At 44.2% G+C, this 62,468-nt stretch overlaps 2 protein-coding genes across 2 annotated transcripts; both read left to right on the plus strand.

Annotated features, from left to right (window-relative positions):
- The first annotated feature begins 14,134 nt into the window (after nt 1-14,134).
- On the plus strand, nt 14,135-17,129 carry LOC123155954 (glutamate-1-semialdehyde 2,1-aminomutase, chloroplastic). The gene is made up of 3 exons (XM_044574120.1): nt 14,135-14,435; nt 15,218-15,391; nt 15,861-17,129. The coding sequence occupies exons 1-3, from the start codon at nt 14,259-14,261 to the stop codon at nt 16,926-16,928; spliced, it is 1,419 nt and encodes a 472-aa protein (XP_044430055.1). The 5' UTR covers nt 14,135-14,258; the 3' UTR covers nt 16,929-17,129.
- Nucleotides 17,130-19,195: 2,066 nt separating this feature from the next.
- Nucleotides 19,196-56,420, plus strand: LOC123161921 (MADS-box transcription factor 51). The gene is made up of 6 exons (XM_044579735.1): nt 19,196-19,691; nt 20,813-20,912; nt 55,207-55,268; nt 55,358-55,445; nt 55,741-55,782; nt 55,949-56,420. Exons 1-6 carry the CDS (start codon nt 19,399-19,401, stop codon nt 56,015-56,017), a joined length of 654 nt encoding a protein of 217 aa, XP_044435670.1. The 5' UTR covers nt 19,196-19,398; the 3' UTR covers nt 56,018-56,420.
- The last annotated feature ends 6,048 nt before the right edge of the window (nt 56,421-62,468 follow it).

A 62,468-nucleotide genomic window follows, 5' to 3' on the forward strand; every position in this document is an offset into this window, starting at 1 on the left:
ACGCCAATGGCACCAATCCGTCGGTTTTCTGCTGAAGAGAAAGGGAAGGCCCCTCGAGAGGGTCCTGTCCCGCTTCCGCCGAAGAAGCGGCTCGTCTCCTGCCGCGGAGAAGGGGGTGCTTGGCAGGAGGTGTCGATGCCATGGTTCGAGCGGCCACCGCCTGGATTCCCATTGCCCTTGTATGCCCGGATCGAGGGCCCTGAAGACGCAGACGCCGAGCGGCATCGCCAGAGGCACTGTCGCCGCCGACGGATTACGGCGGTGCGCGTCGTTCCTCCAGGAGTTCACGCCGAGGGCTCCTCTCGCGAGCTTGTGCTTCATGCCGCCATGCCTCCTTGATCTTGGATTCGCCTTCCTCCCTCCTTCACCTTCGAGATTCCGCCAAGGGGGGCTCTTAAGCTCTGGCTGCAGCACGCCGACTGCAGTACTCCTGCGACCGAAGCGGATGTCGAGGTCGTCGCTCCGGGCAAGGTCTTCATGACCCGGGGCTGGGGCGAGATTGCCCGGATCTGCCAATCGGAGGGGGCCCTCATGATCCACCTGGATTACGATGGCGCCTCCCTGATGCTCTTCAAGGTCTTTGACGAAGATGGACGCCGGCTGGAGTGCTGCCCCAGAGGCAGCGGCCGAAGTTCTGGAGCGGCGAGGACCAGGCCTGCCGCCCGCCCTTCCAGCAGCTCCCCAGATGGCAGCTGGCGCACCGGAGGGTCCAGTGACTCTTCCGGACTCTTCCTGACTCCGGCGACGAGCGACGATAGCTACGAGCCTCCGAGCTTGCGCCGTGCCCGGTGGTCGACGCGGCTGATCTGGATGAGGTTGGCGCCGGCCTTGCGCAGCCCACTGTTGATGATGGCGTCTGCCGTCATGGTCCCTGTAGTTAGGACTCCTTAGGATTCGCATCTTATGTCCCTGCGAGGAGCCAAGAATATACCCCGTGGGGGCTTGTAAGGTGCCTGTAGTTTCTTTTGTTAATATGATCCTTATCGTGAAGCAGTGTGAGATGCTCGTCCCGTCTTAGCTTAGTTCTTCCTTTCGAACCTCGCGAGGGCTTGGTGCTCTGCGCCGATAGGTCCCGGTCCCAAGGCAAGCTTCAGCAGTCGCTGGTATGCCAGGTCACGATGCTGTGGTCAAGGCCAGGAGGTGAGCGGCCCGAGGTCTAATAAGAGCCCCTGAGTCGCGATGCTCAGGAGGTCCCCTTTAGCGCTCAAGCAACCATCGTTCGATGATAAAGGAGCGCAACATTGCCAACACGGAACTGCAGTAGGTGCGAGGTCGGTGCTGCGATAGCTAGTATCTCTGGAGGATGACTTATCTCGGGAGTCTGAAGCCTTTCCTTGGCGCAGCACCAGGCCCGCGCGTCGGCAGCTGAGGAGTTGCCTGGCGAGGTCCTCGCGAGCCTCCTCCCTCTCGCCTTTACTCCCCTTCGTGCCCTACGTCCTCAGGTCCCGGCCCTCGAGTAAGCTCAGCCTTCGCTGGTATGCCAGGTCGCGATGTCGTGGACAAGGCCAGGAGGTGAGGGCTGGAGAGACAGTAAGAGTCCATGAGTCGCGATGCTCAGGTACCCCCCCCCCCTTCAACATGCAAGCGGTTCGCGCGGACAAGAGGGAAGGGGACGCTACGAAGGCCTCGCCCGATGCTGCTCCTTGAAGAGATCCTGCAAGCTCATCACAAGGAAGACGAGGGTTTGCCATTACAATTGCCAGCCAGCTACTGGTTGCTCTCGAGGGGTGACGTGGGCACTGAGGGCCTGGTGAGGTGGCGCCTTGCGGGGTTGCCGAGGCCAGAGCTCAACCACTCATGTTTGTCAATTGAGCGGGCGATTAAGTTGAGCACGTTAAGCATGAAGGAGCAAATCCATTTAGATAGACGCAGAAAAAGGCAAACACCGCTGGGTCGGGCCCGAGCAACTTGGGGATAATGCAGCCCGAGGGGCGCCCCCAACAAGGTAAGCTAAAAACATGAAAAAAAGGGGTACATGCCGCAGGGACGGACCCACGTGGCCTGGGAATGATGCAGCCCTTGGGGCGCCCCCAGCTGAAAATGGAACTCGAAGGATGTCACCTGATGATGTTGGAGATGAAGGGATGTTGAAGTAGCAGACGACGTGCGCTGCGGAAGTCGATCTTCATGAGCCCCCAGGCCCAGGAGCCTCGGGAGGCTCCGGAGGCGCTGGCGGCTCCTCGAGGACCATCTCCATCTCCGACAGGACTGCGGAATGCCTGACCTCTTGAGCCTCCAGAATGCTCCTCATGAGGCGCTGACGCGCGACAGCCACGTTCGGCATGCCGAAAGGCATGCGAACATAGCTGTGGGGTGGACCTTCGCAGCGTCCCATGCGTGAGGGCCAGAAGCGCTCCCGAGAGGCGACTCGGTTGAGCCCTGGCACGTCAATGCAGACGCACAACCCATCATCCTCGCCTAGATGGGGAGCTACGGCGGGCAAGCGGCGGCCGCCACTCATGACACTTGACTCCTGCAGCTCCTGAATGATCTCGCTCATGAACTCCTGAGGGTTTGGCCCTCCTTGCCTTGCTCCTTCCTGAGGGAAACATGATTTGAAACACGCCTCCAAGTGGTACCCGAGCGCCTCCCTCGTGATCTTGGCAAAGTCGATGGCCCTCCAGGAGAGAGCCCTCGAGCCTTGCCCGAGGAGGGCGCCGGGCGCGCCTTCCTATGCGATAGAAGGAGGCGCCTCTTGAACGGGCGCGGGTCCTGAGGTGCCTGCCTCTCGAGGGTTCAGACCAGGAGATGTCTTCTTCTTCTTAGGGACTGCCTCGAGGAGCCTTCCGCTCCTGTGATCTGGGTCTTCGATTGACGCGGCATGAAAAGCACGCTCCAGAGAACACACAACATCCCTCTCCTCACAAGGCACCGTGATGACTCCACCGCTTTCTGGCATCTTGAGGACATTGTAGCCGTGATGAGTCACTGCCATAAACTTGGCCAGGGCTGGGTACCCGAGGATGGCATTGTACGGCAGGCGGATGTGGGCGACGTCGAAGTCAATGAGCTCGGTGCGGTAGTTGTCGCGCTTCCCAAAGGTGACAGGAAGGCGGACTTGCCCTATCGGAACAGTGGAACCATCAGTGACTCCTGAGAAAGGCTTGGTTGGCTGAAGCTAATTGTATGGCACTTGGAGATTGTTGAATGTCTCGACAGACAGGACGTTGAGTACTGCTCCACCATCGATGAGGGTTCTGGTGACCTGCACATTGCTGATGATTGGGGAACAAAGCATCGGGAGGACTCCGGCTGTGGCTGCGCACTTGAGCTGATCCGCCGAGCTAAACGTGATGGCGCACGCTGACCACCTGAGAGGGCGCGTGGCCTCAAGCTTGGGGAGGACTGCATTCACCTCGCGAGCAAACTATTTGAAGATGCGTTGAGAGGCTGGGGCCTAAGCGCCGCCCAAGATACAAGCGATTGCGCGCGGCTCCTAGAAGCCCCCAGCCCCTTCGTCCTGATGATGGTCTTCATTCCTCCTTGGCTGTGGTGGTAGAGGAGGGAGGCCTGCGTTGCCTTGTGGGCGATCCTCGTGAGGCTGATCCATCCAACCTCCCTCACGAGGCTAGTCCTGCCAGCGGTCCTCGCGAGGTCAGTCATGCCATCCTTGGTGAGGGCCATGGTCTTCCCATCATCCTCCACCTCTTCCTCCTCCTCGGCCATAGCCCCGGTCGCTACGCTTGGGGCCTCGGCCGACACACACATCCCGCACAGCCCTGAGCTCTTTTAATTCATTGGTGTTATGGGTGTGGAGGTCATGGTACACACAGTATCGGCTGCCCTTGGATGACTCAGGCAGATCCCTGCCTCGCTTGGTGTCTGGCTCTGCTGAAAGCACGGCAGCCCCCTTGCGCTTCATGTCCTTGGCCTTAAGCTTCTTCTCTTCTGGATCGGCGGCCGGAAGCTCGAGGAGGGAAAGGCGCCCTTCCTCAGCCTTGGCGCGCTTGGTCGCCAAATTGAACATCTCCAGGGATGTGCACAGGTCTTCATGGATTGCTAGCTCCTCTTTCATCTTGATGTCACACATGATGTCGGAGAAGGCCGAAATGATCGCCTCCTCAGTCCCCCTGGGGATCTTGAGGCGAGCGTTGTTGAAGCACTGGATGTACTTTTGTAGGGTCTCTCCTGGCTGCTGCTTGATGCCGCAGGTCGCTCATGGCCGCGGGCCGGTCGCGAGTGCCTTGGAAGTTGGCGATGAAGTGGGTGTGCATCTCGTCCCAGGAGGAAATCGTGCCAGGAGCCATGTTCAGGAGCCAGGTGCGGGCACCGTCCTTGAGCGCCATGGGAAACCAGTTCGCCATGACCTTCTCGTCCCTGTTGGCGGCTTTGATGCCTAGCTCGTAGAGCTGGAGGAACTCTGCAGGATCAGCCGTGCCGTCGTAGCGCGGGGGCAGATCTGGCTTGAACTTGCCTGGCCAGGCCACGCTGCACAACTCGGCGGTGAAGGCACGGCAGCCTGCCATGGCCACAGGAGGCCTTTGGTGATGAAGAGCTTGATCTTGGAGGTCTCCGCGCGCTGCCGCCAGGAGCAGTGCGGGGTCTTGGCGCGCTGGAGCAGGAGCGCAATCGTGACGGGCCGGTGCGGGGAGCACCCGGGCAGCTTCTTGGGGACGAGGGATCTCTTGGCAGCAATTCTCTTGCTGTGTTGGCGCCGGACGGAGCGGGTCCCGTCCAGGGGCCGCGCGCCTTGGGGCCAGGGCGCCTTCTTGAGGGAGAGGCGACTGAGGCGCCTCTAGAGCTTCGTTGCCCGCGCAGGGAGGACGACGGTGCAGCGAGAGGGATGGTGCGGGGGAGCCCCCAGCGGCGCTGACGAACTCGATGATGCGGGCGAGCCACTCATCGTAGAGGTCATCGACGGGATGGTAGTGCAGGAGCTCCCGCGCCAGGAGCAGCGCGGCGTGCATGTCCGTAGGAGCGCGGCGGGCGTTGGATGATGAACCGGCTGGAGTCAGCGACGGGGTGGTGGTGCGGCCTTCTCGCCGCACCGAAGGATGCAGGGACGACGCCTGCTGCTCGTTCCCTGCCGGGCCGGTGACAGCGTGGATGGCAGGCGACGGGGAACAACGGGGAGGCCCTCCGACGAGGGTTGTCTGGGCAACATGGGCCGCGAGGGCAGCCCAGCGCTCGGCGCGGGCTCGATGAGCGTCAGACATGGACGCGGTGGGCGGCGAAATGCAAGGCGGCGGAAGGCGGATTCTGGCGCACCCCTACCTGGCGCGCCAAATGTCGGATTTTGGGTTCCGGTAGACCCTCAAGGTTCAGACTCTGGGTTGCGCGCGGAGATCACACCTCCTACCTACTCACGTCTTGTCGCCTCGCAAAGGATCTACAATACCCGAAGAACAACACAAGGGACACGAGGTTTATACTAGTTCAGGCCACCATTGTGGTGTAATACCCTACTCTACTTTGTGGTATGGTGGATTGCCTCAGGGGCTGGTGATGAACAATACAATGGAAGAACTGCCTCGCGAGGGGAGGAGTTCTTGTGTTAGTGGTTCTGGCTAAGGTTCGGCTGGTCGATCTCCGGATCAGATCTCCCCTATGCTATGGTAGCTAGTCATATTTATAGAGCGAGGCCCTGGTCCTCTTCCCAAAAATTGAGCGGGAAGGGCGCCAACAATTGGCCATTTTGAAGGGGAATATCTAGTACACTTATCCTGACTAAAGTTGGTCCTCGCCTACCAAAGACTCTGACGATGACGCCGGCTTAGGCTCCACGATGACCTCCATCCTGCCATTCTACTGGTCTTGGTCTTGTTGCACCGAAATGGTTGCCTTTGCTTGATACCCTTGCCTGCGCTTGCCCCCTTTGCACCAAAGAGGAAACAAGGACTCTGCACAGGCCGGCGCCCGCCTGGCGCCCGCCTCGCTTCGGTCGTCATGGCTTGCGTCACGGGCACCTGGTGAGGTACCCTGCCTTTATCTCTCTGCCTCCTCGCGAGCCAGCCTGACGAGGCTGTTCCTGAGGAAGCTTCCCGTCGTCTGCCCCGCGAGGCTTGGCCCCTCGCGAGGGTCTTGAGATGGTGTTAACGAAGATGGGCCGTACTGGGCCACTCCTTGAGCCACGCCGCAGGCTGTAGGCAGGCAAGTCTGGGTACCCCCATTCCCAGAACGCCGACAGCGCAGTCATGGTGATTTTACAGCGCACTTGCATCGCACACGGTTAAGCCAGTACCTGCACCATTTGCTCGTGCTTGCGCAGTCGTGGTGATTTTACAGCACACTTGCCTCGCACATGGTTAAGCCAATACCTCCACCATTTGCTCGCGCTTGCGCAGTCGTGGTGATTTTACAGCGCACTTGCAACGCACATCATTACGCCAGTACCTGCACCATTTGCTCGCGCTTGCACAATCGTGGTGATTTTACAGCAAAAAGATAACCTATAAAAACATAGTCTACAAATTAGCAAAACAAGGATCCCAAGGTTTATATAATCATCATGTCAGGTCACTATAGAGATATTTATCTCTTTATCTCTATAATGACCGTGACATGGCAATTAAATGAATCTTGAGATATGCAACTTCCCACCGGGTCACCCACCCTTGGACCACTCCAGCCCGAGAACGCTTAGCTTATGTGTTCTATTCAACTAGGCTAGTGGATGGGAAGCGGCACCTTGCTGATAGGAATTGCCTCCTTGCCTTTAAGGCATTTCACGCTGGTCACCCTATGGGCCCTACTCCCTCCTATCACGCACATTTGTTCTTTTGGAAACTGTGTGCGATATTTACATGGCTGGTGTGTCACCGCCTAGCCTTCAACGAGCACTAACACTGGTAGCGGGAAACCGATGGGAGAAGAGTTGGGAAACCGATGAGATGAGTGGCGGGAAATAGTAGCTTGTTTAGAAAATGTGGAAGAGAAGGAAGCGTGAGCTAGCACGACGCATGCGCACAGTGCTTACCCATGTACTACATGTGCTGTCGAAAGGGCTGAGGGTTACCGTTCGATCTAGGAGCATCCAACGGTGCAGACGTACGATCCGTGGGGTTTGGGTTCTAGCCAATCAGAACGCATGACTCAGATCGCGCGCGCAGCAGGGGGAGGGGGGCATCGGCCACGGTTTGGTAGGCACACGACTTTCGTGAGTGAACCGTGTGCTATTTGTAAACATTTCATGCGAAGAATCTCGGTTTTTAAATCCCAGTAAATCCAAAACTCACACGAAAATCGTGAAACTTGGCATGGTGTCACGACATAGCACATATATGTCGAGGAATTTTTTTCGTCCATTTTGGCGCAAGTTTCATTACAAGCATGTTACAAACTAGAGCTTCTCTCAAAGAAAGCCTCGTGGTTCCGATAGGGAAACGTGCCCCCTTGTGGGGGAAAGGACAATCACTGCCTCTTTTCGCCTTGTATTTTCTTGTACCGGCGACATGGAACGACAAGATATCCGTGCTAAAATTTAAACTTATTCAGGGTTTGTTTGGCCTTTTTTTACACTAATTGAGTTTCCTAGGCATTTAATGTCCATAATCCAAATCTGAACCTCAAGTACATGCTCTAGTTCACCAAAATGGCTAGAAAAATATACATGCATGTGTCCTTGGGTGCATGTTTAGGTCCCATGCCAAGAATTGGAACGAATTACAACCGTACCGGCGTCCTGGCTCATCCTCAAACATTTGGAATCTCGGTTTTGAAATCCCCATAAATCCTAAACTCACCAGAAAGTCATGAAAGTAGGCATGGTGTCACATCATGTCACATATATGTCATGGTAAAAACATTATCCAATTTGGACCAAGCTTTATTACAAACCTCTTACAAACCGGAGCTTTTCTCAGAGAAGCCTCATGGTTCCGATAGGGAAACGTGTTCTCCTTGTTGTCGAAACATAATCACTGCCTCTTTTCGCCTTGTGATTTCTTCTACGGGCAAAAATGAACGACAGGATATCCATGCTGAAATTTAAACTTATTCAGGGTTTGTTTGGCCTTTTTATACACTAATTGAGTTTCCTAGGCATTTAATGTCCATAATTCAAATTTGAACTTCAAATACATGCTCCAGTTCACCAAAATGGCTAGAAAAATTATACATGTGTCCTTGCATGCATGTTTAGGTCCCATGCCAGGAATGGGAATGAATTACAGCCTTAACGGCGTCCTAGTTCATCCTCAAACATTTGGAATCTCGGTTTTTAAATCTCCAAAAATCCAAAACACACCAGAAAGTCATCAAATGTGGCATGGTGTCACATCATGGCACATATATGTTGTGGTAAAAACATTGCCATTTTGGGCCAAGCTTTATTACAAACCTCTTACAAACCGAAGCTTCTCTCAAGGAAGCCTGGTGGTTCCGACAGGGAAACGTGTTCCCCTTGTGGCGAAGCATAGTCGCTCCCTCTTTCCGCTCTGTATTCTTCTACGGGCAACATGGAATGACATGATATCCATGCTGAAATTTATACTTATTCAGGGTCCGTTTGGCCTTTTTATACACTAATTGAGTTTTCTAGGCATTTAATGTCCATAATTCAAACCTGAACTACAAATACATACTCCAGTTCACCAAAATGGCTAGAAAAATTATACATGTGTCCTTGGGTGCATGTTTAGGTTTCATGCCAGGAATGGGAACGAATTACAACCTTACCGACGTCCTGGCTCGTCCTCAAACATTTGGAATCTCGGTTTTTAAATCCCCATAAGTCTAAAACTCACCAGAACATCATCAAAGGTGGCATGATGTAACGTCATGGCACATATATGTCGTGGTAAACATTGCCAATTTGGGCCAAGCTTTATTACAAACCTCTTATAAACCGAAGCTTCTCTCAAGGAAGCCTGGTGGTTCCGATAGGAAAACGTGTTCCCCTTGTGGTGAAACATAGTCGCTCCCTCTTTTCGCCTTGTATTTTCTTTTACGGGCAACATGGAACGACATGATATCCATGCTAAAATTTATACTTATTCAGGGTTCGTTTGGCATTTTTATACACTAATTGAGTTTCATAGGCATTTAATGTCCATAATTCAAATCCGAACTACAAATACATGCTCCAGTTCACCAAAATGGCTAGAAAAATTATAAATGTGTCCTTGGGTGCATGTTTAGGTTCCATGCCAGGAATGGGAACGAATTACAACCTTATTGGCGTCCTGGACCGTCCTCAAACATTTGGAATCTCGGTTTTTAAATCCCCATAAAACCAAAACTCACCAGAAATTCATCAAAGGCGGCATGGTGTCACGTCATGGTACATATATGTCGTGGTAAAAACATTGTCAATTTGGCCAAGCTTTATTACAAACCTCTTACAAACCGGAGCCTGTCGGAAGAACCCTCGTGGTTTCGATAGGGAAACGTGTCCCCTTGTGGGCCAAACGATAATCGCTCCCTCTTCTAGCCTCATATTTTCTTCTACGCACAACACGGAACAATGGGAGATTCGCGCTGAACTTTGAAATTATTCAGGGTTCGTTTGACCCTTTTTATTCATTAGTTGAGTTTTCTAGGCATTCAATGTCCATAATTCAAATCCGAACTACAAATACATGCTGCAGTGCACCAAAATGGCTAGAAAAATATACATGTATCCTTGGGGTGCATGTTTAGGTCCCATGGAACGAATGGGAATGAATTCAACCATCTCGCCGTCCTGCCTTGGCCACAAACATTGCGAATCTCGGTTTATAAATCTCTGTAAATCCAAAACTCACCAGGAAATCATGAAACTTGGCAGGGTGTCACTACATGGTACATATAATTGACCAATTTGGGCAAAGCTATATTACAAGCCTCTTACAAACCAAAGCTTCTCGCAACCCTCATGGTTTTGGTGGGCGAAACGATAATCACTTCCTCTTCAAGCCTTGAACTTTGTTTCCTACAGGCAACATAGAATAATAGGAGTGTCATGCTGAAATTTGAAACTTTTCAGGGTTCACTTGGCCATTGTATATATTACTAATTAAGTTTTCTATGCATTTAATGTAGTCCAGAATTCAAATGTGAACTACAAGCACATGCTCCAGTGAAGCAAAATGGGTGGGAAATCGTACATGTGTCATTGGGTGCATGTTTAGGTCTGATTTAAGGAATGGGAATGAATTACAAACTTGCCGTCGTCCTGAAACATTGAGAATCTCGGTTTTTAAACCCTAGCAAATCAAAACCTCACCCAAAAAACATGAAACTTGGCATGGTTTCATGACATGGCACATATATGCCGTGGTAAAAAACGTCCAGTTTGAGAAGAGGCGGACACATTAGTAGCCAACAAAGTCCTTTTTGAAACAAAAAGCTGACACGTTAATATCGCAAATGGTTGTATTATATGAACTGTGTCAAAATTTAATCATACTCAGTGGCATCCGTGAAGCTATTTGATTAGATGGGATGAGCACGAGAAGTCCGCCATGCAGGCTCGACGGGACGCGTGCGAGCAGTCCGTTGCGCAGGCTCGACGGGACGCGTGCATCCTGTCCACCTCGCAGGCTCAACGGGACTCGTGCGAGCAGCAAGGCCGCCCATGCTCACCGGGAAACAAGCTCTTTGACCTCCATGCACCAGCCGTCGCTCGCCTAGCTCACAACTTCTCCATTAATGGGTTAATTAATGCGCCTGGACGGAGAGTTTTTTTAAGGGTGGACGGAGGGTGTTTGCTTGTGATCCCATGGAAGCATTTGTTTTGTTCGTGTTTTCAACTCGTATTCCAGCCTAATTTAAATTGCCACATAGGACAACGGATAATACGATGACAAATAAAATGGCAACGGATAGTACGACGATAAATTTACAATGGTGCACATAATAATTGTCTTACATATTCCAAATAATTTAAAATGCCACATGCGGCAAAGCCTGGAAGACATGGGGGCAAGAGAAGAAGGAAATCGCAGACAACGATCTGGATCGCTACTGTATCTACTCTTCGATGGATCGTCGGGCGATGACATCCTCCAGATCCTTCTTCAATTCCTCACGACTTTGCTTGAAAGCAGCCACAGATTCCTCCACCTCCTGCTCGCGCTCGATCCGGAGCTTCCTCAAATCACCCATCAGTTCCTCGATGACCGCCGTCAGCGTCATCCCCGAGGCACTGCTCTGCTCATGCAGCATCTTCCAGCCGGTGACCTCCTCCTCCTTCTCAGCGAGGGCCTTGAGGAGCTTCGCGTTGTCACCCATGAGTTGCTCGACGAGGTCGGTCGCCTTGTTAACCGAGGCATCGCTGATCTCGAGCAGCTTCATCAAGCTATCGAACAGCTCCTGCTGCTTAATGAGGCCGGCGAGAATGTCGTCGTCGCCGGCCAAGGACTTCAGCAACGCCAGCTCGTCGCGATCGCCGACATGGCGAGTGCGCTTGTGAGAGCCCTCGCGTGCCTGTGAGAGCTTGTTCGAGGGCTCCGCGGCGCGCCGGGACATCTCTGCTGCGGCTGGCGCTTTGCGGCGGGACCTCTCTAGTGCTTCCTCGACCTTGGTCTTTACTGCCTGGTTATATGCCCACCCGAAACTCCTCCTACCGGTCATGGCAAAACAACTTGACAGGAAAGACCTGTTTTGTGGGTGATGAGGAGAGGAGTTGTGAAGTAATTTTCGAGTGGGAAGTTTTTATAGCCCGATACTAAGTGTGAACACATATTAGTTTGATCGGTGTGAATAGATTTGCAATTACTTATTGCATTATAATCTACAATATGACGAGAAACAAAGTCAAAATTTATTGATGGTTCTGGGCCTACAAAGCCCCGTTTCTATTGTTCTGCCTCCTCGCAAACAGTTCTTTTGGATCAACCGCATGCCACGCATCGGAAGCCTGAAACGTGTCTGCCCACTATCATACACGGTCATGATATCACCATCGTGTCCTATGGATGCGCAGTCGCGTCTTCCACGGGGTGCCAGAAGGTTGACCACGTGGTTGCTCGTTGTGGCGTCCCTGCGCGTGCTCTGCTTGCTGTTGAGGCAAATTTACAATGGCAACGGTTAATAATTGTCTTACATATTCAGGATAATTTAAAATGCCACATGCGGCAAGGCACAAAACTCTCACGACCTACTTATGCATGCAATTATAATAAAATATAAGCTAAAAAGCTGAGCCGATGGCCTTCCGATGACGGTCTTCTCGGACTCCATGATCAGCATATCACCCTTACGGCCGTTCATTATGTGTAACTTACTAATCATCGCACACGAGTACTCGCAGACGCATCGTGTGCGATACTCCTAGCCACCGCAAGCAACTAGTTTGCATTTTTCAAAGTTTTTTGTACGAACAGAATTGCACACGAACTTATTATAGTAACCGTTCGTGTTATAATTTCACATTGCAAACAGTTCATCCGAGTGGGATGTTTGCTGCGTATCACACACATATGGTTTACACGAATCGTTTGTGTTCTTTTGGCTCATCGCAAATGCCGCATATCACACACATCTTGTTAAGATGAACCGTTTTCATTCTCTTGCCTAATCGAAAACAGTTTGTCCGAGTAAACCATATGTTGTATATCACACACACCTTGATCTGGCTGTCTGTTTCTGTTGCATTCCCTAATAGCACACAATTCATCAAAGCAAACTGTATGCCGTATATCGCACACACATTGATATGGCTGCCCATTTCTGTTGTTCTTCCTCATCGCAAACAGTTCTGCTGGATCAATCATATGTTCAGCATCGCACACGTAATTAAAATCTGAACCGTATTTGATGTCTCCGCCATCGCAAACGTTTTGCATATTTTTTGACGGTTTTTTCACACCACTGTTTGCGATTATTGCATGGCACACAGTTTCGTTGAAGGGTCTCTGATCGTAGTGTCACGTTAGCAGTATCCTGCAGTAGTGTAATGTACCTTTGATGTAATCCCTGACTTTCGGATTGAAACGATCAGACTTGTGCCATTTGAATGGATGAATAAAAGGCCTCATAGGCGGTTCTTAAAAGAAAAAGAAAAATATCCTTTTTTAGGCAAAGAAAAAACATCTAAAAGAGTTGTACGCGAGTGCTCCTATTCCGCGCCTTCGCCGCCGGGGAACCCAACCGGCACCCACTGCAATGCCTAGTGGGCCACCCCACGAACGCATATATAGAGCAGTAAACTGTATCGCGACCCCTCCCCCCCCCCCCCCCCCCCCCCAAATAATAATAATAATAATATATGCTTGCACAATGACTCGAACTGGCACTCATACATTGCCAGATTGTTCAGCTAACCGCTGCAGCATCCGAACACTAGCGGTTGGCAGCAACGTGAATTGGTTAAGAACTACTAGAACCACGCTATTTATTACGCAATACCACTTACATTTTTGAACTATTCCATTCTTTTGGAAAAGTCGATTTAATATGAAAAAAGGTTCATCAAATTTTGAAAAAAGTTCATCAAATTTGAAAACAAAAGTTCATCAATTTTTTAAAAAAAATCACCGAATTTGAAAAAAAAATCATCAAACCTGAAAAAATTCATCGATTTTAAAAAAAATCATCATTTTTTAAAAAAATCCTCAAATTTAAAAACCCTTCCTAGATTTTGAAAATAAGTTCATGGATTTTTAATTTTTTTATGAATTTTGAAAAAAGTTCATTGATTTGAGAAAATTTAATCGAATTTGAAAAGGTTCAATAAATTTCAAAAAGAAATCACTGATTTGAATAAAGTGTTCACGTATTTGCGAATAATTCATTTAACTAGGAAGAAGAAAAATAAATAATAGAAAACAAAAAAGGAAAAAGGAAAAAAGAAAAGTGAAAAAAAGAAAAATAACGAATAAAAGAAGATAAAAGTTAAAGGTTACCAGATCCCCTAGGTGATGGGGTGGTTACACCAGCATACCTTGATGAGGGAGGTCGCTGGTTCAATTCAGGAGCAGCTCGCTTTTTGTCTGATTATAAGACACAGAAAAAAAAGTTAGATGGGCCGGCTCAGCACGGGGGAGCTGGAGGCCCCCGTTTGCAAAAAACGCGAGTAACAGGCGTCTGAAGCGCCAAATAGAGTCTGCCGCTGTACGCGGGCTGCTCGTTCAGGAAACTGCGCGGACCAAACCCCCCAGTATCCGGCCCTCCCAAGTTTACAGGCCGATGTGGTCCTAAGCTTTAGGCCCATCTGGCCCGTACAACACATTCCTATCTTAAGACCCAATCCCACAGAGAAAAATACGAGGTTCTTCTCACGTGGGCCAGGGCCGAGTTCTTAAGACCCAATCCCACCAAACCCCTCACCAATTCTCTTATCCCCTCCTCATCTTCTCCCCGCACCCGACGACATCGCGGGAGAAGGAAGACGCATCATGGCCGGAGCAGCCGCCGCCGCCGCCGCCGTGGCCTCCGGCATCTCGGTCCGGCCGGTCGCCGCGCCTAAGATCTCGCGCGCGCCTCGCTCTCGGTCGGTGGTGAGGGCGGCCGTCTCCATAGGCGAGAAGGCTTACACGGTTCAGAAATCTGAGGAGATCTTCAACGCTGCCAAGGTGCTATATCTCCCCTTCTCTCTTTCTCTCTCTCTCTGTGTCTGTCTCTCTCTCTCTCTCTTAGTGCCGCGTTTGAGATTTTCTCTTCGCCGTTCCTCGGGGGAGGAAAATGCGGATTTTTCCTGAGTGCAATTGTGGAGAGACGTGCGTGTGTGACCAACTTCAAAAGTTCTCGGGTAAACTTGGGGCAAATTTGCATGTTTTTGTGTCTGGTATGCGAATTGAAGGCGTGGTATGGGTAGATTAGAGGTTGAAAATCAGGGCCCTTGTGCTGCCTAAATCGGCAATGTCAGCATTTGGCAAGGTCAAGGTCAACTGTATTCTTAGACCAGGTTGCTAGGTGTAGGCAGAAATATTAGCATAGACACAACATCGATCATCAAGTTTCACGTACAGAATTAGTCTCAGTGTGCATGGTGGGCAACTACGTGCATGTTTGATTCTGCAACCTGCATTTACAACCATGATGAGAATATAAGGTGGAATGGTTGCCATAAGTAGTTGGACTGGAGAAATGTAAAAGTGGCCAGTGCATTTAACCATTCTCTTAGTCATGTTTTCGGTCTTAGTCTCTTAGATCAGTAGTTGGCATATTGCTTTGACAGATGTTGAGCTGTTTGGTGCTGCTCTGTTTGGATTTAGTGAACTATCATGAGATGGCGCAGTCCATCCTCATCCAGAGCATCGTTACATTCTTCTATTATTCGAGATCTTACTCACATTTTATTTTCATTAGTATCTGATGTGGATGTTTAACTGATTGATGTCTCACTTCTTCACAGGAATTGATGCCTGGAGGTGTTAATTCACCAGTCCGTGCCTTCAAATCAGTCGGCGGGCAGCCCATAGTTTTTGATTCTGTGAAGGGCTCTCATATGTGGGATGTCGATGGAAATGAATATATTGATTATGTTGGTTCCTGGGGTCCTGCAATCATTGGTCATGCAGATGACAAGGTACATCCTACCCTCCGTCCCAAAATAAGTGCCGTTGACTTAGTACAACTTCGTACTAAAGTTGTACTAAATCCGCGATATTTATTTTGGGACGGAGGGAATATTTCATAAAATGTATGAGTTAGAATGTTTCTACCTGTATATTTTGAACTGCTTTATTGTTGCCCAGAGTGAATATTTGATGATTGAAGGCTTGGTAATTTCTTCGTTGTACTAGTCGGTAGGATTAATTTGACTAATCACCATTTTTTCCAAAAAAAGAAATACCACTAGCTAAAGTACATGCATTATTCACTAGATTGTGTGATCAAACTGCTGGAATCGCCTAATACTATCTCAGTTCAAAACTTTTGAGGAATCATGAAGTTAGGACTAAACATATCTTGCTCTATTTGGAAATCGCAAGATAGAAACTGACTGACCATTCTGAACCAAATTCAGCGTTACTAAATGCTTGTGTTTAATTCAGGTGAATGCTGCACTTATTGAAACTCTGAAGAAGGGAACTAGCTTTGGTGCTCCATGTGCGTTGGAGAATGTGTTGGCTCAAATGGTCATCTCCGCTGTGCCGAGTATCGAAATGGTTCGTTTTGTAAATTCAGGAACAGAAGCTTGCATGGGAGCACTCCGTCTTGTGCGTGCATTCACTGGGAGGGAAAAGATCCTCAAGTTTGAAGGCTGTTACCATGGCCATGCAGATTCCTTCCTCGTTAAAGCAGGCAGTGGTGTTGCCACCCTCGGCCTCCCAGACTCCCCTGGAGTGCCTAAAGGAGCCACCGTTGGGACTCTAACAGCACCTTATAATGATGCTGAGGCGGTTAAAAAGCTGTTTGAGGATAACAAAGGGGAGATTGCTGCAGTCTTCCTTGAGCCGGTTGTCGGCAATGCTGGCTTCATTCCTCCGCAGCCTGCTTTCCTAAATGCTCTCCGTGAGGTGACCAAACAAGACGGTGCACTTCTGGTCTTTGATGAAGTGATGACTGGTTTCCGTTTAGCTTATGGTGGGGCACAAGAGTACTTTGGAATCACCCCTGACGTGACAACCTTGGGGAAAATTATTGGCGGTGGTCTTCCAGTTGGTGCTTACGGTGGGCGGAAGGATATCATGGAGATGGTTGCTCCAGCAGGACCAATGTACCAGGCAGGAACCCTGAGTGGAAACCCTCTAGCTATGACTGCTGGAATCCACACTCTCAAGCGTCTGATGGAGCCTGGCACCTATGAATACTTAGACAAGGTCACTGGTGAACTTGTCCAGGGTATATTGGATGCGGGTGCTAAAACAGGGCACGAGATGTGTGGAGGACACATCAGGGGCATGTTCGGATTCTTCTTCGCAGGTGGCCCAGTGCACAACTTTGATGACGCCAAGAAGAGCGACACCGCGAAGTTTGGGAGGTTCCACCGTGGAATGCTGGAAGAAGGCGTGTATTTGGCACCATCCCAGTTCGAGGCAGGTTTTACAAGCTTGGCACACACAACCCTAGACATTGAGAAAACCGTGGAGGCTGCTGAGAAGGTTCTTCGTCGGATATAGATGATTCGGATTGCAAACCTTTTGGAGCCTTTCCTTCTGTTGTACTCTGTTTGTACGTGGCTGAAGTTTAGTTTCGTATTGTATTTTGTTGTGCAGCAGCAGCAGCAGTATATTGTCTCTAGCCCATTTCTCTTCTTCTGAATTAGCATTTGGGGTGATTTTGTCTTGGCAATAAAACTTTGGCTACGACCTCTCCTATTCCATCTTCCTGTTGATTGAATATTTTTGCACCAAGTAAAGAAACCAGCAAATGTAACCGTTGTGTCGTTGCGTGCCTAAAGATGTTGGATCAACGGTGCTGGTCGCTGTACATCTTCTTGTCTCGCTAAAGCCAAAGAAGGAAAAAACAAAATTTCTACCTGAGCACGTTATGTCAAATATCTTGCCCCATGTAGTGCCAAACAAACGAAATCTCCCCTATTTAATTTTCAGATATGATACTCTTTTCAGGTTGACATCGTGCTTGGCTGGTGATATATATTCCCTTTAATCCGCTCTCTTGTGCAACTTGATTAGGTCCGTCCAATTGTTAGGATACAAGTGCATGTTGCAAAGGTGTGGGGGTCTCTTTCATCAATCGATTCCACCTTTTTCCACACAAACAGAAGGCACATCATTCTCTCACTCTTTTTTTTTTATCATGAACAAGCTGCCGCCATCGCTCCCTTAATGGAGCCGGCCTATCGGGAAATCTTTATGCAAGTGCCCGTAACAACCAACACTCTCGACCTGTAGCCGCCGCCATTGGACCCATAAATTGATTTGAAGCGCTTGACATCAAATCTCATTGTCTTGCACACATGGCGAGAAAACCTAACATCATTGTCTTAAGAAGACTGCATGAATCTATGTCAAAACTCCTTTGACTATGTTTCAATGGACGAACTTGAGGAGGATCGGAGCCCGAAAGATCATCTTGAAGATGAAGCGCCACCATCCGCTACCTCACCGCTCCCACGAGAAATAATAAACTCTAACATAAACTACTAGCCGAACCGAGGCACCAGGAGGCCGATTGGTTCACGCCCATGGTAGCCTTGCCGGAATTGGTCACCCTAATAATTTGGCGAAAGTTTTCGCCGCCAGCGATTTGCCAACGCGCAGGCGTACAGAGTAAACCGGCTGCTGAAATATTGGCGGGGATCCGATAGTTTGGTATCCTCAAAACGCACGCCAATTCTAGCAGTCAACGTCAATTAATTACTATGGCAGCCCTTGACTACAATTCAAATGCCCCTCAGGACTCCCCACCCCTGTTGTTAGCCGCTGGAGTGGCAGGGGGAGGCGGGTCCTCGGGAGTGGAAGGGATAGATTGATTTAGGAAAAAAAAAGACCTAGAGACCCTAGGGCACATCATTCATCGTGTTGAATGCTTAATTTTGCGGATAAAAGGAAAACACACACGCACGCACACGCACGCACTCACACGAATACATCATCATGCGGAGTGTCCCCTGCTCACAGTTAGAATTAGGTTAGAACGTGATAGCTAGTTGTCAATTAGCAACTGTCATCTCTTCGGGTGTTTGTTGGCTGTTTTTTTTTAGAAAAACTTTCGATCATCAAACAACATGCCAATATAAAGAACACAAGAAGTAATAAAAAATATTTTATCCATGTTCCTAGGCCACCTAGCAACATTATAAACACAGGATGACTCAATGGCGCAATCATCGCCCCTCCTCACGGGAGCCATACAAATCATTTTTTTCATTCTTGGTTATAGTAGACAGTCGAAAAATCGTTAAGCTAAGATCCCAAAGGAACAACAACCTTTATGGATACAGGGAAGACATCCCTTCCTTCCAATCTCTTCACCTTGTGTAAGTACCAAAATCACTTGTGATAATTTTACATTAAGGAAAATGATGCATAATTCATTTTTATGTTCAAATTAGTACTATGTCGTGTTTGTTGATTGTTGGTAATGAGACCGCTAACCGCTCATGCCGATCGGTAGCATGCTCTATTTGCTGTATTGCATATACTTACGAAATAAAATGAAACATCTGCTCTCTCTCTCTCTCTCTCTCCACCAGAATCGACCTGTTTTTTTTTTCTTACTGCTTGAACCGTTGATCGTTCGTAACGAAGACATGTGATCTGAACCGTCCAATTCAGATCCAACAAAGATAGGCCCACAAGGTCAGCGAGACACAAAACAGCGAAACAGCGTCGTTGCCCCGCTAGGAGGCTACACGTATTGGGGTTCTCAGCCCGAATTCTCAAGTTTTGGCGCCGAGGGTGGGTCAGGGGCCCGTACCCCGCAACTTGGTGCCGTACCCATCCGATGGACTGGCCCATGGAGCCCCTCGTCCTGTCCTCCACAACTTTCGCTTGAATCTCTCTCATTCTCTCCCCCTCCCAAGTTAATTCTCCCCATCTTTATGACCAGCTGCCACCAGCCTCCTCCGCTCCTCGCTCGGTTGCGTTTTGCCGGGTAGCTAGCTAGCTAGGGCCTTCACTGGGAATGGCGGAGGATGTGGGGAGGAGGAGGATGCAGCAGCAGCAGCAGGAGGATGAGCGTTTGAAGGCGGCGGCCGCGGCGGTGGAGGAGGGAGTAGGGAAGAGGAAGAGGAAGCGGGGGAGGGTGGAGTTGCGGCGGATAGAGGACAGGACGAGCCGGCAGGTTCGCTTCTCCAAGCGGCGGAGCGGGCTCTTCAAGAAGGCCTTCGAGCTCTCCGTGCTGTGCGACGCCGAGGTTGCGCTAGTTGTCTTCTCTCCCGCCGGCCGCCTCTACGAGTTCGTCTCCTCCGACACCAGGTATACCGTATATCCGTATGTATATTGTATACTAATCTAAATTTTCTCTAGTCGCCTATCTTTTGTAAGTATCCATGTGTTTTCTGCTGTTCTTGGCAGCTAGTACTTTTTGCCTTTTATATTGCACCGGCGCTCTTGCATGTTCTTGTTTCGGCCGAGCACACACAGTTTGGTCTAGAAAATCATTGCCGGCTGCCGCGGATCGTGTTTACGCGCCCGAGTTCGCGATGGTTAGTTCTCAAACTGAAGGATCTGTGCATATATAGCCCGACCAAAAATATGATATGTAGCTGCCCATAACCACGCCGGATTATTTTTCTCTGATTTTATGTTGCATTTCTTTGTTTCCATGGGGAATGATTTATTTCCCACAGGCGTATCATTGGAATTTTGGCAAAATTAAGCTGGGCGTCCTTCTGTCAGTCTAGTTAAATATTTCTCTGTAGCGCATGGTCTTGCTACCATGGCTAAGAGCTCAGGAGATAGTCTGATGGTAGGCAAGGTCCCTGACTATATTGAGCAGCTATGGTACGTGATTGTAATCCCAACCAAGAGTAGCTTTCCACTCTTTGGTTCTCAAAAAAAAAAGAAAAAAAAAAAGCTCCCACTGCACCTGCACTTTTTTTTTTTTTTTTTTGCGATGGACTGCACCTGCACGTTGCGAGTGCCTTTTTCCGTAATATACATTCAGCAGCTAAATATGAGATGCAGCAATCCTGCTGTAAGACTGTTATAAGTTACTGTTAACAGTGTACATGTTGCCCCAGTATACTTGTGTGCCAACCTTAAAAGAACACACACTAGTTTGAATACATGCATAATATCACTCGTATATAAGTGCAAATTATTGCATTTCTACCACCACTGTATACTTTTCTACGCAGATTATGCCATTCTCTTTTATTAGCATTAGCATACATATATAGTTCTGATAGTGAAACTGTCCTTGATTTAATTTTAAAAAAAGCCCTTTTGTGAAGCTGGTGCCGATCAATCATGTTCTAGTGTGAAGTTATCGGATCAGTTTTTTTTACTTTGTCAACAGATACAAAGTATTTACTACAGTATGTTATTACACTAGATCCATTTTAAATTTCCTATTTCTATTTTATTTTTTGCAGCGTTGAGCAAATTTTTGGTCGGTGCAAGGACATTCCCGACACGGTAATTGATGATCTGAATATAGCAGCACGAGATCCCAGGGGTTATTGCAATATACAGGTAAGGAATATGTATGTATGTGTGTATATGTTAGGTTAATTAATTATTCTACCAGCTTCATAGTTAGATTCATGTTTGTATTATGTATATGTTATTTTGGGTACACATATGAGTAATTAAACAAGTTATTGTTCATGTGCTATCTGCCAATTGAATTCATGAGCCTAACTACATATACTCCCTCTGTTATTATTTACTTTGCATATAGGTTTGACCTAAGTCAAACTTTATAAAGTTTGACTGAGTTTATTGAAAACAGTATGAACATTTACAGTTGACAAGTATATATAATGTGAAAGTATATTCAATGATGAATCTGATGGTATTGATTTGGTATTGTAAACTTGGTTAAAGTATTCAAAATTTGACTTAAGATAAAACTTATATGCAGAGGGGGTACATGTAAATTATCTCAATACTGATGCACATGATTCTCAAGTTGATTACAATATACATGTGAGGAATCTTGTTGTGTGCTAAGGTTATAGGGAGGTAGGGGAAGGGCTCTTGCCCTGGAGGGACGATATAAGTGTTATTCTTCTGATTCTAGCTTGCTTTATTCCTCATAGGGAGTCCTTTTTATATAGAGGACTAACCATCCAATCTAAGTAGCAAGCTGAAAGATATATTTCCAGATTAAACAATACACTACTTAACATAGGAATTGGTATCTCTTTGATATCATAATTGGGAGTTGCCATGGTAGGGCCATGTACTAATGTACATAACATCACACCCCTACTAGATATGCAACTCGTCCTTAAGCTGCTAGGTGGGGCGACCATGGTTGCAATCTGACGAAGTCCATTGACAATATGTGATTTCACTGCACCTCATGGCTCGAACTAGATAGTAGCGCTTTGGCCCTGTGTTTGAAGTGGAGGCCCTCCTGGCCTAGGGGAAGACATTGTCTTACTCTGTTCCAACACGAATAGCCTCGTTGCTAGAAGATGTGGAAACTCTATTGCCCCATCTTCATTGGTATAGCATGTTGGGAAACATAGTAGAAAAAAAATCGCCCTACGATCACCTAGGAATAATATGAAGATGCATATAAGGTTTGGATTGACAACTTTTACCGACTCCGGAATGCAGCGGAAGTAAACGAGTCGGTATAGATCGTACTTGGAGTCCCTCGAAACATTGATGATGATCCCTCGAACAGAAGACCAAAATCACGACATGACTAGTTGGTTGCAAGCTTACGGTCTTCACAATCCGGCAGCGCTTTGCCGTCCAGGGCTAATCGTCGCCGGAGAATTAGAGGGAGGAGATTAGAACCACACATGGCTTCTAATTATGAAGATTAGAGGTACTAGGTCTACCTCAAATTAGATAAACTAGAACTAGAACTAGATGAACTAGATGGGGCTCCGAAACTTGTATCATCAAAAGGGCCAATACCTCAAGTATATATAGGTTAGAGGGGGGAGACTGGCTTCCACCAAGGAGGGAAAGACCCTCCTTGGGGCGCCGACCAAGGGGGAGGAGTTGGACTCCTCAACTTCTCCCCTAGTCCAACTCGGGCCCCCCAAAAGGAAGGGGGGCACTTCCTATTGGGCCATGGTGGCCCAATACTCCTTCCACCACTAGGCTTTTTAAGGCCCATTGATATTAAATGGAATATAAAAGCCTCTAACAATTATTAGAGAATTTTATTATTAAATTAACACCTCTGGAAACATTTTCCACCTATATATATTTATCGATAATATCCGGTATTGCCCGATAAACTTCGAAACCCTTCTGGTGACCCCGAGGCGCTTCCTATTCATCTTGAAACTATTCCGAATATTAATGAAACAATTCCACAAATAAATCCTCGATACTCTCGTCCTACTAACACTCAGGAGACTGTGATTACCTTAAGCTTGTGACCCCGTAGGTTCGGTAAATCATAGACATGAACGAAATTCCTTCATTCAATGATCGATAGCAGAACCGAGGATATCCATATCGATCCCTATGATTATACGAATGCCAGTCGAGTGAACCTTTGGTTATCATGTGATGTCCCTTTTGCTTCGCAATACTTTACAAAACCCTAGGTGTGCCGGTATCCTCTTGAGTCATGCACATGCTCATTATAGCGTCATCCTCGTTACCGGTTTTGTTCTACTTTCTAGTTGAAGTGTTCCAGCATCCCCGTGACGTATTCACCTGTGTCTGGCCAGACGATGATTGATGCCGTCACACAGAGAGGGCCCTAAGAATATATTTCCATCGTCGGAGGAGCAAATCCCACTCTTGAGCTATCTAGTCTCTTGTCAAACTTTCCGATGGACCTGTAAGTTGTCGTTATGATCACCGTGTTACAGATGAAGTTTGAGCAACCCTAAAGTTCACTGTATGGTAGGAAGTGACTATGATACTCTCATGGTCTAAGGAACTAAAACACATACTAACACTTCGAGTTATAACAATTGATTTCAGATGATATTATATCAAAGTATAACAAACAAGTTTGGGTCGATTCAATATGATCGTTCTTCTAACATCATACTCTCAATGTTGTTTTTGGATGATCGTTACACTTAACGATACCTAAGATCCAAACGTGATCATCAACAACACCTGAGCCTGTTTTAGAGTAAAGACTAGGAACCTATACTTACCGTTTATCATTCCATGGTGCATATGAGTTTTCCATTGAACCGCAGATTCTAGGATCATAGCAGTTATATCATAAAATATAAATTCTTAATTATGAAAATAGAAATACAATATTATTGCCTCCATGGCATATTTCCAACATGGCCTTGATGCTTCACACTAATTACTTGAAGGAAGTGTAATGGCCTTTTATCAAACCCATGATGTATGAGGTTCCACTGCTCCTACACGGGCAGAGGCCCGCCAACATACCATCTCATACTCTGAATCATAAACGACTCAACCCGCGCCATGAAGTCCATCTCATCCTTGAGCTGCTAGTTGGTGAAGGTGACTAAGGTATTTAATTACCTGTTCCTTGATTATCTATGAACTATCTAAGGTGCGCATCATAAAAAGAGACATGGAAGATAAAACCAACTTGACAATATGAAGCTTTGCCCCCCGGAAGACAGAAAAGTTGAGGACCGTGATGTTGGAGAACATGCTACACAAAACAAAACAAAACTACCATGCATGAACCAAACGAAGATACACTATTGAGTTGCAAGCATGGAAATTATACCCCCGATAATCACGTCAAAGCAACAAGAAGTTGGTGATGTCGATGAAGTCATCTGAATCTCGCAGCAAGGTTATACGACTCAGCCACGAGTTTGTTCTCTTTGCATAATTTTTCCCGATCAAACGCCAGTGTGTATGACATCTCCAAGGTATCCACCCATACACATGTAGACCAGCATACCAAGAGCAGTGGGAAACTACAAGATGGAGTAGCAGCAACACACTAGCAACTAGAACTATATCCAATCTAGAGGAGAGGGAGGGGAGGCGGCGCCCAACATGAGGGGTGTGGTGGCCAGAGCGGCTTGGGGTGCCCTCCCTATGTACCCTGCCCTCTATTTATAAGTGGCCAAGGTGTGAGGCGGCCAACCCTAGGGGGGTTCATACTCCACCAGGGACTCATTGATGGAGTCCAACTCCACCAGGTTGCCCCCACTAGGCTGCGTTGCCCCTCAAGCAAACAGTGGGTGCAAGCAGGCAGAGGGTCTTCTTGAATGTTCTAGAACATTACAAAACCTTCCAAACCTTTCAGAAGCTTCGATCATATTCTCTAACCTTTCAGTACTTCTCGGAACACTTTCGAATATCACTGGAACACTTCCAAGATCCTTCGAAACCCTTCTCTCTCATTCTCCATAAAATCATATCATTCCTAAATGTTGCTCAATGTTAAGCATGTGAAATGTTCGAGCATATGTGGACATGTCCGGAAAACCTTCTGGTTAATAATCGTCAACGGGATCTGGTCACACATAACAAATCTCACATATCATCGAAGATCCTTATCGAGCAAACCTTCTATCATCACATGCAATTCCTTTTACCTCACGGTACATTACACAACCCGAGGCGAGACTTTGATGTTATCCTATAATCAACTCCTTGATCAGTATACCTAAGTATCCTCGTTACTTGTTTGTACTATCTTATCTTCTCCATATTCTAGTATCCTCGTGACTAACTCTTTGGCCACAATACATGGCCAGGCGATGTTGGACACTGTAATAACGAGTGGGCCTAGAGTGTATCTTTCCATCGCCTGAGGGGCAAGTACAAATCTTGAAATATGTGGAACCATGACATACTTTTGATGTATCCGAAAGTTACCTTTACAATTGTGAATTACGTTTGATGACCCCAAAGCATAGTCTTATTTCAATCTTTTGCACCGTAAGTGAGAAATCTTCAACTCTTCGCTTGGTATCCCAAGTGGGGGATCAAAATATGTCAAAGGGAATTCTCCTTTGCATTTGAGGGTTCTTATTAGAGCCTCCATTTTACCCCGTCGCACACTGATTGGGATCATAATGGTTTTTGATAGTTATCTTTGAGCCAAGTGTATCCAAACATAAGTATGGAGAGTGTCTTTAAGAAAGACCAACTGCTTACCATCAGCTTGCATGACCATAAGGGTATCATCCATATGTTGATTTATTGTGAAATCATGGCATCTTGCATTAGACAAAGTAGTTTGGAGCAACCCTTGCTACATGGCCTTCTTTGCGACTAAAGAAGATCGGTTGTTAGAACAAAAAGGAGAGGGGGAAAGGGGTCACCCAGCTTGGCTTGCAATAAATTTTTTCTTAGGTACAACATTAAGCATGATATATGGAGTGCTTGAAGGTAGAATCATAATGGCGTAGTTGATCCATTTGTCCCAAATCCTTTTGCTCCCAAAATTTGTAGTATGGTATTGTGTTCAGCTTTGTCAAAAGATTTTTCAATATCTAGCTTGAGGATTATGATCTCTTCTTTATTATTATTTGTGGCACTAATATAAATTTTTGAACCACTGCAAGCAATCTTGGATAGATCTTCATAAGGAAGCCATACTAGTTATTGTGCGCTTGTTTCAAGAAAATTTTCTGTAGCCTGTTACCCAGTAGCCTCATAATGTTTTTAGAGAAGAGTTAAGCTGATTGGTCTGTAATCACTAGTGGAGACAAGAGTAAAAATATTGGGTGTGAAGGCAATAAAGGATAAGTTTGTGCCATCTAGAGAGACTGGTCCATCAAAGAAGTCTTATTTGCACAATTTGTGGTTCTTTTATGAACCTTCAATTAGAATTCATGTTTCAAACTTGATGTATTTGTCCTTCTCTTTTTTTATCTCCATTGTATATTTAAATTTGATGCATTAGCCCGCACCAAACTTACAAGTTTACTATTATCTGAACTTTAAGTTATAAATTACCTCATTACATCATACACACAGAAAGGTAAACATCAAATTCTGCTTTCAACTTTTCTGCCATACAAACCTAATAATTATTACTCTCTCCGATCAGAAAAAATTGTCGTGATTTTAGTTCAAATTTGACTATTGGGATTGAGGTCTAAGAGCTAAGGGGGGTGCGAATAGTCCCATTAAAGATTTCTAATCCAATTTCAATGTTGTTGGCCGTTTTTAGAACAACATAACTAGGACTAAGCAACCTAAAAAACTTAAGAAGCAAGCTGTCAAGAGTACTAGACAACAGAAGATTAAAACTTACAAGTAACTGGGGGACTAGGATTAAGAGAATGCAAATGCTCGTGATGCGAATATATTTTTCCCATGGTTCAGATAGTTGGCGTAATCCTAAATCCACGTCGATGGAAGCTTTGAATCCAAGGTTCTAAGATCACAATGATCCCAGATGTGTCACCCACCAAGTGACCCATCAAGCACATACAACCTATTACATCATGGCTTGCATTAAGACTCCTCACTAAGAGTAGATCTTCACCAAATAGGTGATCTCCGAGCCCTGTACAAACTCTTTAATCATTCACACCAACTAATCAAAGGATCTAAGTGACTCCTAACCGTCTAGGCTATGACACCATCCAATAGTAACAAGAAATCAAGGTTCTTTATAGGAACTCCTCAAATTATCTTCAAGCGAAGCTCTTCCATGAATCAAAGTTCCTATCTCACACAAGAATAGGATTGTTGTGTGATTGTGTTGTATGCACCCTTGTTGGGCTCCTTAGAGTAGGAGTATGAAGTACGCAACAAGTCTTCCCTCAATGAGAAACCAAGATATCAATCCATGGAGATAACGATATATATCCTGCAACAGTTGAGTGCTTGCAACAAAAATAAAACTTCACTAGTGTCCCCAATAGTTCTAACAAGGGTTTCAACCTTGTTAGTCTTACTAGTTGCACAAGAAACTAAAAGATAATGTGTGATGAATATTTTTCTATTTTTGGAATAAAACAAAACTAAAAAATGTAACAACGTGTTTGGATTGGGGTTCATAGGTTCACCAAGTTTAAATTTGCATAATATAAAAGTGTGGTAAGTAAAATAATCATGTGAAAAGGTGCACAATGAAATATCTCATGCTCATGCCAGATTAATGAATGTGTAAGCTCTTATATAGGCAATACGCCCAAATACTATTAAACCGAGATCCTCTCTGCATCTAATAGCTAAATAGCCCGTCTATAGATGGAGATCCTCTTCACATCATATGGCTTTAAATGTAAACATGAGTAATTGCATGTAGCAAGATGACATATTGTTATGTTTAGGGGACAATAAATCTTGTACTAAACCTAAACCTTGGTGGCAACAATTCAATACAAGCCTTTTTCACTTTCTGCCACTGCGGTCGATTACTTGCAAGATTGAACCCAACTATGCACACCTCTTCCACTATTGATTATCGATCTAAACTAGCCAAGAGTACACAAGCAACCAGAAAGAAATAATCTATAGATCAAACAAAAGGCATACAATTTCAAACATAAAGAAATAATTCGTCACATGATCAACATCACCACTATGAATACATTAGATAAACCATAATCATTAGGGTAGCTCATATCGCTATTGTATTGAACATCTAAAACGTCAATGTGGAGAGATTACAACTTTGGCTACTACCATGAATCCATATCCAGGGGGTTGACTACCCACAACTCATCTTGGAGCGTGGTGATGATTGCTTCCCCCTCCAGCAAAGTTCCGGATCAAGGCCAAAAACAAAGATTGCCTCGAAAACGTGATGTGGAGGTGACAAAAGAATGATCCATAATTAGGGTGAAAGTTTTAGGGTAATTATGGGCCATCGTGCATCGGAGGCCCGCCGGGAGGGTCCCACAGGTACCAGGCACCCATGTAGGTGCCCACAACCCTAGGGCGCCTAGGCCCTATGGGACCCTGATGTCTACTATGCAACCTTCTTCTTGTAGACGTTGTTGGGCCTCCAAGTGCAGAGGTTTGTAGGACAGTAGAAAATTTCTCTCAAGTGGATGACCTAAGGTTTATCAATCCATGGGAGGCATATGATGAAGATGGTCTCTCCAAACAACCCTGCAACCAAATAGTAAAGAGTCTCTTGTGTCCCCAACACACACAATACAATGGTAAATTGTATAGGTGCACTAGTTCGGCGAAGAGATGGTGATACAAGTGCAATATGGATGGTAGATATAGGTTTTTGTAATCTTAAAATATAAAAACAGCAAGGTAACTAATGATAAAAGTGAGCGTAAACGGTATTGAAATGCTAGGAAACAAGGCCTAGGGTTCATACTTTCACTAGTGCAAGTTCTCTCAACAATATAACATAATTGGATCATATAACTATCCCTCAACATGCAACAAAGAGTCACTCCAAAGCCACTAATAGAAGAGAACAAACGAAGAGATTATGGTAGGGTACGAAACCACCTCAAAGTTATTCTTTCTGCTCGATCTATTCAAGTGTCCGTAGTAAAATAACACAAAGCTATTCTTTTCGTTCGGTCTATCATAGAGTTCGTACTAGAATAACACCTTAAGACACAAATCAACCAAAACCCTAATGTCAACTAGATACTCCATTGTCACCTCAAGTATCCATGGACATGATTATACGATATGCATCACACAATCTCGAATTCATCTATTCAACCAACACAAAGTACTTCAAAGACTGCCCCAAAGTTTCTACCAGAGAGTCAAGACGAAAACGTGTGCCAACCCCTATGCATAGGTTCATGGCCGGAACCTGCAAGTTGATCACCAAACCATATATCAAGTGGATCACGTTATATCCCATTGTCACCACAGATAAGCACGGCAAGACATACATCAAGTGTTCTCAAATCCTTAAAGACTCACTCTGATAAGATAACTTCAAAGGGAAAACTCAATCCATTACAAGAGAGTAGAGGGGGAGAAACATGATAAGATCCAACTATAATAGCAAAGCTCGCGATACGTCAAGATCGCATCAGCTCAAGAACATGAGAGAGAGAGAGAGATCAAACACATAGCTACTGGTACATACCCTCAGCCCCGAGGGTGAACTACTCCCTCCTCGTCATGGAGAGCGCCGGGATGATAAAGATGGCCACCGGTGATGGATTCCCCCTCCGGCAGGGTGCCGGAACGGGCTCCCGAGAGGTTTTTGGTGGCTACAGAGGCTTGCGGCGGTGGAACTCCCGATCTATTGTTGTCTTTGATGTTTTTAGGGTATATAGGAATATATAGGCAAAAGAAGTCGGTCAGAGGAGCCACGAGGGGCCCACGAGGGTGGAGGGCGCACCCAGGGGGGTGGGCGCGCCCCCTGCCTCGTGGCTTCCTCGAAGCTTCCTTGACTTGCACTCCAAGTTCCCTGGATTGCTTCCGTTCCGAAAATAACTTTTCCGAAGGTTTTATTCCGTTTGGACTCCGTTTGATATTTCTTTTCTTCGAAACACTGGAATAGGCAAGAAAACAGCAATATGGGCTGGACCTCCGGTTAGTAGGTTAGTCCCAAAAATGATATAAAAGTGTAAAGTAAAGCCCATAAACATCCAAAACTGGTAATATAATAGCATGGAACAATCAAAAATTATAGATACGTTGGAGACGTATCAGATCCACATGGGGTGGGGCCAAGGCTCCAGGGTCTTCTGGTGTCTTCAAACTTCCCGAACCATTTCAATTTTATTTTTTCTCACACTTTCTCTAGGGATTTCCTAAAATTACAAAAAAAAAAAAAACAAAATTGGGAACTAGCACCAGGCACAAGATTAATATGTTAGTCCAATAAATTCAACAAGAATTATTCCCAAAATGTGTCTAATTAATAACAATATAGGGTGATTCATACAAAAAAATTATCAATACGTTTGAGACGTATCATGGTGAAAGGGATGGACTTTGACAGCATGGATTCAAGAAACGTGCTTCTTGGTCTTCAAAGAATCAAAGAAGTGACATGGAATCACCCAAGACCTTTTTCCTTCCTTTCTTGGATTTTATGTCCCTTTATATTTGGTGGTTCACGAATTGAGTAGAGTGGCTTGCAACAGGTGGAATGAGTAAGTGGACTATCATTTGAAGGGTATTTATGGTTACTGTTAGGAAATATGCAACTTGTATTTCCAGGTGGCCATAGGCTAGCATATATACATGTATAGGTGCAGTACAATATGCAAAAATACTTAACTATAAAACGGGGAAAATACAAAGAGGTGCATTGCTAAATATGTATAACTCTAACACCCCCTCAAATTCATGGTGGATCAACAACACTGATTTGGAGAGATAGAAGTCATGTTGTGCTCTAGTCTAGGCCTTCGTAAAGAAATCCGCTAACTATGTTACTCGAAAGGCACATATTGAAGAGCAATAACCTGGTCCTGCAAATCAGTGCACACAAAAGCAACTTCAACACCAATATGCTCGGTGAGTTCATGCTTCACAGGATCACGCGCAATATTAGTAGAACATATACTGTCAAACAAGAGCAGAGTATGTGTAGTGTGATAAACACCAAACTGTTGAAGTAACCACCATAACGAAGTAACCTCTAGCCAGAAGAGACATAGTTCGCAAGTCACCGTCTACACTCGAACGGGAAACTACAGTCTGTTACTTCGTCTTCCAGGCAATGAGAAAACCACCAAGAAGAACACAACAAGCATAAAGCAAACAATGATCCGAAGATAGCTAGATCATGTAGCATCCAAATAGGCATGAAGCTGTAATGAACTGGAATGGGGAAAGAACCGATGGTGAGGTATCGTGCCATGAAGATATCAGAGAACATGAAGGAGGTGACTATAGTGAACCAAAGAGGGAGCAGAGACAAACTAACTCAAAATATGAACTGGATAAGAGATATCCTGTCAATTGACAGCTAGATAGACAAGACTCCCAACAAGTTGGCGATAATACATCAGGTCAAACAAGGGGTAACCATCGGTAGCATGTGAGCTCCATCGGAGTCTCAACAATGCACTCATCGGTGAGAGTAGCACGAGCAAGAAGATCCTAGATATACTTCTCTTGGGAAATAAAAAGCCATCAGAGGTCAAAGAGACCTCAAACACAAGGAAGTAGCAAAGAGGGCCAAGATCAGACATAAGAAAGTGCTCACTAAGACATGCCTTTACAAAGGCAATATACTCAGGATCCTCGCTAGTGATGATCATGTCGTCAACATATAAAAGAAGGAGAGTCTGACCACGAGCAAAAAGGTGGACAAACAATGGTGGATCATGAGCACTCGCTAAAAACCCAGTGGCAGTCACCAGGCAAAACACTCAATCAGGCGCAAGAGGCTTTCTTAAGGACATAAAGAGAGCGATGGAGATGACAGGCCATGTTGTCAGGGAACAGAATACTAGGTGGGGGTTGCATGTAAACCTCATCATGCAAGTCACCATTATAAATGCATTCTTAACATCAAGTTGAGACACGGACTCGTGGCGAACAGAGGCCATAACAAGAAGTGTCCGACTAGTGGTCATATAAGCCAAATTGAGAAAATGTCTCATTGTAATCATGACCATGCTCCTACTAAAAGCCACGAGCCATAAGACCGGCTTTGTAATGGTCAAGAGAACCATTAGAGCGGGTCTATTAACCTTGTAAACCCATTTACAAGTGATGGGACGGACATAGGCAGAAAGAGAAAGAAGATCCCACGTTTCATTGCATTCAAGAGCTCCTCTACCATCACAAGCTTCCATTCAGCAGGATGAACAATAACTTCACAATAAGAAGTTGGTTCAAGAACAGCACGCCAGACATAGAAACTGGGGCGGTCAATAGGCGGTAGCGTATAAGGATGCAAGCCATAAGTAGGCTAAGACGAGGAAGATAGCACATCAAAAAACGCATCCACAACACACAAATGGAGAATATAAAAGTGAGAAAATGATGGAAGAGCACAAGGAGGAATCATGGGGTAGACTCTAGTGAAGGAGACGAAGAAGTCATCTAGGAGGAAGGTGCAGAATCTTGTGACAACCGAGGTGAGGAAACCATGGGTGGAAATGACGTGTTTGCAATAGTCAGAGAAGCAAGGCAATATGATAAATGGACAATGGCTCAATGGGAGCAATGGGCGTGTCAGAAAAAGTGAGGAAAGAGATACCCTCCGCTGAAAAGGTTGAGGAAGATGGACGTGGGTAGAAGGGAAGAGACTCATCAAAAGTCACATCCCAAGAAATCCGGATCTGATGATCTATAGGATCCCAACAACGCTTATGCTCATAACTATAGCCTAAGAAAACACACTCGACATGCCAAGTGGTCAGTTTGGTGCGCTCATGAGGGGCAAGAAGAACATTGCAAACACAAATAAACAAACGAAGCATCAAACAATCAGGAGAATGATCAAAAAGATACTCGAAAGAAATGCCACCCTACAAAGCAGTGGATGGACGAAGATTGATGAGATAGGTGGAAGTGGAAAGAGCCTTAGCCCAAAATTGAGGCGGAAGAGAGGCGGCGATCTTCAACGCATGAGTCATCTCAAGAAAGGTGACAATGTTTGTCCTAAGCCATGCCATTCTGAGCATGAGCACCATGAAAAGAGAATTGAGCAAGAGTACCCTGCTCGGCAAGACCTCCAAGCAACATCTTCAAGATATACTCTCTAGCAGAGTCAGCACGAAACACACAAATAGGCATGGAGAATTGAGTATGAACCATGGCAGTGGAATGCTTATAAATAGATAAAATGTCACAACGAGAAGACATAAAATATATTCAAGTGTGGTGAGAGAAATCATCTATAAAGATAATATAGTAGGGATGACCCCCTTTCCAGACAAAAGGAGTTGCACCACAAATCTGAGTGAAGAAGGTCGAAAGGGCGCCGAGACACAATCGCGTTATGATGATAAGGTAGTTGGGCCTGTTTGCCAAGCCGAAAACCCTGCCAGTCTAAAGACACACCACTTGAGACTGATCCAAGAAGGCCATGTCAAACTAAGGATAAGAGCTGAGAGCCATAGAAGTCACTAGCGATGATGCCACTGCTAAAAAAGAGCTGGTAGACAAGGCAACAGAGGCGGAAAGGCTAACGGCGATGGCATCGTAGGAAAGGTGAAGCCAGCCAGGCTCCCAAAGGCCATGGGAGTCATGGCGCTGGGGGGCCAGAACCAAGGAGAGCATATTGTGACGGTCTAGAACGGAACATGAGTTAAAGTCGAGAATGGCCCTACAATCAGAGTCAACAATCTGACTACCAGAAGTGAGCTGCACGGCAAGTCAAGGAACATGAGCAACATCAGTAACATGAAAAAATGAAGTGCTAAGAATACCTCGGCCAGTAACCGAGTGAAGGCTACAAACACCAATAAAAACATGAACGAGAGAATCGAGAGATTGAATAGAGGACAAAGTGGATGAATCGTGTGTAATATGAAAAGATGCTCTAGTATCAAGGATCCATTAAGATGTACCTGCATGTGTAGAAGGTGGTCTCGTATTGCGGGAAGAGTCGGTAGTAGAACCAGCAGAACCTATGGATGGAGAACTGAAAGATGCAACTACGAGGCATCAAAGTCGTGCAATCTCATGCTTAGTCAGGGGTGTTAATCTTCATGCACTAGCCAACACAACCAAAAGTCCGAACTTATGGAAAGGGCTAGGCAATCCACATATACACTTCAACACCCCTCTCACGTGTGATGCAGGAAGCCAACACATGAATAGACTCAGAGGTATGGTTCAAGAGGCCTATACGTGGATATAGAGGGGGGAATATTGATTTTTTGATAAATTGCAAACGCTATGACTTGAATTCAAGACCTTATGCCCTGACACCATGTTAAGCTTCATGCACTAGGTGACGCAACCAAAAGTACAAACCGATGGAAAGGGCTAGGCAATCTACATATACACTTCAACACGCCTCTCATGTTTGACATGGGAAGTCTAACATGTGAATAGAATCAGAGGTATGACTCAAGAGGACTATACGTGGACGCAGAGGGGGGCAACAACAGTTTTTGGATAAATGCAAAAGTCAGGACTTGAAATCAAGACCTTAGGCAATGTAATCACCACATATTTAGCATTCATGGACACTCACATATCTGACGTTTGTGAAAGTGGACTAATAAGAACATCTACAACCAGACTCCTCGAAGGTGTTCTAAACGTCCGGGGAGATAGCTCGGTCAGGATCTGAACATGAGAGAGAAGAAAAATAGGCCATTCAACCGGACTCCTCAAAGCCTCGTCAAATGCCCGGGCTATCCGACACTCCCCAAAGTCAGTCCATATATGGGGCGGATATGGGGAGGCTCGGACGCGCACGGACGTGCAGTCCAAAATCCATTCCACCCACTTGGCCCTGCCTACAGCCTCACATATTTTTTCATTTTCTCTTTCATCTCCTGCTATATGTGAGGTTAGAGAGTAGCTTGCATGGGCTGGTTAGGAACTCGCCAGCATGTGCTAGACACCGCCCACGTCCCTGCCCCGACCATTCGCTGGAGTTCATGGTTGCAGCTACAGCGTGCTACCACGTGTGGATGTGTGGACCATGCACGTTGGCTGCATTCGCATACTAACATAAGTATTTGGTGTCCGCTGCGTGTAGCCACAAAGCCACAACCGTCGCGAGCTGACATAAGTGTAAAATTAAGTGCATGATCAAATGAATAACAAAGTATCATGGTTGACAATGACACCTGCCGCATTTTCAAAAATTAATGAATTATGACAATGCATATATATTTGCCTTATATTATTCTCCCACACATTGGCCAAAGCATGATGAAATGAGTTGACATAAGAGTAAGGAGCAGACTAAGGCATAGCCTAGTGGTGGAAAGGGGCTGCTGCCTTCCCAACCATCTAGATTTAAGGCATGGTACTTGCAATTTTGGCTTGTTGCACCAATTATACTATAGGGGCCTCCCTTACGGTCTTTCTGTCAAAACAACATAAGAGTAAGGACATGATCATATGACTTACAAAGTATCATGATAAATAACATGATCATCATCATCACTACGAGTACATCAGATAAACCATAATCAGCATCATCGCCACAAATACATCAGATAAACCATAATCATTAGGATAGCTCATGTCACTATTGCATTGAACATCTAAAAACATCAAGGTGGATAGATTACAACTTTGTCTACTACCATGAACCTGTAATCCAGGGGGTTGCTACACACAACTCATCTTGCAGCATGGTGATGAAGATTGTTTCCCCTTCCAGCAGAGTTCCAAATCAAGGCCGAAAACAAAGATTGCATCTGAAACATGATGTGGAGGCGATGAAAAATGCTCCATAATTAGGGTGAAAGTATTAGGGTATTTATGGAGCATCAGGCACTGGAGGCCAGACGGGAGGGTCCCACAGGTACTAGGCACCCCTACAGGTGCCAACAACCCTAGGACGCCTAGGCCCTATGGGACCCACTTAGGGTGGGGCCAAGGCTCCAGGGTCTTCTGGTGTCTTCAAACTTCCTGAACCATTTCAATTTTAATTTTCCTCAGACTTTCTTTAGGGATTTTCTTGAAATTACAAAAACAGGGAAAAAATTGGGAATTAGCACCAAGCACTGGATCAATATGTCAGTCTAATAAATTCAACAAGAATTATTCCCAAATGGTATCTAATTAATGACATTATAGGATGATTCATACAAAAAGTATCGGTGCGTTTGAGGCGTATCATGGTGAAAGAGATGGACTTTGGGAGGATGGATTCAAGAAATGTGTTTCTTGGTCCTCAAAGAATCAAAGAACTGACATGAAATAACCCAACACCTTTTTCCTTCCTTTCTTGCATTTGATGTCCCTTTATCTTTGGTGGTAGACGAATGGAGTAGAGTGGCTTTGCAACAGGTGGAATGAGTAAGTGGACTATCTTTTGAATTTTTGCAACTTGTCTTTCCAGTTGGCCATAGGCTAGCATATACATGTACAGGTGTGGTAAAATACGCAAAAAAAACTTAAGTATAAAACGGAGAAAATACAAAGAGGTGCATGGCTAAATATATATAACTCTAGCACCCCTTTCAAATTCATGGTGAATCAACAACACTTATTTGGATAGATAGAAGTCGTGTTGTGCTCTAGTCTAGGCCTTCACAAAGAAATCTGCCAATTGTGTTACTCAAAAGGCACATACTCAAGAGCAATAACCTAATCCTGCAAACCAGTGTGCACAAAAGCAGCATCGACACCAATATGCCTGGTGAGCTCATGCTTCACAGGATAGAACGCAATACTAATAGAATATATACTGTCAGACAAGAGCAGAGTATGTGTAGTGTCAGAAACACCAAACTCCAGAAGTAACCACCATAACCAAGTAACCTCTGTGCCAAAAGAGCCACAAGTACGCAAGTCACCCTATACACTCAGACATGAAACTAAAGTCTGTTACTTCATCTTCCTGGCAATGAGAGAGCCACCAAGAAAAATATAGTAAGCATAAAGTGAACGACGATCTGAGGATCGTTAGTTCATTTAGCATCCAAATAGGCATGAACTTGTAAGGAACTGGAATGGGGAAAAATCAATGGTGAGATATCGTGCCATGAAGGTATCGGAGAACACGAAGGAGGTGACTATAGTGAAGCTAAGAGGCAGCAGAGACAAAGAAACTCAAAATATGAACTGGATAAGAGATATCCTGACGAGTGACAGCTAGATAGACAAGACTCCCAACAAGATGATGATAATGCATAGATAAAACAAGGGATCACCATCAGTAGCATGTGAGCTCCATCAGAGTCTCTAGAATGCGCTCATCAGTGAGAGTAGCAGAAGCAAGAAGATCCTGGATATACTTTTCTTGGGAAATAAAAGGCCATCAGAGGTCAAAGAGACCTCAAACGCAAGTAAGTAGCCAAGAGGGCCAAGATCAGACATAAGAAACTGCTCACTAAGACTAGCCATCACATAGGCAATATACTTAGGGTCCTCGCTAGTGATGACCGTGTCGTCAACATATAGAAGAAGAAGAGTCCGACCGTAAGCAGAAAGGTGGACAAACAACGTTGGATCATGAGCACTCGTCGAACACCCAGCAGCAGTCACTAGGCAAGACACTCAATTAGGCGCAAGGGGCTCGCTTCAGGCCATAAAGAGAGCGACGGATACGACATACCATGTCATCAGGGAACAGAATACCTAGGTGGGGCTGCATGTAAACCTCATCATGCAACTCACCATGAAGAAATGCACTCTTAACATCAAGTTGAGACACAAACGTGGCGAATAGAGGCCACACTAAGAAGTGTGCGACCAATGGTCATATGGGACAAATGAGCAAAAGTCTCATTGTAATCACGACCATGCTCCCGTTGAAAGCCATGAGCCAGAAGACGAGCTTTGTAACAGTCAAGAGAACCATCAGAGTGGGTATTAACCTTGTTAACCAATTTACAAGTGACGGGGCAGACACGGGGAGAAAGATAAAGATCCCACATGTCATTGCATTCAAGTGCTCTTGTGCCATCACAAGCTGCCATTCAGCAGGATGAACAACAGCTTCACAATAAGAAGTCGATTCAAGAACAACAACACCAGGTAGAGAAACCAAGGCGATCAACAGGCAGTAGCGGACGAGGATGCAAGCCATAAGTAGGCTAAGACAAGGAAGATAACACATCGGTAGACGCATCCACAACACACGAATGGAGAGTATAGAAGTGTGGAAACGATGGAAGAATACAAGGAGGATTCACCGGGTAGACTCTGATGAAGGAGATGAAGAAGTCATCGAGGAGGAAGATGCATAATCTTGTGACAACCGAGGTGAGGAAACCATGGGTGGGAATGTCGTGTCTGCAATAGTCGAACAAGTAGGGCAATAGGTAAATGGACAATGGCTCAACGAGAGCGATAGGTGTGTCAGAAAAAAGTGAGGAAAGAGATACACTCCACTGAAAAGGTTGAGGAAGATGGATGTGGGTAGAAGGGAAGAGACTCATCAAAAGCCACATCCCGAGAAGTACGCATCTGATCGATAGGATCCCAACAATGATAGACCTTATGCTCATCACTATAGCCTAAGAAGACACACTCGATAGACCGAGCAGTCAGTTTGGTGTGCTCACGTGGGGCAAGGAGAACATAGCAAACACAACCAAACAAATGAAGCATCGAATAATCAGGAGAATAATAAAAAATATGCTCGAAAGGAACGCCACCCTGCAAAGCAGTAGATGGCTGAAGATTGATGAGATAGGTAGAAGTGGAAAGAGCCTTAGCCCACAATTGAGGCGGAAGAGAGGCGGCGATATTCAACACATGAGTCATCTCAAGAAGGTGACAATGTTTGTCCTAAGCCATGCCATTCTGAGCATGAGCACCAGGAAAAGAGAATTGAGCAAGAGTACCCTTCTCGGCAAGACCTCCATGCAACGTCTTGGAGATATACTCTCTAGCAAAGTCAGCATGAAATAGACGAATAGGCATGGAGAACTGAGTATGAACCATGGCAGCGGAATGCTTACAAATAGATAAAACCTCACAACGAGAAGACATAAAATATATCCAAGTGTGGCGAGAGAAATCATCTATAAAGATAATATAGTGGCAATGACCCCCTTTCGAGCCAAAAGGAGCTGGACCACAAATCAGAGTGAACAAGCTCGAAAGGTTGATGAGACACAATCTGGCTATGATGATAAGGTAGTTGGACCTATTTGCCAAGCCGACAATCTTGACAGTCTAAAGACACACCACTTGAGACACATCCACGAAGGCCATGTGAAACTAAGGAAAAGAGATGAGAGCCATACAAGTCACCAAGGCGATGATGCCACTACTAAAAAGAGTTGGTAGACCAGGCAACAGAGGCGGAAAGACTGGCGGCGATGGCAGCGAGGGGAAGGTGAAGCCAGCCAGGCTCCTAGAGGCCCTGGGAGTCATGGCGCTAGGGGACAACACCAAGTAGAGCATATTGTGACTGTCTAGAACGTAGCATGAGTCAAAGTCGAGAATGGCCCTACAACTAGAGTCAACAATCTGACCACCAGAAATGAGCTGGATGGCAGGTTAAGGAACACGAACAACATCAGTAACATGAAAAGATGAAGTGCTAAGAATGCATCGGCCAGTAACTGAGTGAGAGCTACAAATAGCAATAAAAACATGAACGAGAGAATCGAGAGATTGAATAGAGGATAGAGTGGGTGAATCATGTGAATGAAAAGATGATCTAGTATCAAGGATCCACTAAGATGTACATGTGTGTGTAGGAGGTGGTCTCGCATTGCGAGAAGAGTCGGGAGCAGAACCTATGGATGGAGAACTGGAAGATGCACTTGTAGGCATCAAAGTCACGCAATCTCTTGCTTAGTTAGGGGTGTTAATATTCATGCACTAGCCAACACAAGCAAAAGTCAAAACTTTTGGAAAGGTCCAGGCAATCCACATATACACTTCCACACCCCCTCTCATGTGTGACGCGGGAAGTCAAGACGTGAATAGACTCAAAGGTATGACTCAAGAGGTCTATACATGGATATAGAGGGGGGATATTGATTTTTGGATAAATTGCAAATGCTATGACTTGAATTCAAGACCTTACACCATGTTACCATGTTAATATTCATGCACTAGGCAACACAACCAAAAGTCCGAACTAATGGAAAGGGCTAGGCAATCTATATATACACTTCAACACCCCTCTCACATTTGATGTGGGAAGTCTAACACGTGAATAGACTCAGAGGTATGACTCAAGAGGCCTATACGTGGACACGGAGGGGGGCAATAACAATTTTTGGATAAATTGCGAAAGTAGGGACTTGAAATCAAGACCGTAGGCTATGTAATCACCATGTATTTAGCATTCGTGGACACCCACATATCTGACATTTGTGAAAGTGGACTAAGAACATTTACGTCCAGACTCCTCGAAGGGTTTCTAAATGTCTGGGTGGATAGCTCGGTCAGGGTCCGAACAAGAGAGAGAAGAAAGAGGCTATCCAACCAAACTCATCAAAGTCTCCTCAAACGCTCAGGATGTTTGACACTCCACGAAGTCAGTCCATATATGGGGCGGATATGGGGAGGCTCGGACGCGCCCGGACATGCCTGCCACATTAGCCCAAAATCCATTCCACCCACTTGGCCCCACCTACAGCCTCACATATTTTTCTCCTTTTCTCTTTCATCTCCCGCTTTACCCTAGGTCGGAGAGGAGCTTGGCTGGGGCGGATAGGAACTCGCTGGCATGTGCTAGACACCGCCCCCGTCCCTTCCCCGTCCCTTCGCTGGAGCTCGTGGTTGCAACTACAACATGCTACCATGCGTGCATGCATGGACCATGCGTGCAGGCTGCAGATGCGTGTTGCCATGCAGACGTGGTGTCTGCTACGTGTAGCCACAGCCGCCGTGTGTTTACATAAGAGTAAAATTAAGTGAATGATCAAATGACTAACAAAGTGTCATGATTGACAATGACACTATCGCATATTTGGAAATTAATGAATTACGACAATGCATATATATTTGCCTTTATATTATTCTCCCACACATTGACCAAAGCATGATGAAATGAGTTGACATAGGAGTAAGGAGCAGACTAAGGCATAACCTAGTGGTGAAAAGGGGTTGTTGCCTTCCCACCCATCCAGGTTTAAGGCATGGTACTTGCAATTTTGGGTTGTTGCACCAATTATACTGTAGGGGCCTCCCTTATAGTCCTTTTGTCAAACAAACATAAGAGTAAGTGCACGATCATATGAATTACAAAGTATCATGAGAAATAACATGTTCATGAGATAGTAAATATCATGACAAGTGACTTGTTCATGAGACTGGAAGGCACAGATAAAATAACACACCTCCATCCAAAAAAAATCTTGAAGGTCAAACTCTAGCCAAAATATATAACATAAATCACAAGTCACTACCAAATTTGATAGTATTGGGCACAAATCATGTAGTAGCCATGGTAGCCTCTGCGGCAATGACCTCATTCATATGCTTTTCAATAAAAGTATTTGATGGTAGTGCCGCTTGATTTATTTCTCTAGTAGTATTCCATCCACTAATGTGGAATAGCACTTTGTTGGGTTTAAGTCAAGGATTATTTCCTCAGGTATAAGGTGCTGCAACATAATGGGATATTAATGGTCAAAGATACATAGTCAAAAATATCATTAGGGGGAGATTTACTTTACCTCCAGTATATGTGGACCATAATCCCCTTCATTCCCTCCAACTTATCATCACTGTCAATTAGAAGGCACTTAGGCCTATTGTGACACGGGTTTATGCAATGGATGTAAATGCATACTCACATAGTGTTTACTATTACTCCTGTTTTAGGTTCTTCCTCCTTTTATGTGTTGGTATATCGGCCTTATTTTGATACACTAGAAGGGCTACACTCATTCTATCCATCTTCTTTGAGAAGGAGCACACAGGGATGCCACATTGGCGTATGGTCCCATCAACAAACCATTATTTGGACTAAACTATATCATTTAGATTAGAATAGGGTTCTAGGTGTGCATTTTGTGAGTTCGTTAACTAAAGTGTTCATTTACTCCGACTACGAGTTCACATACCGATATTGTATTTCATTTCAGTAATGTGAGTTAATTAGAAGCTAGAATGCAAAAGTTACAAATAGTTAGGTTTATAACCAAACTTGTCACACATATTGATACTCTTAGCAAACCTACAATGTCCAACACGTCACCTAGAATGACATCAAAGGTCTTGCCACCGACATAATGGAAGACACTCGCTTGCAAGCAAACACTACCGAGTACACCTCACTAGCTTCCGGCTTGTTTCCACATCTTACGCGGCTACCCGACACCACCTTTTAAAGTCGCGTGGTGAGATTCTCACTTGCTTGCATTATGCGATGCTACATCTTGGACATTCCTAAGCCACTATCGATCAACAAGGCTAGTGCTCACGACCAAAATACTTCGTCCACATCTATCACTAGCAAAACCTCACTACATAAAAATGCAAGTCACTGTCCTTCTACAAGGAAACTAGTCTCCAAGGCCATCTCCTCGAACAAGATAGCGACAAATATTCCAAAGTCACCCACTCTATTAGAATCGTATCTTGAGTTTTCACCATTGAATCCTTGAGTTTTCACCATTGAAATGTATATTTGGATTGGCCAGGCCTTTCCATTTGTTCGGACTTTTGGTTGCGTTGTCTAGTGCATGAAGCTTAACATGGTATCAGGGCCTAAGGTCTTGGGCTCAAGTCCTGGCTTTTGTAGTTTACCCAAAAATTTATGTTGCCCCCTGTGTGTCCACGTATAGGCCTCTTGAGCCATACCTCTAAGTCTATTCACATGTTGACTTCTTGTGTCACATGTGAGAGGGGGTGTTGAAGTGTATTTGTGGATTGCCTAGCCCTTTCCATCAATTTGAACTTTGGTTGTGTCGGCTAGTGCGTGAAGCTTAACATTCACTTCAAAAACCTCATGTGGCAGGAACAAAACTAGAGCGACACAACTATGTCCCTCAAGGGAGCCACCACTGTCGTCATCAACCGACACCAGAGTTAAGTTTTCGCCCGTAATGCCAACTACCACAAATAATGTATAGGACCTGATGCTCATAGTAGCTTCATGTCGTGTTGTGTATATCATGTGCTAATCAGCACTCCCATCTCCCACATGAAGCTTCCCACTATAGTACCTTAAGTTATTATAGATATAATGGCACATGCCTATCCATTTTATCCATGTGAAGCCCACTGGATTGATATGCCACGACAGACCGCACGTGCCCACAATCATGTATGTGCTCACTCTACCATGTATGTGCATCTAAATTTCGAATACCAATAAAATTGATGTGTCCTAGCTTGCTCCACATGTGTAGTAGGATCCCACCGTCACTACACATTGATCTTAGGAAAACCTAGGCCATGCGGCCATAGGACGTTATAGTCAGGTACACTCGAGAAGAGATGTAACCTCCACACCAGAATGGTAGCCATGTGCACCATAACTGCCTCCCTCATTCATGCCAACTCAAGAACCCACCATTCTAGATATGCTAGCTGATGCACCTCGCTAGCCAGCTACCATTCTAGATATGCATGCTTTCGCACCTTGCTGTACACCCACCACCACATCTAGATGTCACAACCATAGTGTACATTGGTCCATTCCTTGAGAAAAACAACTCACCAATTTGGCTGACTTGACCTCGGCATCATCAAGGAGAATGTGGTGTAGGGGTCATGGCACCTATGTTTTGCAAGAAGCATAGGAGACTAGTGTGGCCAAATAGTAAACTAGCACCAAGGTGACATGTAGGAATTATTATTCTTTTAAGATCAATGTCTATCTTGACAATTAGTTCCTTGATACCTATTTGCTTGAAATAATTTTTTTCTTTCATATTAGTGCCTTAACATCCAAGTCCTAACCTTTACTAAAATTTTCATGATGAAATCTTTGTAGTTGGATTATATAGTAAACATTAAAATTGATACGATGCAAGGTGGTGACCACAAGTGCCCAAATGACAATAGAACCTTTCAAGGGAAGTGTAAGCCATTATTGAACTTCAGGAGTTAAGGAAGGTGTTTACCAACCCCATAGCTATGCATGTTACTGAATGCAACTACATTGCACCCAAACCTATATTGGAAATAACTTAATCTGTTCGCTTCTTGGCACATGCTAATTGTAAAGGGTAACAAACTAAACTAGTAACTAAACAAGACGAAAAGACAAAAATAAAATGAAATAAGATTAAATTTACATACTAAATCATCCAAAACCAAGAACCAACAATTACTAAAATAGTAGACACATTAAAAAGGGGGTTCAAGTTTACAACCATCACAAAGGCTCAACAAGGGATAGAGAGGGGGATGTAGTGAGATGTCGCAACGTCAGCGAATAGGGCTATGACAATGAAGCATGGCAGATCCTCGCTTTGTATTTCTCATTTTTCCTTCGTTCAAGGATGTGATGGATCTTAGTGGTGTGGAGGTATGGGCTAGGGCACAACCCCCCAAATGCCTAGGGATTGGACTAGAATAGGGTTAGGGCTGGATACCTCTTGGAGATGAATATAAGAATCGAGTTGACTCCTCTGTTTTGATCCAAGAGAACCAAGGTGAATTAGATGCCCCTTAAACCTTAGTTACCTCCCACATATGGAATAAAAACAAATGTCACCCAATCAAAGTTTGGACCGTGAAGACTAGGCCTTTTCTCCAGCTCTTCCTGCATGGTACAAATGGTCATACCACCTTGTACGGTCATACCCGAGCTCGTATTGTGCTATGCCCATTGCTCTAATGTGCTTACTTGGTAGCTTGATCATATTTTGCATACAACCTGAAATAGGGATGATCCTAAAAGGAAATTTTTTATTTCGTCATTTGAGCTCATTTTGAGGACTCTCATTCAATATACCAAATACAACCACAAATTGTGCTATGTTTTACTAAAAAATGGGTAGCAATTCCTGGTAAGTGCTTACAAGGGAGAAACAACTAAAAGACCCACAAAATACAGAAAAAGGGAAACAAAATAAAAGCAAAACTTAATGGGATATTTTGAGATAAATCTTGAGAGTATCATGGTTAAACTCAATGGAATGATGAGTATAAATAAAACTTATCACAATGTATTGGATATAAAGGGGGTATCACATCAAGGATGCATGTACCTATGTTGGCATCCATCTTGTCATATGATGCATTGTTTAACTTGTTCAAATTCTACACTAAAGTTGTTTAGAGAGGAGACATGTAATGAAGAAAGTGTGTTCAAGACATAAACTAGAAATTGTTGTTGCCTATCATCTCAATAGAAAATTAAGGAACAAAACCTATTATACCCTATTAAATCTCAAAATTCACTACAATAAGCGCTGCAAAAAGAGAAGCTGACAAATCAATGGAAAGCTTTATCCGAAAGAGATCATCAGAAACTCCTAACCATAGCTCTCGTATTCCTCAAATACTTTTCATCACACTAGCTTCAACCATAGAGAAGATCCATTACAAGAGTATGAGCTCGCCTTGTCAGCATCCTAACACCACCTTCAAAATTGCTTTATCCTCATCCTTTGTAAACCTATCAAAAAGCAAAATATGGAAATCATCTCATGAGAGTATTTAGTGATGTGCCCCTGCTGAGGCTCACCTAGTAGAAGAGCACCTAGTTACCTTAGCCTTGGCGGCCAGGGTTTAGTATGTGTCGATGGTAGTGACACGGTTCGCACCTAGTCACCTTAGCCTTGGCGGCCAGGGTTTAGTATTTGTCGGTGGTAGTGACACGGTTTAGACACTAGCAACAAGATGGCATGCATAAAGACTACATATGATTAAGACCAATGTCTATCTTGAAAATTGGTTCCCAAACATCTTCATGCTTGAGACTAAGATATTCTTTCATCTTAATATCCTTAACTTACAACTCACTTACTTTGTAGTAATTTTCTTGTTAAACACTTTGTACTTGATCATATAAAAACAAGCTAATTTCTATGCTTCAAGGATAAAAGATATATCAGAAGAAGTCCTTAGCTTCCAACTCTGCTAGTTTTATAATATCTTTCTTGATGAAAAGAAAAATTGCTATTTTCAAGGATAAAATATATATGACTAAAAGTGGTTGACATATCAATGACACACCTATAGTGACATACATCTTTTATATGATGTATTTCCCGGATCTAAATGAGCAGTTCAAAGAGGAGACATAAATGAACAAAGCAAGTTGCGCACACTAATATGAAACATGGTGTTCCCTATCAACTTGACATAACACTAAGGGGATAAACAGGTTAGCACATATTACATCCCAAATTCACAATCATTTGCACTCCTCAAAATAACTACCAACCGAATTCAACACAAATCTATCCAAGGGGGGACCAATCGGTCATCCCAACCATATCCATTGTATTCCTCAAATCACCCTTGTAAAATCAGCTTCGTCCACAAAGGCGGAAGATTTCTTGCCTCGCTAAAAAAGGCCAAGCTCTTCTTATTAGCACTTTAGCAACACCCTTGAAAATGTCGCATTCTTCTGTATTTTGTAAATGTGTCCAATATTGAATATAAGAATGTGTCCTGAAAACTATGTTATGTGGGATTGCAATGATGTATCCCTCATGATACCTAGACAACGGAAGAACACCTTCTCCATGTAGCTAGCCACACCTCTACATGGGCGAGGGGATGCAAAGAGGCATCAACAGCTAGGGTTTTGTCTAACTATAGTTGTTCGATGGTCGACACAACAGATGTGTGTGAACAAAGTAGTGGATCATTTAATAAACAATGAAATTACTACGCTTGAAGGATACAATATATATGAGATAAAGTGGAAACATCCATGGTACATGTATGTTGACATCCATTGTGTCATATCATCTATTGTACAACTCATTGTCAAGATCTAAAATAATTCAAAGAGAATATCATATAGGAAGAAAGTGAGTTAAACACACTTATCTGAAACCCCTTGTTCCCTATCCACTCGATGAAAAGCAGAGGGAAAAGACTATGAACAACTATCACATCTCAAATTTACTATGATAAGCGTTCTCAAAATTAACCACCAACCAAATGAATAAAAAACATTATCCAAAAGGGGACAAGTTGACAATCCCAACCATAACATTCATATCCTTGAATCACCCTCATCCCACTAACTTCACCAACAAGGTAGAGGATTCATTGCATATAGTAAATACAACAATAGATCATCTCATCAGCATATTACGATGATCCTTCACATGTATTTATCTTCTTTATTCCTCAAACCTATCAAATACTAAACAACAAGCAATCTGTGAGTTATCTCATGTGGAGATGTAAGGACTTTCATTTCATGCAATGCATCATTAGGTGTAATTTGTAGATGGGCCAACATATAATTGATAGACAATCCATAAAGAAGCAATCTCCCCGTGGAAAAGGACATGTTGGCGGGGATCTGTCCTAAGGTTTAGAGGGTTTTTAGGTTTGATAGTTTAAGCACAAAAGGCTAGTTGATCCTTACACAATCAAGCATGTCGAATAAGTAGAGAAACGAAAATATAACAAGTTGCATGAATGTAAGTTAGTAAGGTAGAATGTGCAAACATAGGTTGACACAATGATGTTGGTGATGTCCTACACCCACCTTGATGGAGGCTTCGAATCAACGGTTCCAGGATCACAAGGGTCCTGGTTGTGTCGCCTACCAAGTGGCCCACGGAGCACAACTAACCTATTCCACAATGGCTTGCTCTTAGAAGCCTCACTAAAGGGTTGTTTAGATACCTAGATTTTAATTGATCAATTTGCCTAAACACAATTATGTTTGTAACTAACTAATTTTTTAGGTCATCATAACAAATTTAAAGATAAGTAAATTTTAGTTTTCCTAAAACCAAAAGACGAGTTTATGGAAAAACTATAATTAAATAGTTTTCTATAAACCCCTTAGCATATATCTTGCAGCCATTCTCATCCAATCAAGATTATACACATATTTTTTCCTAACAAAATTATTAATAAAACTATTTTTCTAAAAAATCCTACTGAGAGCATTTTATTAAAACTAGGCGGTAATTTTGGTTATCCAAATAACCACCAAGGGTAAATTTTCCTGAAGTTGGCAATCTCCGAGCCCATACAAACTCTCCAGTCCTTCACATGTAGAACTTTATAGGAACTCAAGTGACTCCTAGCCATCCGGGTTGCACTCACCATCCAAGAGTAACAAGCAAAGCAAAGTCACTGGATAAGAACTCCTTGAATGATCATCAATCAAACCTTATCTCAAGAATCCATGGATCACTCTCTCACAAGGATAGGATTGTGGTGAAAGGAGATGATCTTGAGGTGTAGGCATTTAGTAAAGGGGAGTTGTTGGCCTTTAAAGAACCAAGAAATGAAAATGGAATCATCCAACTTATTTCTTTTTTCTTTCCTTGGATCTTGCTTCTGTATGTGGTAGATGGATGGAGTGGAGGAAGTGGTTGGTTCAGGTGGAATGAACAAGGGTGGATGAAATGGATGGATGGAGGCATGAAAAGGTATGAGAGGATATTCATAGAGAAGATCCAAAATCTGACTGTCACTCAAAAAGTAACTAGGTTCAAAAGTACCAGAAGAAAACTTGTGGGACTACCAAACAAGTTCAAATAAATTTGAAAAGTCAGGCCAATGTTTAGGAACTAGATGAACTATAGTACTCTGAAGTACCGGCGAAATAATGAGTGGTGGTTCCGAATGAAAAAAGTAGAAGCTTTTCTACAAAGATAGAGTGATTCGGAAGTACCAGATAAAATCAATCGCTTAGTTGTACTATAGTAAACAAAGCAGTTCTAAGAATAAGAATTTACAGAAAAGAAGTAAGACAAAACTCAGGGGTACTAGCTGAAAATGTGTTGCGGTGCTGAAACTAAACTGTGACTATCATAGGAGCAAACTGAAATGACTCGGAAGCACTGAGAAAAAATTTTGTGCTTGGAAGTGCGGGAGCAAACATATAATGTTACGTTGGAATGGTTCAACAGTTATAGAATGAAAGAAACTGTGGTCCCAAACTGTTCAAATTGAGTTTGTTCTCTGAGTATGAATAATGCTAAGGGACTCAATAGCACCAAAAGATAAATATTTATAGGTACCAGGGGCAAAGAGAAATTCATAAAAAGGAATGAATAAGGTGCGAATTTTGGAGGATTGTGTCTTAGGATATGTTCTTGGACTTAAGACCAAAGTACTTTGCTTTTTCCTCTCTTCACATTATGGTTGTCCTACACTCAATGTGAATCTTGGATTGACTAAAAGCCTGTAAAATACATGCTAAGAGATTTATGTAGACATCAAGTTGAAAAGTTGCAGGTAGGGTTCATCAATGATCTTCCACTTATAAAAAAGCATGATACACCATAATATCACATGCTATACCAGAATAAACACAATGAAACATTAGTCTCTCAATTACTTTGTCATAAATCAACAGAACCACTAGGGTATAATAGAGATGCACTTTCAACATGCATCAACTAGAACAATTGTACCAAATAGTTAGGAATCAAAAAAGTGTAAAACAAGGTGCCCCTCCCCACAAAAAAGACCCTAGCAATGGTGTAGTCGAAACCGAATGATGACAAGATTCCAGGTTTTCATGAAGAAACATATGGAGATCCAACCATTTTCTACTGTCTTTGATGAGTAGAGCATTCAGGAAAAGTTTTCGTGTGAAAATTTGAATCAATGGGAATCTTAGCTTTGCAAATCCATTTAACACCAAAAGTCCCAACATTTTTATGCTCACGGGCGAACAAAGGATGATACGGGTTACTATGCGGCCCGCCTTAGAGGGGACTAGGCGGAGTGGGAGGGAATTGTTTTGTTTTTGTTTACGTTTGTTATCCCAATTTTGTGTCCTACTTATGGTGGCTAAGCGAAGGCGCCCTAAAGTCATAATAATGTCCTTCCCGCCACTCCCCACTCCAGCGGTGCTTCCAACAATGACAGAAGGTCCATAAAGCTTTGGTACCGGCGGATCCGAATGGATTGGGCAGTTTATTTAGATGAAGTGGATGCCAGACCGCTGGTTCGAGCGACGGTGATGGCGCTCTGGCGTTGATCCGAAGGATGGTGGTTGCTTGGGTGGCGACCATGACTCGATGTTCGACCTCCATTATCTGGTGGAGAGATCTAGATCTGGAAGAAGTGCTCGAATCCCTCAGTCGGCATGCTTCTACGATTCTAGTGATGACTTTGATTCCAGGATGTAGGTTCAAAGGGGCCTCTGACCTATTAAGAGAATGTCCTAGTAGCATAGGACCACATCGCCATCCGAGCATCCGAGCGGAGGGCAGCCTTATTGGAACGCAAAGGACGCTGTTGCGTCCCCGTACTTGTAGATGGGATCGCGACCACCGACGCCTTGCCACCGGAACTAGGATTGAAGTTTACTACTCCAACACCATCACCGTATGATCCAACTGCACTCAAGGCTCTCTTGGATACCGTTGGGGCACCGTCCAACAGCAATACCCGATTGTCCGGGTGTATTGATCAAGTCAACCATGGATCATTGAGTGGGGTGCCAATCACGGAGTATGGGCCTATCATCAGAGACCTATACAAACAACACAACAAGAAGAATGGTGGCAAGCCCTTCACATTGCACCATTGCTACAAGAACTAGCTGGCAATGAGAAATGAATCCAGAGGAACTTTGAGACCATGCCGAAGAGGTCATTTTTTTGAAAAGGGGGTTTGCCCCGACCTCTGCATCAGAACAATGCAGACGGCCATATTATTGACAATCAAAAGGTCCAACATAAGTCTCGAGGTCTCAAACAAAAGGAAAAAATGCTCACAAAGAGCATGAATGCAAAAACAGGATAGCCACAACCGGCAGGCAAAACAAAAGATAGGAAACTAACACCTATCCTATTACATGACCGCCATCCAAACCGGTTGAAGATAGCCCATGCTACCGTCTCCCATCGGATAGATCCAGTAACCAAATGCTCCCTCGCCTCCGTCGGAGTGAGTAGCAACCACATACGGATGAGTGTAGTGGCCTGAAAAATAACCTGCAAGAAATGAATATTTGTTGTTCTGTTAAAAGCCAAGTCGTTTCTGCAGTTCCAAACTGCCCATAATAAAGCACATACTCCTACACGGATATGTCTCGCTGTTTCTGCATCAATCCCATCTAGCCACGTCCCAAATAACGTGTTGATGGAATTCGGAGGAGTAATATTAAAAGCTATGTGGAACGACTTCCACATTTTTTTGGCCAATGGGCAGTCAAGAAAGAGGTGTTTGATTGATTCATCACTATCACAGAAACTACATCTTTTAGATCCAGTCATGTTTCATTTCGCCAAATTGTCCTTCGTTAGGATAACTTGTTTGTGGACAAACAACATAAACACTTTGATTTTTAAAGGCACTTTGACTTTCCAAACATGTTTCGAACGAGGAATAGTGCTAGTGTTGATAATATCCAAATACATGGATTTAACCGAAAACTCACCATTCTTAGCTAGCTTCCAGCGCAACTGATCGGGCTGTTGAGAAAGGTGGACATCCATCAATCTTCTCACAAGATGGAGCCATGCTTCCCAACGATTTCCTGCTACCATCCTCCTGAATTGAATATTAAGAGGATTGGACTGTAATACTGTTGCAATGTAAGCGTCTCTTCACTGAACAATATTATAGAGAGAAGGATATTTGAGTGCAAGGGGCGTCTCCCCTAGCCATGTGTCCTCCCAGAATTTTGTGGAAGTACCATTTCCAACTACAAATTTTGTCATGTTAAAAAAGACTGATTTCACTCTCATCAGTCCCTTCCAAAAAGGCGAATCAGTCGGTCTTACCGTCACCTGGGACAAGGTTTTGGACTGAAGGTACTTATTACGAAGAATCCGGGCCCAAGTGGCATCCGTCTCTACAGATAACTTATACAGCCACTTGCTAAGAAGACATATGTTCTTCACCTCTAAATTTTCAATGCCTAGACCCCCTTGATCTTTCGGCCTACAAATGATATCCCACTTAGTGAGTCTGTATCTTCGTTTTAATTCATCGCTCTGCCAGAAGAAGCGCGATCGATAGAAATCTAGCCTTTTTCGTACTCCAACTGGTACTTCAAAAAAGGACAAGAGAAACATAGGCATACTTGTGAGAACCGAATTAATCAGAATCAGTCGTCCTCCGTATGACATAAGCTTGCCCTTCCAGCAGCTCAATTTTTTCCAAATCGATCTTCAATGCACTTCCACTCCTTGTTGGAAAGCTTGCGATGGTGGATTGGTATACCCAAATACATGAAGGGTAAAGACCCCAATTCGCACCCGAACAATTCCTTGTAAGCTTCTTGTTCTTCTTTAGCTCTTCCAAAGCAGAACAATTCACTTTTATGGAAATTAATCTTTAACCCCGATAATTGTTCGAACAAGCACAACACCAGCTTCATGTTTCTAGCTTTAGCCAAATCATGCTCCATGAAGATGATAGTATCATCAGCGTACTGTAGGATAGACACTCCTCCGTCAACTAAATGCGGAACGAGGCCACCTACCTGGCCATCATCCTTAGCCCTTCCTATTAGGATTGTCAACATGTCAACGACTATGTTGGACAGAATCGGTGACATCGGATCTCCTTGTCTCAGACCCTTGTGTGTCTGGAAATAATGACCTATGTCATCATTTACCCTGATTCCAACACTCCCTTTTTGCGTGAAAGAGTCTACCTGGTCCCTCCAGGCCTGATCGAATCCTTTCATACTCAAGGCCTGCTGAAGAAATGGCCATTTTACCTTGTCGTACGCTTTCTCAAAATCCACTTTGAAAACCACCCCATCTAGTTTTTCGTGTGGATTTCATGGAGCGTTTCATGTAGGACCACAGCCCCTTCTAGGATGTTTCTGTCCAGCAAGTAAGCAGTTTGAGACGGCTGCACCACAAAATGCGCAATCTGCGTAAGCCTATTAGTCCCAACTTTGGTGAAAATTTTAAAGCTAACATTAAGAAGACAGATCGGCCTAAATTGCTCAATCCTCACGGCCTCTGTTTTCTTTGGAAGCAAAGTAATTGTTCCGAAGTTCAAGTGAAACAGCTGCAACTGTCCCGAGAATAAATCCTGGAACATCGGGAGCAAGTCCTCCTTAATGATGTGCCAGCACTTTTTATAAAACTCCACCGGAAAACCATCCGGTCTTGGAGCTTTATTATTCTTCATTTGTGAAATTGCTTCAAACACCTCTTTCTCCGAAAATGGGGTTGTCAAAATATCGTTCTCATCCGCTGCGAGTTGAGGAACATCCTCAACCCTCGACTCATCCAAGGATACGAAATTATCCTCGGGAGGCCCAAACAACTGCTTATAGTAATTGGTGATATATACTTTTAGGTTCTCCTGTCCTAAAATCGTCCCCTCATTTTGCTCAAGCTGAAAGATTCTCTTCTTTCGATGCTTGCCATTCGCAATCATGTGGAAGAATTGTGTGTTATCATCCCCTTGGACGATTTTGCGAACTTTAGTCACAGTGCCCACTTCAATTCCTCCTCATGAAGCAGTTCTTTCAGTCTTAATTCTGCCTCCACTTTAGTGTCCAGCTCTCTGGTATCTAAAATGGAGGACTAGGCTTTTAAATCTAGGGATTGAATAAGTAAAAGGAGCCTTTCCTTCTCAGCCTTATATATCCCACTCAGGTGTTTGGCCCACTCCCGTAAGAACTGACTTAAATGCCTAATCTTATTCTGCCATCTCTCAACATTCGATCTCCCTCCTGAATCTTTAGCCCATTCTCTTGCTATTAGATCCAGGAACCCTTCTCTTTCAAACCACGCTGATTCGAAAGAAAATGTATTCTTGTTCCCCACATGCGTTGCCGAAGAGGTCATGGATTACCATATCCGTCGAAGCTGATAACGAGGAGGATGAACACCCTTTCAGGAGGCAGGACGGTAATTAACAAGATTGCAAAAGAGAGGAAGAAGCATGGAGGCGTCGACGCCTACAAAGATGAGCTTGATGCTATGGTTGAGAGCAAGAAAGCATTGGCAGCCAAACGCAAAGAAGACGGGACGGCAAAGTGGAACGAGCTCAAGTGCTTGGAGGACGAGAAGTGGAGGTCCAAGTTGGTGGCCGAAGAGAGGAAGGTGAAGGAGGAGGAGCGTAGGATTGCACTCAAGGAGGAAAGGCTTGCAAAAGATAAGAAGCCCGAAGAGAGGGTTATCATGTTCATGGACCCTAACGCGATGGATGCCACGGCAAGGAAGTATTGGGAACTCACTCATTTAGAGATCATAGCCCAATCGGAGGCCTCTCGTGGGGGTGATGGTGGTGGCCATGGGGGTGATGGTGGTGGCCATGGGGGTGATGGTGGTGGCCGTGGGGGTGGTGATGTTTTCTTTGGAGATGATGAGCACGAAAGTGCTTCGAACGTTCAGCCGAAACATGCCTTTGGTAGGGCCGAATCCACGACATAAGACATGCAATGTTGTGGTGATTTTGGATCAAATTTGATCGATGTGGTGCCTTTTGGATGAACTTTGTGCATGTTTTAATTTGAATTTCTCGATGATATGAACTATATGCATGTTTATATGGTCGATTTGTTGTGTACGTTGAATTTGAATCGTTCGAATGCTTGATGAATTATTGTGCAATTCTTTGAAATGTATGTGATAAAGGTTGGAAGAATTTGTCAATTTGTTTAGAGAGTTAAATATAGGGGTTCAGCTAGGTTCCGCAACCTTTAGCGGAGCAAATTTTGAAGGAGTTAAGTATATGGAGGCATATAAGGAGTTAAGATATAAGGAATCAGCTAGAGATGCTCTTAGTGGTAAAAACACTGTTTTATTTAGGGCCTAAATGATACTATTCTAATTCTAAGGAATGATTTTCAGACCAAAAACAGCCTCTCCCAATCATTCTCCAATAGTTAAGTTGTTGGTAGCAGATGACCATCTTCCAAAGTGAAACTAAACCCAGGTGTAAAGAAAGAAGCAGTCAATACAGATATTTGACAAGGAAGACGTCACATAAAAGTTTCTATTTTAAGCCAAGTATCGTCCCAGGAGAATGGGGCTTCCTGTTTTAATCCTAGATCCTGTTTCTAGCTTCAATTAAGCACTTGACAAAGGAAACACGACTGTAGAAACAAAAAGGGTATGATGGAGATGATATTTATCAGCGATTGAAAGCAATCTCGAAGTAAACAGCTTGCGTTCAAATTTTCGGGTTTGAATTCAATCTTTGGTAGGTCCATTTTGTTGGCTAATTAGGTATATAACCAGCTGCGGTAGAGAATTAATGCTGGTAAAGTTGGTAAGCATGCATCGGAGATTTAGTTCCACCTCCATACCTGTACTGTTGTAATGGATTTATTCATGCTTGGTTTCTGTAGCAAGTTACTAACCAGTTCTTTCGATTCTTTGGACAGTTTGATCTGAACGAGCAGTCAGCTCCGGAGTCAGTATCTGAACTAAATAGCTTCGCTCAAATGTAATTACTCATCCATCACACATCCATACACTGATCGACGCTGTGCCTAAGATTATATATTTCGCATTACACACACTGTCTAATTTCAGGGCCTTGGAACTAGATGTTAAAGAGATGAGCATGGCTGAGCTAACCCGCTTCGAGGAAATTGTTACAGAAGCATTGGCAGCTGTTAAGGTCAGCTAGTTTTTTTTTATCTCCACAGCATTCTAGCGTGAGCTTTTTTACAGTACCCTTGTACTCCCTCCAGCAGAGATGGAGTACCACTAAAATCTGACCCTTCACTTAGAAGGGTAGTTCAGTCCTTTCTCCTCATGGATGGCTCACATTCATTTAGGGGTACTGTAAAGGAGCTCTCTAGCGTACATTTGAAGTTCACCTGCATAACAATTTCATTTGCAATGTTAATGAATGGTGCACGTATATATACAAAAATGTTTGAGAGCTGCTTATGTTTTTTTTGTGTGTGCAGAGCATCCGTATTATGAAGGTGGCTGAGCTCACCCAAACTGAGGTTAGTTTGAGAACGCTGAAGCTCCAGTATTTTCTCTAAGGCAACTAAAGTTTCAGTATTGATGGATGAACATAGTAAACATATCAATTGTTCATTCACAGTTAGTCTTCATACAATCATACATTGGTTAAGTTACTTTATATTCTTGTTGTTCTTCTGTTCATAGGCGAGATTAAAGAGAGATCCACAGAAGAAAGGGGACAACTGGTCGGGCCAAGAGTCAGGAAAAGAGTGAGCATATACGTAGGCACAGTCTACATCTGCATCCAGACGTTCAGAACCTGCAGCCAATGTTCATGCTTGCAATAGCCGACTCGGTTTATTGCCTAAGATTAGAATGACCTCCTCAGGAAAGAAGCAGCGGGAGCTCTGCTACTGCTATATATCGCCTAAGAACACCGAGCACAAGTATCTTGTATCAAATTCAAATACGCCTTTCTTACGATACAGCCGGGGCTCTGCTATTTATTGCCATAAGAGCAATTCGAGAATCATCATGTTGTTGTATTGTATCGAACATTTGTTTTCGTTCCGTACATGTACATGCTTGTACTTGCATTCGTTTGCACGAGCTCGAGTTCATATGGTGTAAATCCTGGCAAAATATTAGTAAGAAGAAATGAATTATCTGACGAAAAGTTGGTAGTTGCTTCCACCCCTTCCACCGATTCATATCCTTTCCTACCGGTTTTTTTTCTATGCACTCTCCCACCGGTTTTTCCATACTCATGCGTCCTACGATCTCTTCCGCAGTGTCCATCCTTCAGCACTTCAGCAGATCTATTTCCTTCCTCCGAGTCCTGATCCCGAACAAACCGCGGCTTCCAACCTGCCGCCGCTCGCCCGCACCTCCGCGACCTCCTCTCTCACCTAGCCCCACGATCGCCTCTCTCTTTTTCTCCCACGGCGCCCACGGCGCCTCAAGGGAACTGACATGTGCTCGACTTCCTCATGGGGCTTAATGCCTGCTGCGGGTGCGCCCGGGCTCGCTGCCCCCTTCCCTTGTACGCCACGGCCTGCACCACCGCGAGCGCGACCTGTAGCGTGCAGCTCTAGGGTGGTGATGAAAAAGCCGTTTTCTTTCGAAGGCGTTTCTTTCTTCCGCCAGAAGAAAGAAAAGGCGACCTCGCCGCCAGGAGTCTTCCCCGCCGCCGCCATCTGGCGGCTCCCCTCCGCCGGCGGCCTCGATCGTCTCGTCGGTGGTGAGGGGGGTCGCCGGATCCACGCGCGTGGATCGTTTTCTTTTTTGTAGATTAGGATTTTAGGCCGTTCATCGTCTTGGCTTTGGCGGCGGCGATGGCGGCGTTGAATAAAGTTTTTTCGGATCCTACTCCAACAAGGCAATCGGTCCTATTGTTGGGGATGGATTTGGCAATCAGTCTGTTCAAGTAAGGATTGCGTGGCGGCGGCGACATCCTTGTGGTGGACCTGTGTCCTCGGGCTCCGCCGTTGCGACGGCGTTTGCTCCAGCGCCGGCGCGGAGCTTGGGAGGTAGTCTAGGAGCGGATGCAGATTGTGGTCTGCATCGGCGGCATCTGGAAGATGGTGGATCGTGTGCTGGGTTCGCGGTTCGTGGATGGCAGATGTGGTTTTCTCCTCCGGCGTTCTAGTCGTGTGGGGGTGCCAGATCTGAAGTTCGATGACGTGTCCGGAGTGTTGCCCCGGTCTGATTCGTTCAACGGTAATGGTTTTACCTTTGGTGAACCACCTTGGAGGTCCGCAAAGCTGCATATCAGCGATGGAGCCGCTACGAGCTTGGATGTGAAGGTGATCCGTCACTTTTCCCTTTGGTGGCTACTGTCGTGGTTCCAGAGGCAGGTGACGGATGTTGGTGTCAAGTTCAGAGGTTTCTTCAATCTTGATTGTAATTTTACTTCCTGGTTGTTGTTCCTTTGTGCAAAGGCTAGCTTTCCGCTGTCTTTTCAGTTTTGCCAGATCGGTTACGTGACTTGTACTATGATACTTATGATATAAATGAGACACGTATTACCATGCAAAAAAAAGCTCTAGGGTGATGAAGGCGGTGCAGATAAAGAGCCAGAAGGTTGTGAGAAAGGTTGCGTTGGGGGAGATAGCTGTGCTACGCCGGATGTACTGAGACATGGAGCAGTTCGACACCAAGGGTTTCTGTTGGCGAGGAAGGGGGACGCCAGGACGTACGAGGACACGAGCCTTACACGGTGCCGTGGACCTGGCCACCTGGGCCAGCCCACCCCACCCCGTATAAGGGCATACGGGGCGGGCCGGGTGCCCTTATATCTCGCCTTCAGCGAGTCTCAATTCCGACTCGCTAAAGGGGGCGAGCGAGGTGGGCTGGCCCATGAGCGCGGGAGCGCGGGAGGCCACAACGTGTTTTCTGTTTTTTTTAATGTTTTCGTTTTTTTTTAAATTTTGTATTTTTGTTTATATTATAAAATATTCTTGTTTATGATGTAAATCAAGCATTTAGAAAATTTTGAACAAATATGAGAAAAATGTTGAACAAGTATTTGACAAAAATATTAATCAAGAATTCCGAAAATGTTGAACAAATATTTGAAAAATGGTAAAAAGGAATTTAAAAAATCATGAACAAGTATTTAAATTTTTTTAATTAAGCATTCAAAAAATGTTGAACAAGTATTTGAAAAATGTTAATCAAGCATTCGAAAAATGTTGAATGTGTATAGAGAAATGTTGATAATGTATTAAACATGAAAAAATATATTTAATCATGTATATAAAAATGTTAATCAAGACTTTGAAAAAATGTTGAAAAAGATTTAAAATTGTTAAATAAGAATTTAGGAAATGTCAAAAATGTGTATAGAAATAATGCTGATGATGCATTAAAAAATGATGGTTTTCTTATCGTGTATATAAACATGTGAATCAAGCATTTGAAAAAAACATTGAACAAGTGTTTGAATAATGTTAATCAAGCGTTTGGAAACTTTTTTTTTGCGAACAAACTTCCAATCTATTCATCTTCAATAATGGCAGTACAACGAACACCAGAAATATAAATTACATCCAGATCCGTAGACCACCTAGCGACGACTACAAGCACTGAAGCGAGCCGAAGGCGCGCCGCCGTCATCACCCCTCCATCGCCGGAGTCGGGCACAACTTGTTGTAGTAGACAGTCGGAAAGTCGTCGTGCTAAGGCCCCATAGGACCAGCGCACCAGAACAGCAACCGCCGCCAATGAAGAATAACGTAGGTTGAAAGGATTCAACCCGAAGACACACGAACGTAGATGAACAACGACGAGATCCAAGAAAATCCACCAAAGATAGATCTGCCGGAGACACACCTCCACACACCCACCAACGATGCTAGATGCACCGCCGGAATGAGGGCTAGGCGGAGAGACCTTTATTCCATCTTCAGGGAGCCGCCGCCGTCCCGCCTTCCTGAGCATGACACAAACCCTAACAAGACAGGAAAAAAAACGACTGAAAACGGAGCCCTCCCGCCGGCCCTTGGCAGGATCCACCGCGCCTCCATGGTCCTAGGGCCACCGGAGACGAAGCGGACCTGCGGCGGCGCCGGCGAGAGGCAGAAACCCTAGCTTTCTTTCTTGGAGGAGAAGGAGCAGTGCGGACGAGTATATATAAATATAGGCGACTGCTAATGTGTATAGAAAAATGTTAAATCTTTTTAGTTGAAAACTATTAATCAAGCATTTGGTAAAAGTTTAAAAGTATGTATAGGGAAAATGTTGATCAAGTATTCAAATAATGTTAGTCTTGTATTTGAAAAATGTTAATCAAACATTTGAAAAATGTTAAAAATATGTATTAAGAAAAGAAGACCATGTATTAAAGCATGCTAAATTTGAATAGAAAAATGTTAAATGTGTATTAGAAAAATGTATTTACATGTACAAAAAATATAGAATGAAAAACAAAAGGAAACCAAAAAAATTGAGAACCCAAAAAGAAACAAAATAAATCAAATAAAAAATAAAAAAATGAAGAAACAAATGCAAAAAGGAATGAAAAAACCCCTGGAAAAACCACTGAAAACAGCTTATTCCGCATAAAGTAGGCCGCACCCAACTAGCTAATCACGAAACGAACGGCGAGCCGAGTGGCTAGGATCGATCCCTGGGTGCTCCCCATTTATTTCTGATTTTTTAAGTATGTGCACGGTATATGGGGGGCGCGGGCGCAGCACGCGCTGCGAAGGAAGCGGGCGCGCACCCCCCGCTCCTCTTATGGGCCAGCCCATGTGTGGCCGGGACGCCGCCGTTTTTTTGTGTGTGGATGTTTCCTTTTTCTTTTTTTCCTTTTCTTTTTTTCCAATAATTTGGGATATCAAAAAGATGCTTGGTAATTCAAAAATTGTTCATGAATTTGGAAAAAAAATGTTCACAAATTTAGAAAAAGTTCATGAATTTAAAATAATGTTCATGATTTCAAAAAAATGTTCGTGAAATTGAAAAATATTCACAAAATAAATAAATCATGATTACAGAAAAATGCTCCAGAATTCAGAAACTGTTCACGAATTTGAAAAACAAAATGTTCACAAAATTAAAAAAATGTTCATAATTAAAGAACTTGAAACAAATGTTCGCTAATTCGAAAAATGTTCACGAATTTGGAAAAAATGTTCATGATTCAAAAAAATATTCACAAATTTGGAAAAAATGTTCACAATTCAAAAAAATGTTCGCTAAATTCTAAAAATGTTCACAAATTTGGAAAAAATGTTTATGATTTCGAAAAAGTAGTCTTTAATTTTAAAACGTTCATTATTTTAAAAAAAGTTCATGACATAAGAGAATGTTCACAAATTTCTAAACAAATTGTTCATGATTTCGAAAAAAATGTTTGTGACTTTTTAGAAAATGTTCTCTGTTTCCATAAAAAATCTTCATGATTTAAGAGTAACTATTTAGTAAAAATAAAACTACGATTTTGGAAAAAATATTCTTCATTAAAAAAATACGATCTTAGAAAAAAATCGTGAATTAATAGATTTTCAGAAATTAAAAAAAGAATAAAAATGAAAACATCAAAGTAAAGAAAAAAAAGAAAATAAAACAGAAAAAGGGGGAAAACGAAAAAAGAAAAAAAACCCGAAAGAAAAACATAAAAACCGGGTTCAGGCATGGTTCTAGAACCTTCCCAAAACCGGTTGGGGTTAAACCCCGAAATGGGCCAGCCCATAGGAACAGCAGCGAGCGAGGCGGGGGTACGCGCCACGGCGCTCGCGGGCGCAGTACGTGCTGTATAGGATCCCCGTGGTAAACGGGCCTGCCCGATACTGTCCTCGCTCGACGGGAGAGAATCTTCGGTCTTGGGAGCTCCTATACGGCGCTGCAGTCGCCCGTTCGTGCTCCTGGCGCCTGCAGTGCCCGGCGCTGGGCCGGCCCATGAAATGTGAAGCCTGGCGAATGCAAAAGCTCGCAAAAAACGCGAATTTTTTTGATATATACAGGTTTCAAACTCACCACGTAGAGTTTGCGTACAGTTATGACCAACCACACGATCTACTTGCTTTCTATAATTAGTAACAGAGGCAAATGCTTAATAACAATGTTGCAGCGCAATTTCATTGCAAAAATCTATCACACCACTTAATTTTTTTGAATAAATAATACATCAAATTGAAGAGGCATTCGTATAATCCATGATCTAAAAGGATAAGTTCACAAAAATGGAAAAATTTCGTGAATTCAAAAAAAGTTCATCGAATTTTTAAAAAAATCATCAAATTTAAAAGAATTTCCTGAATTTGAAGAAAGTTCATTAAACTTGAAAAAAAGTTCATCATCTTTGAAAAAGTTCATGAATTTCAGAAAAATTTCATCGAATTTGAAAATTTTCGTCAAAATTCAGAAAAGTTCATCGAACTTGAAGAAAAGTTCAACTATGTATAAAAAAGTTCATCGATTTTCAAAAAAGTTCACAAATGTAAAGAAAAATTTCGGAAATTAAAAAAGCACGCAAAAAATAGAACAAAAAAGATGAGGAAAAGGGAAAAAGAATAAACCGAGCTGAAGAATGAAAGAAAAAGAGAAAAGTGATCTACATTTACACTCGTGGGTGGATAGCCTAGTGGCTAGAGCCGAGCCCTTACAGCGGAAAGGTTGCGAGTTCGATCCCCCACCCAGCGCTCAAAACCTTTCGGAAAAAAGAAAATCAAGAAGGAAAAAATAGAATGGGCCGGCCCAGTTCGGACTGTTATAGGCGCCCGTTGCAAATTGCACTGTAATGGACGCCTGCAGCGTCAAATAGGAAACGCCTTCAGTGTTGCTTAATGCGAGACATAACTCTCATGCCTTGGAGGTAGCTCTCGCACGAAAGAATCCCCTCTTCTGTCGTTTCTAGTTGGCCCATTTTTTATGAGTTGTTCGTTGGTTTTAGTCTGGCTTTTCTCTGTTTTCCTTTTTTTGTTGTTTCATGATTTTCAAATTGCACTGTAATGGACGCCTGCAGCGTCAAATAGGAAACGCCTTCAGTGTTGCTTAATGCGAGACATAACTCTCATGCCTTGGAGGTAGCTCTCGCACGAAAGAATCCCCTCTTCTGTCGTTTCTAGTTAGCCCATTTTTTGTGAGTTGTTCGTTGGTTTTAGTCTGGCTTTCCTCTGTTTTCCTTTTTTTGTTGTTTCATGATTTTCTGTGGTTTTGTGTTTTCTTTGTTTTTCGTTGGTCCTATTCGCTCTTTTCTCAGGTTTCATTGTTTTTTTTT

Source organism: Triticum aestivum, chromosome 7B (genome assembly GCF_018294505.1).
Source record: "Triticum aestivum cultivar Chinese Spring chromosome 7B, IWGSC CS RefSeq v2.1, whole genome shotgun sequence".
NCBI lineage: Eukaryota > Viridiplantae > Streptophyta > Magnoliopsida > Poales > Poaceae > Triticum > Triticum aestivum.

Coding starts and splice junctions, on each gene's coding strand:
- LOC123155954 (XM_044574120.1), top strand. CDS start 14,259: ATGGCCGGAGCAGCCGCCGCCGCCGCCGCCGTGGCCTCCGGCATCTCG. Junction 14,436..15,217: donor AGATCTTCAACGCTGCCAAG/GTGCTATATCTC, acceptor ACTTCTTCACAG/GAATTGATGCCTGGAGGTGT. Junction 15,392..15,860: donor TTGGTCATGCAGATGACAAG/GTACATCCTACC, acceptor TGTTTAATTCAG/GTGAATGCTGCACTTATTGA.
- LOC123161921 (XM_044579735.1), top strand. CDS start 19,399: ATGGCGGAGGATGTGGGGAGGAGGAGGATGCAGCAGCAGCAGCAGGAG. Junction 19,692..20,812: donor TTCGTCTCCTCCGACACCAG/GTATACCGTATA, acceptor TATTTTTTGCAG/CGTTGAGCAAATTTTTGGTC. Junction 55,783..55,948: donor CTGAGCTCACCCAAACTGAG/GTTAGTTTGAGA, acceptor TTCTGTTCATAG/GCGAGATTAAAGAGAGATCC.